This window comes from Chenopodium album, chromosome 24 (genome assembly GCF_948465745.1).
Source record: "Chenopodium album chromosome 24, dcCheAlbu1.1, whole genome shotgun sequence".
Lineage (NCBI taxonomy): Eukaryota > Viridiplantae > Streptophyta > Magnoliopsida > Caryophyllales > Amaranthaceae > Chenopodium > Chenopodium album.
Window position 1 is genome coordinate 29,888,419 of NC_137857.1, and position 72,089 is coordinate 29,960,507.

Here is a 72,089-nt window from a genome sequence, read left to right on the forward strand (position 1 = left end):
CCAATTTATACTTATATCTAAATGGAGCTAGTTTATACACCCTCCGTTTTTTTTTTTATTTGCATCACTTTCTTTTTGTAAATGTTTTTTTTTTTTTTTAAATGTATCACTTTTATATTTGGTAACTTTATACTATTTTGTATCATTTCTCTCTCGTACTTTAAACTCACTCAAATTATTTTATTATTTCTCTCTTTTCCATGATCCCCACTTTAATAATAAAAATATTTATCTTCTCTCACATATATTTTCTTTCATGGTCACCATCTTACTTTTACAATAATAATTTATTCACCAACTCACAATATTCTATTACTTTCCTAAAACTTTATGCAATCTCAAGTGATGCAAATAAAAAAAAATGGTAGGAGTACCTTTTAACTTTTTTTTTTCTTTGAAACAACCATTTAGTTTCAAAATTATACACTCTCAATCAAGAAATCGTTGGATTTTACTCTAATTTAATTATGAGCGCGGAAACAACTATATGGCCGAATCCATGTATAATTCAAAAAGTTAATTAGAACACATAATCTACTCTAAAGTTTATACCTTTGAAACTTAATTGTAAATACGAAGGGAGCCAAGGATTGTCAGTGCAAATCCCTCTATTGATAGTCAATACACACACGATCAAAGCCGCCTTGAGTGTTTTGGCTTAAAATAGAATATTGAACAAGATCTCTCAGGTTATGTGTTTAGATCCAATTTCTCATTTTTAGGAGGCAATATGAATCCTCTAATTAATTGTATGATCATCTAGTGATTCATTGGTATTTATAATTAACAAAAAAACACCACCTTAAAAATATAAACCTAGAAGGAATAGGATTAGTATTCAATTAATCATCATCACACGCCACGTGGACCCCACATATACACACACGTACACTGGCGGGCCCCTTTGCTTGCGGGCCAAGGAAATCGGAAGAGCCTTGTGTTGCAAGCTTGAGTGCTAGCTTAGCAGGATTGTAGGGGGTGGGTCTGGCTGGTGGCTGGGTACGGGTTAGGGAGGCTGGAGGTGTAGGGTGGTGGCTGGTGGTGTGGATTGGTGGTAGGCGTTTTTTTTAATTAATTTTTACGACGGAATTTCCCTCAAATTTTCGACGGATTTTTTCGTTGCCTGAAAATCTCTTCCTACGAATGAATTATGTCGAAAGGGACAGTTTTTTCACTACAAGAAAACATGCTATTTCCGACGGGAAATTTATGTCGGAAACACCCTAAATTCCGTCGAAAATCCCGTTTCCGATAGAAATTCCATCGGAAATGGTTGTCACAAAAGGGTTCGTAGGAAAAACGACCTTTTCCGAGGGAAATTTCGTCGGAATCACTTTTTCGACGGAATTCCGACAAAAAATTCCGTCATAGCCAAATTTTCAGGCACCGGAAAATTTCGTCGTAAATTTCAGACGAATTCAGAATCCGTCGAAAATTTCCGATAGAAATTCCGTCGGAAATTTCTTTTAAAAAAATAAAAAATAAAAAAACATGCCGCACCACCACCGATGCGGCGTATCACCCCCTCAACAAACCCTAACCAGTGCCACTATCCCCTATATCAGACCACCATCAGCAAAACAACCACCACCACTAACGTCATCCACCACCTAACACAAAACCAGACCCACCTAACCCAAATGACAACCACCACCGAAAATCCCCAGAACCCCTAACTTAAACGACCCACCACCACCGAAAATCCCCACAACCCCTAACTTCAACGTCCCACCACCACCGAAAATCCCCCCAACCCCTAACTTCAACGACCCACCACCACAACCCAGATCCACCCATAACCCAAACCCTAACTCGGCTCCACCCACTCAAACCCTTACCAAAGCATCCAAAAATTCCGACCAAAAAAATACATAAAAAATCCAACTTTAACCCAGATTTATCAACCACCACTACAAAATTGTCAAACACAATTTGAAAAAACAAATAAAATTAAAATTAAGAAAAAAAATGGATACATACCTTATTTAATTTTGACCACACAAAACCACGAAATTGGGTTTACAAGGCCAAATTCGAACATGAAAACTCTAGATCTAGAGTTTCATGGTCGAATTTGACCTAAAAACCTTCGTTTGCACCGTTGGTGTTAAAGTGTGTTGGTGTACGTTGTTGTTCACGTTATTGGTGTTCTTGTGGCGGCGGGAGTTACTGTCGGCGAAGGAACAAGAAAGAGAAGGGGGAAAGAAAAAGAGGAGTGAGAAGGAGAACGAGAAGTAGAAGAAGAGGAAAGAGGAAGAGTGAAAAGGAGAACGAAGGAGCAGGGGAGAACGAAGAAGAAGAAAAGAGAAGGAGAAGGAAGAGGGGAGAACGAAGAAGAGGAAAAAGGACAGAGAAGGGGAGAAGATGAGATCGAAAGAGAGGCGGAAATAAGAAAAGGGGGAAGGGCTTCATTTTAGGGTTTAAATGGGAAAAAAAAACAATTCTAACTTCTTTTCAAAAATTTTCCGATGGACTATAAATCTGTCGAAAATTGTAAATTACGAAGGAAAATTCCGTCAGAAAGCACATGTACTCTGACGGAATTTATTTACGTAAGAAATTTCCGACGGATTTTTTTAAAATTCGTCAGAAGTATACAACAGAACAGAAATCCGTCGGAAATTTTACTTTTCTCAGACGGAATTTCGGGTCCGTCGTAACCAATCCGTTGGAATTTGCCTGTTTTCTAGTAGTGTCTTACCAAAACATTTTTGACAACTAGTTCCGACGAAATTCCCGTCGGAAACGGGTTTTCCGACGGATTTCAGGGTGTTTCCGACATAATTTTTCCGTTGGAAATAGGCTGTTTTTTAGTAGTGTTCCCCCTAATCGGAAACGGCATCCCTAATTGACCTTGAATCGACCCAATCTCATTGGAGCCTTCTCATGCTCCTGTGTTTCGTTCCTCGTCGCCGCAAATCGCTCCAATGTCACCATCTGGCTTTACACCCACGTCGTCCTTTATCTAGCTCTCCGACGCTCGTTTTCCCGCCTTTTCGCAACATCCATGTTGCGCTTCACGAAGGGACATGAATTGGGTTTAAAGACGGGATTAGGGAAAGGGAGGGGATGGCATGAGGTCGCCGACGACGAAGGAAGGATCGGTTGTCATCGGCTGCTGGAACGGGAAGGGGGTGGGGGTTGGCAGTGAGTGGTGGGCTGGGAATATTTTTTTTTGTTTATTTAATTATTTTAATATAATTATTTAATTGTAAATTTTATTTTTTTTATTTCAATAATCACTTTAAAAATATCTTTTTATTATTTAAGGACCAACCACATAATGACACGTGTTATATGTTACCTTATCAACCGATTACCTTCTACTTTAACAAGTTTTTACTCATTTTAATTAAATACCCTTTAAAAGTCGACTTATTTTGAGTTAATTAAAATCTTGGCTTATTTAACCATATTATATAAAGGTTGACTTAGGCCCTGTTTAGTGGTAGCGTTTGAGGTGCAGGTTAGCGTTTTGAGCAGTCAAAACACTACTAGAAAAATTTTATTCTTGACAAATTTTCCTTTTCAATATACTAAATGTTCATACTTTTTTTTATGTGTTCATTTTTTACGTGTTTTTTTTATACTTAATGTTCATTTATTTAATGTGTTCATATATTTTTATGAAATGTTCATTTAATTATTGGTGTGGTCCAGCTATTTTATGGTTGTATGATAAATGTTCATTTTTAATATATTAAATATTCATTTCTTTATTTGACATGTTCACTTTTTATTACTAATTGGTCATTTTTTACATGTTAACTTTTTTTATATGTTCATTTTTTTTACGTGTTATTTATTTTATTTATTTTTATTTTTTTATGTGTTCATTTTAAGGTCGTGGTTAGCAAATATATGATTATATGATAACCACATTCATTTTTAATAAATGATCATTTTTTTAATAACATTTTTTAGTATTAAAAGTTCATTTTTTTCATGTCTATATTAACTAAATGTTCATTTGATAGAGTGTGGTATTGATTTGAGCGGGTATGTCGTCTGAATTACTACCTCCGTTTCATGTTTTTTGCAACTTTGGAATATTTTATATCTCATAAATAATGCCCAAAGTTGCAAAAAATATGAAACGGAGGTAGTATTTGATTTGGGCTGCGCATTTTAGGTCTCCCCTGGTTGGAGCTATTCTAGCTGCATAAGTATGTTGCTAATTAAGACCCATTGATAAATCCAATAGTGAAATAGATAGGATTGACCCATTATTTAGTATAGTAGAAAGAGAGATACATTAAAGTCGGTACTTAGTCCTTTTCCTAAAAAGACTGGTTAAAAAGCAATTTTTAATCACTGTTGAAAAAAAAAAAGTGTTTAAAGTATTGTGAAAGTGAGATAGTAGATTGGAATCATGTGGTGGGAGGGTTTTTATTTTTTATTGTTTATTGTTTTTTTTATTTTGACAAATTTAGATAATCATTGTACGGACTATGCATTGTATGAATTCGGAAGATAGCATATTTATGGTGGAGACACTTTTCTTTTAAAAGTGAGGAAGTAACTCCTTTTTCAGTAGGGTAGTGACTTTAAAAAAGTAGCCACATTCCATTATGAATGTTAAAATATTAAGATAAATGTTCTAATGTCAAACAAGCCGAAAACTAAAAACACAAAATGGGTAATCACTAATTAGTGTGTTTATAAAAAATCATTATGGTGCCCATCATCTTAATACTAGTGTTTTTACAAATTAATGTATCAAATTCGCGTTACCTAGATTACTCAGAATTTAATTGTTCCCTTGACTCGTCAAGAAGTTACCTTCTAATTCTTCAAGGCTTGTTTGACAACAATCGCAACCAACTGCTTTCTAATTTGGCCTCCGAAATATCTACCGCCAATGATGGTTTTGTTACAAAAAAGCAAGGCTTAGAAAATGAAGAACCTGCTTATGGCCTTGCCTTGTGCCGAGGTGACCTTGATCGCGATGATTGTAAAGAATGTGTCAACAAGGCTGGCGATTTGTTAAAAAGGGTGTGTCAAACTTGGGAAGGAATAATTTGGATGGAAAATTGCATCCTTCGTTTTTCAAACTATTCTTTTTTTAATCTCCTACAACTAGAACCCAACACAGGGCTTCAAAACAATGATTTTATCACGGATCATGTCGAAGATTGGACTAAGTTGCTCAACGACATGTTGAGAATCGTATCGTCTAAGGCAGCTTCGGTCAAGTCCGGTAACAAGTTTGCCACTACAAAGGCATGGTTTTCACCGTTAAATCAGAATTTGTACGCTTTGGCTCAATGTACTCCAGACTTGACTAGAGAAGATTGTACCGAGTGCTTCGGTGTAGCTAAAACCCTTTTTAGTAGCCTTTTGCGTCGAGGGGGAATTGTGCTAACGCCTAGTTGTAATCTAAGGTATGAATTATATGAATTTTTTAACTTAACAAAATTGAAGCCGCCATCAAGCTCACCAATATCAAGCATAGCGCCTTCTCCTACAGATGCTGCAACAATTATTCCAGGTATGTAAATTAAGTTTTGCTTTAGAAAATTTTTTATATTACCACTATCTATCGATCCATTTCAACATAATTGACATAATTAATTTAATCACGATTTTTAATGTAATAGTTTGAATTTAATGTAATAACTAGTGCGTAGCCCGAGCGATGCTCCGGATTATTTTTCTTACCACTTGTAAGGAATAGATAGGTTTATTCTTTATTATTTATTTATTCAATATTTGTATATAATTTATAATAGTTTCCCATTAAACCTTTGAATAATTATTTATGAAACAACTATTGACTAATTATATAAACATGTTCTTGTAAAAAAATTATATAGACATATCCTTTGTATATAATTTATAAAATGATGAAAATAAAGACATAATTAATATCAAAATAATTAAATAGCTAAAATTTATAACGATAGTTAATTTTTCTTGCTTGTATGTATTATCTCGATTATCATAATTAGCAAATAATTGGATCGATTTTTTTTTTTTAGGAATTGCAGTTATTAAATGTTCAGATCTCCATCCAATCCATATACTTAATATTTATGAGCCGAGTATTGAAAACATGATTAATATATGGATGAGTGGTAAGACATCTAATGCATATTATTGTAGTTGTGAGTTTGAATCTCATAATAGACATTTTTATTAGAATATGCTCATAATTGAAAGATAACATGGCGAAATTAAATATTACTCCGTAATAGTTAAAGATTAATTCTATGAAAAAATTAAATGCTATTTACATTAATACATATATATATATATATATATATATATATATATATATATATATATATATATATATATATATATATATATATATATACATATATATATATACATACATACATACATATACATACATACATACATATATATACATATATATATATATATATACATATATATATATATATATACATATATATATATATATATAAATTAATGTAAATTAACGTTTTTAGGAACGCTTTTTAATATACCAGCATCAACTTTTATTTTAACCCACACCTGATTAGGAGGTGACCATGAATCAGGAAGGTTTGGGACAACGAACCTGATCGCCCCTCGTCTTCAGCTTCTCATTTTTCCTCCAAGAGCTTGCTGCAAGTTTTAATGGAAGGGGTTAGGGGTCTTTCCCTCTATAATCCAAGCATTGTTTGCCAACGTGGCAACGCATATATATTTTAAATGTGCATATCTTTCATTGCATATCAGCAAAGAGTAAAAAATTTGATATTCAAAAAATAAATATTAATACGAATTTATGACCTATGTATTTTCCTAACAATAAATCATATTTCCAAATCAAAGAATGTTATGCGAATAATGTACAAAGTAAAAATGTGTCAACTAAAAAAAAATAATAGATAGTGTATGAGTTGATAACGTGGATTTATTGAGTAATAATAAGAAAAACAAACCTTACATTGCTATAACTTAATGTAACATTCGGATTTCAAAAAATAAAAGTCAATAAAACATCAAACTCTCGTATCTAATTCTACCTTTTATTAGCATAATAATGTATTTATAGGCTAGCAAAATATAACCAAGAATTATAATAGACTTAGAAAAAAAAAATCCTAACAATTTCTTGTTTCCTGTTTTTGGTTTTTAGTTTAAAAAAAAAAAAAACTGAAAACCAATAATAATGCCAAACAAGCCCTAAAAAATTAAGATTTTTTTTTTTTTTTGAAAAAACTTAAAACTTTGATATAGTTACAAGTTAAAATAGCTATTTAAAAAATTATTAATAATATAGCTTTTTTTTTTTAATGTACTTTTCTTTAATAAATTAAAATGCAACCCATTATTGTTTTTCTCTTCCTCGCAATTTTAAGAAGGGAAGAAAGTAAAAATTTTATGAAATGGGTTTCTCATCAGTCATCACTCATCACTCATCAGTACTCATCACTACTTTACTTTTCCATCAAATCAAATTTTAACTTTTGAGCCAAACACAATGGATAAGGATTACATTCTTTTACTTTTCATTCCTTTATTTCCTTTTCTCTTCGTCCATTTATTCCCCAAGTTACAATTCCCACGCTAATTCCCATAAATTAGTTACTCCCTCCGTTTTAAGTTACTCTCAACAATTACAAAAAATGGTCGTTCCACATTACTTGCAACAAGTTTTTTCCTTTTTGTATTAAGTTTTTTAGTGTGATTTTATAAAATTACCCTTACTTTTGTTTTTGAACAACTTAATTAAACTACTGATTTTATCTCATAACTTAAACTCTACATTGATTAACTTAATCATTTCCACCAAAATCATTCCCCTCGCTCCCAATTAAATTCAGCATCACTTTCAATTGCCAACCACCACCACTACCACCACCATACCCAAAATTTCTCTCTCTTTCTTCACCGATCTACCCTCAATTCGACCGCAACACCTCGCCGGAAGTCACGTCGCTGTCGGCTGTCCCCTCGCTTGTGGGTTTTGGGTTCGAAATCTAGGTTGTGGGTTTTGGTTTCGATTTCTGAGGTCATGGGTTTTAGGGTTCGAAATTTGGGTTCGTGGGTGGTGATGGGTTATGGATTCGTGGGTGGTGGCGGATTCGTGGGTTGTGATGGGTAGTGGATTCGTGAAGATGATGGGTTGTGGATTCGTGGTGGCAGATTTTGGATTCTGGGTTTAGGATTTATCGGTTGTAATGGGTGGTGGTGGGTTGTAGTGGGTTCGGTGTTTGCTGGATTCGTGGGTGGTGGTGGATTTGTGGGTCGATTTAGGGTTGTGGGTGGTGGTGGGTTGTTGTGGGTTTAGTGTTTGTTGGTTTCATGGTGGTGGGTGGTTTCATGGTGCTCGGTGGTGGACTAGTGGTGGTAGGTGTTGGTGGTGGTGCTAGGTATTGGTGGTGGGCTGTTGGTGGTGGTGCTAGGTGTTGGTTTTGGATTAACACTTAAGTGTATCCCTAATTTTTCAATAATCAAGTTTATAATCTTTTGTCTACGAGTCCACACGCAATTCCCTCCTATGTTGCAAATAAATTGAAACGGAGGGAGTATACACAAACTATTGGGTTAGTGCAGCCTGACCACTTAGTTTGTCAGTCCAGCTATTGTTTTTTGTACGACATTACAAACTTCTCACACCCTCATTTACGCCCACCACCACCAACAATACTCCCACTCAATCCTAGTTCACTCTCTCTCTCCTCCCTCACCTTTAACTCACCCCTATTTTCTCTCTCCTCAACTTTCTGCTAAATTACTAATTTTTATTTGTTCATAATTCATGCTTGAATAAAAGAAGATGGTAATTTATGCTTGAATTAAAGAGGATGGTAAGGATAGTGAAAATAAATATTGTTGATTATGTTTGTCCATGATTTATGCTTAAATGGGCTTGATAATTGATTGAGATTTTTGGATTTTTTGAAAATAGCCCAAAAAACCACTTCGGGGCTGTGTGATGTATAATTGTTGAAATTGATTCTTCTATATGATTGTATGTTGAATTGTGAGCGTTTTGATAACAAATGCATATATTTTGGTTGAGAAATGAGCATGTTATGTTATACCCATGAGCTTCAGACGGGATCTTCAATGGTGATTCCACCATTGTTGACCTTTTAATTATTTTTATCAAACAATAAGTTCTATATTCTTGATTATATTATCTATAATAATTTGGATGATATCCTCTATAAGTTGGATGATATCATTCATTGTCCAAATGATATCATGTATTAGTTCCATGATATCCTCTATTAGTTCAATGATATCTTCATCTATTATATAGGTTTCATGATTTTATCTATAGTTTGGATGATATCCTCTATTGGTTCCATGATATCATTGATAAGATAGATGATATCATCTATTACCAAGATGACATCATTCATTGCTTAGATTATATCATTTATAGGCTGGATGATATATATCTTCTAATGGATTTATAATATCATGGTAAAATTGGTAAAAACCACCTTTTATGTTCAACTTTTTTGAAAAAAGCACCTTTTATGTTTTTTTAATTAAACCACCTTTTAAGTATCTAAATTTTTAACTACACCACCCCTATTTCAAATTATGACGAAAAAATTAACTAAAACGTCAAAGGGGCCCACTACTTGTGACTTTCGCTCCTAAATCATGTATTTTTTTCACCTCCAAAAACATTTGACCCTCCCCTTTATGTATATGCATGACTAAATTGAGTAAAGCTCTAAAAAACCAAACTTAATTTTGCTACAATAATTAAATTGTAGTATTTGTTTATTCTCAAAACCTAAATTGAGGTAATTGAAGTGGCTGGTTGAGATGGAAGGGAAAGATTTGCTATGGTTGATGATTTGGAAGTGGATGGTTGAGATACAATATGTTAGATTTGAAATAGGGGTGGTGCAATAAAAAATTTAGGTACTTAAAAGGTGGTTTAGTTAAAAAAAAAAAATTTAAAAGGTGGTTTTTTCAATAAAGTCGGACAAAAAAGGTGGTTTATACCAATTTTACCTAATATCTTTTATAGGCTGGATGATATCTTCTATTAGTTTGTTGGATGATATCTAACTAATAGAGGATATCATCACTAATAGAAAACAGGTCATTTCCAACAGAAAACTTTCGTCGGAAACACCCTGAAATCCTTTGAAAAACACATTTCCGTCGGGAAAAAAATTTCGACGGAGTTCTGTTCAAAGAGGTTTTTTCGGTACCGGAAAAGTCCGTCGTAAATTTTCGACGGATACACTTCCGTTGGAAATCTCCAACGGAATTTCCGTCGGAAAATTCTTTTGCAAAATTAAAAAAAATACGTTGCGCCACCACCGGCCCGGCGTATCATTTCCTCCAACCCTAAACCTACCTAAGCCAAGAGACACAACAATAAACACAGCGTCACCCGTCAGATCACCACCACCCCACCTAACCCACAAATCAGCACCTCCCACCACCACCACCCAAAAATCAGCACCTCCCACCACCACCACCACCCCACCAAACACATATCCACCAAAGATTGACCGAACCCTTATCCAAAACCCCATCAAACCCTGATCCACCCAAAGACAGAACCCTTATCCAAAACCCCACCAAACCTAGATCCACAAAAACCTTGACCGAACCCTTATCCCAAACCCACCCACCTAAAACCGTCTACACGGTCAAAAATCACCACAGCCCATAACTTAAATTAAAAATCAAAAACAAAAATAAAAAAATTTAAACTTACCTTCAATATCGAATTAGCTTCGAATTTCACATCAAACTTGGTTTAATAAGACCAAATTCGACCATGAAAAATCTAGATCTAGCATTTTCATGGTCCAATTTGACCTTAAATTAAAACCCATTAATTTGTTTTAAACCATGACCATAAACAACCATCACCATTAGAGAACCAAAAGAAGAAGAGAAGAAGGGTGTGAGGGAAAGAATCATAGGAGAAGAGAAGGGGCATGAAAAGAGAAGAGGGAAAAGGAGATAAGAGGAGAGAAAAAGGGATGAGGAGAGGAGAGAGAAAGAGAAGATGAGAGGAAGAAAGGAGAGAGAGGCGGAGAATTGAAAGAGGGGTAGGTGGGGGTGAGTCGTTTTAATTAGGGTTTTGGGGTCTTTTTTTTTAACTAAAATCCTGTCGGAAAGGAATTAAAATCCGTCGAAAAATTTCGACGGATTTTTATATCCGTCGTAAAATATAATATTGACGGATTTTCCGTCGGAAGTAAATAAATTTCTGACGGATTACAATTCCGTTGAAAATTTAATCGGTCAGAAATTTCCGATGGATTAAAATTCTGTCGGAAATGATGGAAATCAAATCCGTCGGAATTTTTGTATTTTCCTACAGATTTTAGTGTCCGTCGGAACCGTTTCGTCGAAAATGACCTGTTTTCTAGTAGTGCATCCAACTAATAGAGGATATCATATAGCCAATAAAGGATATTACATAGCCAACAAAAGATATCATCCAGCCAATAGAAAATATCATCCAAACAATAGAGGATATCATCCAGCTAGTAGAAATATCATCATGTCAATAAAGGATATCATATAGCCAATAAAAGATATCATCCAGAAATCATCCAGCCAATAGAGGATACCATCCCGTTAATTAAGTATATCAAAAATCCACATTTTGTAAGTCCGGATTGACAAAACATTTCGTCTGTCTGGACAGACACAATACCTTCTCCACCCACTAATACTTAACAAAATGCATACAAAAAATTTATCGTGTTCCTCATATAAACTATCACTATCTAGTTTTGTCCATTATTACACCATTTCTTTCAAGTTTCAACACTGTACTTGAATACTATTGGCATATTAACTTAAATCATTACTTGATTCATATTTCTTGTAAATTTAATGTTAAAGGGACATGAATATTTTATATTGATCGTTTGAAATATAACAACTGTAATATTTTAATGATTATATATATAGTTCATAATAACATTTTTTTTCCAAGTAATAAATTTTATTAGGATTTTTTTTGTCAGAAATACCTAATAAAACTCAGATTATGTGAAAAACTACCTAATAAAAAAGATGTTGTAAGAAACTAGCTGATAAAAGATAAAATATTGTTGCAAAAAATTACCTAATAAAGGATAATATATTATAAAATATTAGCTTTGCCGGATTTCCAACATTGACCCACCTAAAAATACCCCTGAAATAACCTCTTTCTTCCCCATATCTAACACTACTTGCTTAAAATTGCCTTCACCATGCCGCCGAAACCACACTTTAACCAAGTAACCACCACCTCTAACCCTAAAAACCACCATTCCGAAGCAAGAAACTACCTAACTTGAAAAATCCTCCAACCACCCCAAAATAACCTTACTCCCTTAAAAACAAACCCCTATGGTGGTTTTGGGGTATTTTGATGTGGGTCAATGTCGTATAATTAGTCAACGGTAGAATTCGGCCAAATATCGTATATTACAACATTATACATTTTATAAGTTAGCTTCTTTACAATATATCTTTTATTAGGTAGTTGCTTACAAAATTTATTTAATTAAGTAGTTTCTAGCAAAAAAATCCATTATTTTACTTAAAGTAGAATTGTCAACATTTTATTATTTATCAAATTTTTAGTTTTAACTCATTATCATTATTTTTTAGTTTCTTGAAAAATATTTATTTATGTTGGATTAAAATTATCAAAAATTATATATATTTGCATTGTAAATATTAGAAGACTAATTGTGTCCATATTATATAATGTGAAAATGAACCTGTTATTACGGATACATTCTAAAAGTTACCCTAGTGTTTAAAGTTACCACAAAAACAATTAAAGTTACCCTCAGACTCACCGTATTACAACAAAATTAAGGAAATTTTGACGATTACCACCTTATGTTATGTCCATTTTAGCAATTACCACCTTCTAATTTTTTTTTGAAATTTACCGCCTTCTATTTTCAAAAACATTAAAAGTTACCACCTTCTTGCCCCCAACTACCACGTGACGTCATTTTGGGCCAATTCTTTCCCTTTCCTCCCTATTTCCCTCACATTTCTCATTTCTATTTGGATTCTCATCTCCCCTTTCACTTTTTTTCCCCCAAAAAATCACCAATAAGTGTTCATTAATTTTGATTTGGAGGAGTGAATTGAAGTGTTTTTGATTGTTTGGGGAAAAAGAAATGAAAGGGGGGATGAGAATCGAGTTAGGAATGACAAATGTGAGGGAAATAGGAAGAAAAAGGAAATAATGAGCCCAAAATGACGTCACGTGGTAGTTGAGGGGCAAGAAGGTGGTAACTTTTGATGTTTTTAAAAATACAAGGTGGTACTTGCTAAAATGGATATAACAGAAGGTGGTAATTGTCAAATTTTCCTATAATTAACGTATACATACCTTACACAAGACCTATTGTTGGACCTGGTTCACACTAATTTATTGTGGACCACTAACATTAGAGAAACTATGATTATTTTATTAATAAAAAAAAAAGTCACTGTGTTGAAATAAAAGTGACTATGTTGATATAAAAGTCATTTTGGTAATATATAGGCTATAAGATATTAATTTTTTTAATGAAATATTTTATAAATTGGTCAATATGAATAATAAAGGTCACTATGTAAATATTATGGTCATAACGACGTATTTCAAGCTCACAATAATATTAAACGTTATACAAGTTTTAATAAAGGTTACTATCTTAAAAATAAGAGTCACTATGTTAAAAATAAGGGCCACTATGTTCAATATAATGTCAGTTGTGTGTGTATAAACCTCGGGTCCACAATAATAATATTGTGGACCAGGTCCACGCAAGTCTTTTTGTTAGAATAGTATATTAGTCATATTCCAAATAATATCTTAGTCATATTCCGGAACGCTGGACAATAAAAAATATTTACTTAATTATCAAGTCCTTCACAATTTTCGAAAATATTAAGGTAAAGTATAGGATACCTACACTTTCAATGACATTTAGATAATTAAACCACTATATAATTCTTCAGGAAAGAAGAAGGCGACTGCAAAGAAAATAGTTGTGGCGACCATTGTGCTGTTAGCGGTTATGGGATTGTTAATAATAGGCATTTGTGTCTTTCGAAAGAAAGCAAACAAGTACCCTTCTCCAGACGTTAAAAATGGTATTTATCCAGTTCATATACAGTGTGAATTTCTATTTAACTTTGAATAATATATACAATGATGTTAGCAAATGTCTCACATGTTGCTATATATAGTGCTTGATGATTTGATAACTGCGGAGTCATTGATGTTCGATTTGAAAACACTCGAAGCTGCCACGAACAACTTTTCTGATGACAACAAGCTTGGCCAAGGCGGATTTGGCACTGTTTATAAGGTAACCAATGGGTCACAACCCTCCTATGAATTCGAATATTGAATTAGCTATCACATATTCACAATATATAGTAGCTACCAATTTGATGTTTGTGTAGTGGTGATTGAGACTACACTTCGTAGGGATGACTCATGTTCGATCTCCCGCAACAACAATCGGGAGGGGATTGAAACCTAACAACCTAGAACTAATCCCTGAATCCGGATTAGCTCATAGGGTGAAATGGGTGGAATACCAAAAAACAATATATAGTAGCTTGAACGAAGATACTCCGTTAGTTTCTATTCAAATGGATCGCTTGCTAATATAGGAAGTTTGTTGTATTGTTATTGTTCAAGCAAAAATGGGCGATTTTAATTTGTATGTATGCGGCTGACCACATTATATGGCCGCTGTAAACTAAGTGACTGTTAAACATTGATCGAGTAGCACTTGTTATGTTGACTGGGTAACCCCTATAGCATTGATAGAATAACCCTTATAATGCTGACAAAAAATAATAACTCCTGTAACATTGACCAAGTAACCCTTATAACACCCTAATAAAATAAACTCATGTACCATATGGCCAACTAAATATAAGAATTTGTGTAGAGTAATAATAATAATTGTAATATTTACTTAAATTAATTTATTTTTCGTAACCTCGTAATAGAATTCCTTTGTATCATAGGGAACTTTGGCAAATGGACAAGAGATAGCAGTTAAAAGACTATCAAAGGTATCTAGCCAAGGAGCAGAAGAATTCAAGAATGAGGTTGTATTAATAGCCAATCTTCAACATAGAAATTTGGTTAAGCTATTGGGATTTTGCTTAGCAGGAGAAGAGAAGTCACTCGTGTTTGAATTTGTTCCCAACAAAAGCCTCGACTACTTTCTATTTGGTATGTTCCGTAACAAACTCTAATCTTATAATACTCCATCGGTTCCTAGATAATTGATACAATAGACTTTTTTCACTATCAAAATACACAGAGTATTAACTTTGAATATAGTTTTTTTTAACGCAATAAATTCCCCATATTTTATCATGAAATTTGTTGTTAGAAATGTTATTTACTAATATAATTAATTATTGCACGGGATATATAATGACTCGACTCATTACTTTATATAAAAAGCCTTCAATATACTAATAAACCATGTAAGTTAATAAAAGTACACTAGCCCAAACCATATCATCAACTTATATTAAAAAAAAATAATAAAAAATAGAGTCTCATTTCAAGTCATCAACCTATATTAAAAATTTATATTGTGGTTCATAAAAATATTCAACCATGCAAATTCAATTTCTAACACTAGATATTAAACTTTTTACAAAAGAAAATTGTTAACAAATAAATTGTACGAGTAAGAACATTACAAAGTATTATAAATACCAAGTCACATTGTATGACTCTCTCTCCCACAATCTTTATTTCTTCTATTTCTCTTACTCTCTTGTGCTCTGATTAACTGAGATGCTTAGGGTTGGCCCATGATCCTCATTTCGGTTCCACCCCAGAACAATTATGTATTCGTAAAAATAGTAGGAGCTTGAAATTCCAATAATATACCAACAACAACTCAATTATTAATAGTTTTATTTTGCAAAAATTATACTTCGTAATGTATAACTAGTTTAATGTAAAAAAATAATATGTAATAAGTTTGTAGAAAGCTAATAATATATTTATTTTCCGGAAATTTGGTTTTATTCATTTATTTTGGGGTAACTTTTATTTATTTTGGGTAATTTTAGATTACTTAGAGCAGCTTTACAATGGATGCAATTATAGACCTAATTTTATCAAAACCTTGTGTTTACATAACGTTCCAATCGGTACAAACTCTTATTGGTTAATTAACATTAATTTATGATTTCAAAAAAAAAATATTAATTTATTGTGGCCTACTAATATTAGAGACACTGTAGTTGTTTTATTAATAGAAAACAAGGTCACTATGTTAAAATAAATATCATTGTGTTATTATGAAGGTCATAAGAGGTTAATTTATATTTTTCACAAACTATTGGGTCAGTCCAGCCTGACCAAATAGTTTGTCAGTAAATCTATTATTTTTTGTAAGATATTACAAACTCCTCACACCCTTATTTTTTACTCACCACCACCAACAATACTCCCACTCAATCCTATTTCACTTTCTCTCTCCTCCCTCACCTTTAATCCACCCCTATTTTCTCTCTCCTCAACTTCCTGCTAAATGACTATTTTATTTGTTCATAATTCACGCTTGAATTGAAAATTTGAAGAGGATGGTAAGGATAGTGAAAATAAATATTGTTGATTATATTTGTTCATGATTTATGCTTGAATTGGCTTGATAATTGATTGAGATTGTTGAATTGTGAGCGTTTTGATAACAAATGCATGTATTTTGGTTGAGAATTGAATATGTTATGTTATACCCATGAGCTTAGTACGGGACCTTTAATGGTGATTCCACCATTGTTGACTTTTTAATTATTTTTATAAAATAAATTCTATTTTCTTGACTATATCATCTATAATAAGTTGGATGATATCCTCCATCCATTGTCCATATGATATCCTGTATTAGTTTCATAATATCCTCTATTAGTGCAATGATATCTTCTATTATATAGGTTTCATGATATTATCTATACTTTGGATGATATCCTCTATTGGTTCTATGATATCATCTATAAGCCGGATGATATCATCTATTGCCTAGATTATATCTTTTATAGGCTGGATGATATATTCCTCTAATGGCTATATGATATCATTTGTAAGCTGGATGATATCCTTTATTAGTTTGTTGGATGATATCCACCTAATAGAGTTTATCATTCAGCCAATAGAGGATATCATATAGCCAATCAATAAAAGATATCATATAGCCAATAAAGAATATCATCCAGTTAGTAGAGGATATCATCCAGCCAATAGAGAATATCACCATCCTAATAAAGGATATCATCTAGCCAGTACAAATATCATCTTGTCAATAAAGGATATCATATAGCCAATAAAAGATATCATCTAGTCAATAGAGGATATCATCCAGCCAATAAAGGATATCATTCCGCTAATTGAGGATATCAAAAACCCGCATTTTGTCAGTCCATACTGACCAAACGTTTCTTCAGTCTGGACTGACACAATACCTTCTTTATATTTTTTTTAATGAAATTTTAATTTACTAGTCAATGGTGATAGTAAATATCACTGTATTAAAATTAGGGTCACTATGTTCAAAATAACGACGTATTTCAGGTTCACAATAAGTATTAAAGTTCATACGAGTATTACATTATCAGATTGAGGTTCATGAGCGTGTGTGTGCTCTACCAAATTACCAATATCTTATTTGTAGAGGTGCATGCATGGTACATACGTTTGAATAAAAACAAAATGGAAATAACATATCATAGAAATAGCAATAATGAACATATAGCTACAGTGAAAATACATACTATTTTCTCTTGAACATATACCTAGAGTGAAATAAACATACTGTTAAATTATGTTCTTTATCAGAAAACATGATGTACTTCATATTTGTTTATTATGTACATCTAGTTATTAATACTATGTTCTTTTCATATATTCATTCTTATATCAGATAATAATCTCTATTAAATATATTGATAAACTATTGTAAATGTCCATGTTCTTTGATCAATTGTTAGTGTAATGTACTTTTATTTGTAATATGTTCACTGCTTATTGTTAAATGTTTTTTGAATTTTGTCTTTAAATTATAGTGAATAAATATAAATAAGGAATGTTCATTTCAAAATATTATCATATTCTTTATTATTTTCAAAGAAGTTCTTTGGATTTACAAAAAGAACATAAAGTTGAATGTTCTTTACAAAATTAAACCTTTTACAAAACAGTTATATGTTCTTTCTATTCAAAAAAAAAAAAAAAAAAAAAAAAAAAAAAAAGTTATATATTCTTTCAAATATTTTTTTTTCAAAAAAATAAATAAAGCATTGATCGTACATACGCCTCTATCGTAAAAATTTCAATACTCTATGGCAAATTAACAATATTGAAATGGATTGACCTTGCTGATTTTAATTACTCCGTATGTAACATCAAACCTCGTAGATGCACGGAAGCAAGGAGAGTTGAAATGGAGTATGCGTTACGAAATTATTAAAGGCATTGCTAGGGGATTACTTTACCTTCATCAAGACTCTCAACCAAGGATCATCCATCGTGATCTTAAGTCTGCAAATATTTTACTTGATGCAAACATGAACCCAAAGATTGCTGATTTTGGTTTGGCAAGAATCTCCGAAGTTGATCAAAGTGTGAATGCCACCACCAGAATTGTTGGAACATAGTAAGATTTTTATTTTATTTTTATTTTTGTTAAGGTAAACTTTTGTTTTTTCTTTCACAAAACACTTTTTTCACATACTTTTAAGTCAAATTATTAGTTTTCATATTTTGAGTTATTTTATATTGTATAAGATGAAAAATGGTTAGGAAAAATTGTCACAAGAATAATAAGACATTTAATCAGTCTTCTAAATTAATAACGATCTTTGGATTATTCCAAAGTAATGAAACGACCTATTTGATCATTTTCTCAAAATAAAATGTGAACGTTTAATAGACACTTGTCATATTGTGATTGGTTAAATATTAAAAAAAAAAAGTATTTAAAACTATCTCTTTAGTTAAAATACCCACTTCCCCCATTGTTCCTACCAAACCCTTCCCCAAACAACCACAACAGTCCTTTCCCACCTCTTCCCCGCTAGTAGATCACCACTCTCCCTTGTTGGTCATACAGAACCACCCCCTTCCCCACCGACAATCACTAAACACCCCTTTTCCTTTCCCTTACACCATCATTGGCATGCACCCTCTTCAAAACCCCAAGCATCCTAGCCATCACACCTTAGAAATCATCACACCCATCTCGAAACCTACCCCTAGCCATCGGAACCCATGCCCACATCCACCCTAGCCTTAAACTAGCCAGAATGTGCAAGAGTGTGGCAGTATAAGGGAAGAGAGAGAGAGAGAGAGACTAGGTAGTGGTTGGCGGATAAGAGGGTCAGAGTAAATTGGAGAAGAGGGTCGGGGTTGAGGTCAAGGTATTAGAGTATAGAACATAGTCCTTGGCCTCAACGCATCTACTTTAGCTGGTTGAGTTGGTGAATGGTAAGGAGGGGATATTTTTTGAAAAAAGTTATAAATTCTACAGTTAAATAATTACTCTGTATTTTTTAGTTGACATCTTTCTACTATCACGCTTGCCAACGGATGTTTTTAACTTCAATTATCAATATTATAAAATTATAAAAAGTCGATATTAATAAAATATACATATAGATGATTCAAACAAGATCCCACATGAGTATGTTTTATCGTATCTATAAACCACAAAAGCAAGTCAAAGCGTGTTGTGTGAATAGTGTAAAAGTCAAACGGTGTCAACTAAAAAAAACGAAGGAAGTAATATATAGGGAAATTCTCATTGGTACACCCATGATTTTGACTTTTCCCATTGATACATTCTTAAATTTTTGCCTTTCTAACGGTACACCCGTGGTTTGGTCTTTTTTCAAACTGTGACTAACACCGTTAAAAACTATTTCACAAAGTTAAAATAATTAAGGAAAAGACTATAGTCTCCCTTTTAAACATTTAATGTTTCAATTTGCGTGTCAAAAATTGTTTGGCTAAAGTTTTGGAAGTCATTTTAATCCTTACGGATCCAAACCTTGGAATTGTCAAAAAAATAACGCAAATGTCGTCTCATGTGCGTGTCAAACTAACAATGTCTCAGTTGGCGTGTCGTTACTTTTTTGTGATAGTAATTGTTCGTTTAAGGTTTTAGGGGTCATTTTCATCCTTTATGGATATAAATTGAACTTGAAATTGTCAAAAAATTAACGAAAATGTCTCGAAATTGATAATTGTAATTTTCGAATTTAGGGGTTTCGAATATGTCGTTGGGGGTTGTGAATTTGGGCAGCGTTGCTGCTATGTGCGGTGGCTGTTATTGGGTGCTGGTGCCGATTGGTGGTGATGTGAGGGAACATTGGAAAGGGGCAGCAAAAGGGTTGGTAATTGATGGTGGTTCGATGTGGTTCCGCTGCTGATTGGTAGATGTTGTGGTGGTTAGAGCGGTTGTGTGAAGTGGTGGTTAATTGTGGCTGGTTATGATGGTGGCACTGTGAGTCTTGGAAGGAGCAGGGGAGTTGTTTGGGTGGCTGGAGTCGCGGGCAGGGGATTGGGCAACTGGTGGGTGGGGAAGGAGTGGTGGCTTGGCGGTGGTTGGGTGGTGGTTGCAATGAGTTTGATGTTGAATAGTGGCGATGGATTAAGCAGTGGGTGGGAAGGAGTGGTGGGTGGGAAAGAGTGGTGGCTGGACGATGGTTGGGTGGTGGTAATGGAAATACTAACGGTGTAAGACAGTACAAGTTGTAGTGATTTTTAACAAACTATGATTTAGGTGGTAGCAAAGTAAAAAAAAAAAAAAAAATTAATAGGTAGCAAATCTGAAGTGAGGTATTTTAGGTGGTTGCAAATGTCAAAATTTCCTATAGAAAATTATGATCAAAATTAGGAGTTATTACAAATTTTGTTTGGATTTTTTGGATCAACTTAAATGAGCTTATAATTGATTGGTCTCCACATCTTTGTCAATGGTAGTGTCATGTTTCACAGTATTATTTGAAGCAAATTTGATTTGTTAGTCATTGAGATCTCTTTTTTTTTTTTTTTTTAATTATTATTGAATAGCTAAATTAAAGTTTCAATTCAACAAAAGAAAATAAAAATTAGTGACCAAAAAAAGACTTCCTATCTCCAAGCAGCCAAGCTAGCACACTTCTCTCTGAAGGGCACTTTGAGAATGAAAATTCGGTTTACCTTCACCTACTCTCAAAGTATCTACCTCACTAAGGTGAGTCGTGTTGACCCATAGAAGATTCTAAGATGGTAGCTAGGGTAGTTCGTCTAACCTAAATCCATGTATGAATTTGTTTTCGTATTTTGGTTGATAAAACATATTATATTAAAGGAAAATTTGTCAAAAAAAACCTTTTAAAAACACTATTTTACAAAAAACAACCTTTTAAAAGTTTTTTTGCAAAAGAAAACCTTATTGTTAAATTTTTTTGTTGAATACAACCTAGTATTACTAATTCACTCAATTAACTTCTAATGTTTTGTAATTGCCCTTTAACTTTCACTTATCCATTTAATAATACCACCACCCCCTACCTTTCACCCTTCCCCTAGCAGCAGCCCCCTCCCTCAATTGAGCCGCCACATAGGACCCTCTACCCACAGCAACCCACCTCCATCACCGAGTGGACCCCTTTCCCGGTTTCCACTTTACCGTTGCTGCGACTACACACCGATAATAGTCCTTGCCAAACTCTACACGCCGGCGTTCAATTTCATTTTCATCAGAAACACAAATTTCATTGGTGTTTTCGTAGCAAAGTATTTTCATGATTTCTATAATTGTTGAATTAACTATTTATTTGCTAATATTATGAGGGTTTGAACCTTTGAATTAAAGAAGAACATTTTTTTGCGACATGCGTGTTATATATAATCTCAATTACCCTTTAATATTACTCCAACCTTTATCGAAATCGCAATACCCAGAGAGCATACAGCGTGGGAATAAGGGTAAACTAATTTTCCAACTTACCTTGATGTTCCTTATGTGACCCCTAAAACTAGAATTTTATGAGATATCATTTACGGAACTACGATATCGAACATTGAAGCTACGCTAGTTGATTAGTAATGGGAAAGGGGTTAGTAATGGGTAAAGGTTAAACCGGGAAAAGGAAGGGGTTGACTCGGTGGTGGGTAGCTGAGGGAGGCCTGCGAGTTGATGTCTTGGTGGTGGTTTTATTTTTTAATCTATAAATTAATTCAATTATTATATAGTTAAGTGATTTTTAGAAGAAATTAGAGGTTAATTAAGTGGATTAGATATACTAGGTTGTCTTCAGCAAAAAAAATTTACAATGAGGTTTTCTTTTGCAAAAAAATTTTTAAAAGGTTGTTTTTTGTAAAATAGTGTTTTTAAAAGGTTTTTTTAAACAAATTTTCCTATATTAAATACAAAGTATAAAAATTTATCAACTTTGCGAAACCAACCCTTTTAGAGTTGCAATTTAAGGAAACAACTCTTTATATACTACTTTCGTTAATATTTAGTTGCAACTTTGGGGTATTTTTCGAGAGACATAAAATATTCCAAAGTTGCAACTAAATATTAACGGAGGTAGTACAAGACATGAAATTTACAGTTCTGTGTTGTTTTTGTTTTATTTACTTTGAGCGAAGTATTTGTTTATTGTAGCGGTTACATGGCTCCAGAATATGCAATGCATGGACAATTTTCTGTAAAATCAGATGTTTATAGTTTTGGCGTGTTGGTTTTGGAGATTGTTTGCGGTAAGAAAATTAGTGCTGGATTCCTGCCGCATGGAGACCTCTTAACATATGTGAGTATAAGTTATTTTATCAATCATATATACGGTATTCCATATGATCGTATTTGATTAAGTTTCAAGCTAATTGGGAGATCAAAAATCTAATTTATTCTCTTTTATGACTACAATTTTCTTAGGCTTGGAGATGTTTAACCGAGGAAAAACCCTTGGAATTCATGGACCCAACTTTGAAAGATTCATACTCGAGCGCTGAAGTATTGAGATCCATTCATTTAGGCTTGTGGTGCGCGCAAGAGAACATAGAAGCGAGGCCAACCATGTGCAAAGTTGTCGTCATGCTCAATACCGATTCTGCCATCGACACAATGCCTATACCTCAATGCCCTCGATCATTTTATCAAAGTAGTAATGAATCATCCCTTGTATCGAGGTTAAGTCAGCCTTCAACGACGACATCAAGCAGTGCTAATAATGAGCCAACTATGTTATCTGAAAATCAAGTTACAACTAGTGAGTTGCATCCAAGGTAATTGCGTAACTTTTAGAATCCTTGATGCATAAATAATTACCCTTGTGTAAATAATTTCCAAGGCCTGTATTGTGTATTGTCTAATGTTCGTATATTGTAGTTATATTAACGACAATATTCGTTTGTAGCTTGTAAGCTTTGTTTTGTGAGGAATAAACATTGTGTGTTCTATATTAATTGTATTATATTGATGCCCTTTAGTGCAAACACTTTGAAATTGAAAGCCTAGACTGCATGTGCTATAATACTATAACATTTTTTTGACACATATAATACTATAATACTATAAGTTTAGAGAACGGTTAAGTTTTAAACCCAATATCAATCTCTTTAGGGAGTAATAACAAATGAATGAGAACCATGTTTACACAACCTTTTTGTCCTTACTTCAATGTTCCCTCGGTCTTTTTATGCACATTATTCAAACATATTGAAACGTATTTAACCAATAAGATGTTGGACATTTGATACAAAGTAGCGCCAAGTTTAAAGTCCCCTCAAAAAAAAAAAAAAAAAATAGTGTTAAATCAAAGGTCAGAAGGGATTAATCAAAATTTGACCAAATTAAATCTTGTTGGCTAGAAATCTGAACTCAGGCAAATTGATCAAATACTAAAATAGTTTTAATTAAAAATCCAACGAATAGTCCCTAAAAAAAATTTAAAAAAAGCCTAAACTGCTAGTTAGGGAAAACTTGACATTGTACATCAATAAAATTTTCAATAAAAAAATAACTTATTTATGAGCATTAATTTTTTAAGGACCTTAGTGGGTTCTGTTCTAAATACAATGAGTTACATACTTAAATGTGGCTTAACTTGCTGGAAATTAACAGCGCGCATGTCCAAAAAGGTCTGCCAAAAACGTGTAGTCTGTATGCAATTATGCATTCTTAACTTATATGAGTATAAAGTTTAAATATGAGAAAGAATGAGAAATTATACAATAAATCCAACATTTGAATGGACAAAGTGAACTACATCATATCATATATCACTTATTGTGTCTTCTTTAAGTATATATGTCTTCAATAGCCAGAGTAAATCACCTGGGAAGCATCTCACTAATGGTGATTTGATTTTGATCAGACATTGGTTTTAACTCACTAGTATTGCTCGTTGATGTCGTTGAGTGTACACTTAATCTTGACAAAAGAGGTGACTGAGTACTACTACTGTTGTAAAAATTTCGAGGGTGCGGAGGTGTTGGCATTGTGTTGGTGGTTGTATCATTGTTGAGTAAATGAACAACTGTTGACATGGTCGGTCTACCATTTGTGTTCTCTTGTGCACACCATAAGCCTAGGTGAATGCATCTCAACACTTCTACACTCGAGTAAGTATCCTTCAATGTTGTGTCCATAAAATCCAAGGGTTTTTCTTCTTTCAAACTTCTCCAAGCCTAATACACATTTTAATTGTGGTCAGATTAGCTAGGGCAGATTTGATAATGTTTCTTTTTTACAAATTGATAACTTTAAGAATGAATTACTCTGCATTTAGTAAATGTAATTAGTTCATGCTCATACTCACATAGGTCAAGAGGTCTCCGTCACCATATTGGTCGAATTTTGTACTTATTTTCTTGCCACTAACAATCTCCAAAACCAACACACCAAAACTGTATACATCTGATTTTATGGAAAATTGCCCATGCATTGCATATTCTGGAGCCATATACCCACTACAAAAAATATGTTATTGATTAATCTTAAATGTGGTTATAATCAAATTAATAAGAGGAAGACACTAACAAAAAAGACATAAAACAAAAAGACTTACTATGTTCCAACAACTCTACTAGTGTCATCCACTGTTTGTTCAACCTTGAAGATTCTTGCTAAACCAAAATCTGCAATTTTTGGGTTCATATTTGCATCGAGCAAAATATTTCCAGATTTTAGGTCACGGTGGATGATTCTTGGCCGTGAGTCTTCATGAAGGTAAAGTAGTCCTCTAGCGATGCCTCTTATTATTTCGTAGCGCTTAGACCAATTTAATTCTCCTTGCTTTCGCGCATCTATATAGAGCATTTCATAATATTTATTATAATTAGAATTAGTTTTTTTTATCTGATGCAGTATAATTAGAATTAGTTCAACTTATTTTTACTTATTTTAGAAAAAGTAAGTCCGAATAAAATTAGATTAGAAAAAATAAGTTAAGATAAGATCATCGTTATGTGTGGTTTTTAATCGCTAAATATCTTTAATTAAATACGTAATTTATAAAATTATAAAAATTACATATTAATAAATTACACATTAATATAAATAATCTAACAAAACCTCACTTGCTATATTTCTTTTTTTATAGATGATCGTACACATAATTTCAAAGTTTGGTCAAATCAGATTAGATCAAACCACATCAGACCATATCAAATCAGATTTGATCAGATCAGGTAAGTTAAAATAAGGTAATTTAAACAAGTTAAGTGAAGTATCAATCATATAATAGTTATTTTGATTATTCAAAAATCATCTAGTGTGTACAATTGGTTACACAACAAGATGGTAAAGCGCGAAAATCAGGCTTATTTTTCAGGAGAATTATTTATTGGTAGCAATAATTGGGAAAACATGAGTAATGTTATTAACCTAGCTTATTTCTATAATCTGTAATCATGATTAAGGGTCTGTTCATATTTATTGAACTGAGCTGAACAGATTGGAGCTGAACTGAACTGATTCGAGCTAAACTGAACTGAACTAAGCTGAAATGAATATTTTATAAGGGAAATTAGGAGCTGAACTGAACCAATTGGAGCGGAACTGAACTGAACTGATTGGAGTTAAACTAAATAGAACTGAAATGAAATTAAGTAAATGTAAACAGGCCCTAAGCTAGGATTTTTAAGTCATGTGCATGTGAGTAGTACTTTTATTAAACACATTGCTATTTTGATAATCAATAACATAATATTAAAACAGACACCAAGAATGACACGTGTCACTTCTTGGTATTGTTTTTTCCTTCTAGAACTTTTTTTTTTTATGTATTCTTAAAAAAAAAAATATTCACTTCTTTACGTAATTGTGATTCGTTTTCTTAAAAAATATATTCACCAAATCATATAACGGTGATTCACTTCTTAAAAAAATATTTACATATTTTCTTTCTTTCTTTATTTATTATTTATTTTTTTTTTTGCATAAAATATTATTCTATATCTTTTACTTTGTATATCATATGGAGTGCATATTTTTTTATACATTTAAATATCTTCATAAGTAGTATTTATATATACCTTTAAATGTCCAATACGATATCTTTTTGTATGCAGTATATGATGTATATCCAATACTCTATATGTGTAAATCATGTAAGACAAATTGATTAATTAAGATTTCAACCTATGTAAACTTTTATCTCGAGATATCTATTTTATCATATCATATTTGTTAGAATATAACTGTCAGATGTCTTACATTCTTATATGCACGAGAATGCAAATACACTGTTAAAATACTTAATTATTTATTTTGTTATTAAGAAAAAACGATGCCAAATTAAAATTTTTACAACACTTATTTGTCTAATCCGCTCTTTTATTATAATTCAGATTTCATTTCATTTTATACTTAAACTAAGAAGAAAAACTGTATACTACAAAAGGTTTTATTTTCATTTGCTATCATATATAGTGTTGAATTTAGAATAATAGTGAAATTACCGTGCATGGCACGGGACCTAATCTACTTAATTCCATATTTTCGGGGTGTTGATTTTTCTTAGTTTTTTCGCTAATTAATGACTAAGGAATTTAAAGATGGGAGTCTGGAATTAGGCTTTAAAAAAAAAAAGTAATACATTAAGGGCCTGTTCTCATTGACTGAACTCAGCTGAACTGAACTGAACTGAACTCAGCTGAACTGAACTGAATATTTTATAAGAGAAGGAAATTAGGAGCTGAACTGAACTGAACTGAATTGAGCTGAACTGAACTAAACTGAACTTAACTGAACTCAGCTGAATTGAATTTCAACGTAAGACAACAGGCCCTAAATGATTAAATATTATAATTTTCGATCTGTCAACAAATATCTAAGTTATTAATTCATTCGACTCATTAAGACAAACAAATAAAACAAATAATGAGTAAGAGTAATTGTTAGTCGAATCTTTTTGAGAAAATGACCTGTATTTTATTTAAATAAAAAACAAAAGTATTTTAATGATAAAGGGCATTGTATTTATTAATTAAAATAAAAATTCAAAAAATGGTATACAATGTGTCGACCACATTATACATACCGCGGTCGTTTGAAAAATGGCGACCACATTATTTTAATGATGTACAATGTGATCGATCAGTTTATTTTTTCATGTTATAAAATGAAGAGAAAATTGTGAAAAAAGATCTTTTAAAATGTATTTTGTTTGTATGGGGTATTAGGGTGAACTTGCATGGTGGTCAATGCCGGAGCTTCGGGGTTGACTATCATGTATTAGTCATGTGTCTTTTTTAAAAATAAATAAATAAAAAATTTCCCTCATTTCTTGACCTAACCCTTTCATATAGTATGCTCACGAAGGTAGGGAAAGGGGGAAATTTTGGGGAATTTTTTTATTATTTATTAAAAATAAGTCACGTGACTAACATGTGATAGTTAACGTCAGAGCTCCGGCGTTGACCATCTCACAATCTTACCCAAGTACCCCGTACAAACAAAATACAACTTAAAAGGTCTTTTTTCACAAGTTTTCACTTAAAAGGTCCTTTCTCAAAAAGTCGACCATTTAAAAGGTCCTTTTTCACAATTTTCTCTAAAATGAACACAATTAGTGTCCTAACATCTACAATGCAAATATAATTTTTGAAAATTTTAATCCAATATAAAATAATTATTTCGAAAAACCATTAAAAATAAGAAAATTTTGACTTTTACCACCAAAAAAAATCAAAAAGTTGTTTTTTACCACCAAAACTTCTAAAACTTTTATTTTACCACAAAAAAAATTTCTAAAAATTATTTTTTACCACCAAACGTCAAGAAAACCGTTAAATATAACGGCTTAAAAAAATATCTTTCGAATTTCGTGCGCAAAATATGTTTTTCATAGGTTTAGGGGGCACTTTGGTTCTATGGGTCCAATTTGAGGTCAAAATTGACAAAATATGATTGGAAATGCCTCGCTTTGCGTATTCACGCAAATCGAGGTTTTTTTAAACACGCAAAACGAGGCATTTCCGATCATTTTTTTGTCAATTTTGACCTCAAATTGGGCACATAGGGCTAAAGTGCCCCCAAAACCCCTAAAGAGCTTGTGTTTTACACGAAAATGGAAGAATTTAAAAAATTCCGTCAGGTTTTTGACGACAGGCGGTAAAAAACAACTTTTAATTTTTTATTTGGTGGTAAAATAAAAGTTTTAGAAGTTTTGTTGGTAAAAAACATTTTTTTGATTTTTTTGGTGGTAAAAGTCAAAAAATCCTAAAAATAATACTCCTAGTAAAAATTACATAAATGAAAACTAAAAATTTGGTAAATTAAGAAAATGTTGATAATACTATTTTATAGTTATAATAAAGTAATGTAATTGATTTTTTAGAAAAAAAAAAAAAAAAAAAAAAAAAAAAAAAAAAAACAATCATCAATTATGAGCCATATCATCATTAAAACATTATGATAGTTATATTTCAATGTAAAATTTTCAATCTTTTCTTACCAAATAAGTAGTAATTGAGGCTTTTGTTGGGAACATATTCATAGACGAGTAACTTCTCTTCTCTTTCTAAACAAAATCCCAATATCTTAACCAAATTTCTATGTTGAAGATTGGCAATTAATATAACCTCATTCTTGAATTCTTCTGCTCCTTGACTAGATACCTTTGATAGCCTTTTAACTGCTATCTCTTGTCCATTTGCCAGAGTTCCCTAAGATAACCGATGACCAACGTTTTAATAAAAGTTATATATTATCTAGAAATAATCAAATGATAAAGATTTCTTATTTTATATTATTCAGTAGAATAAAAACCACAATGTTATAAAGAAAAATTTGTCTTAAAGGGACATATATGTTCACTATTTTGTTTGGAAGAAACTTGTATGTTTTTGTTGTTTTGGAGGACCTTTAAGTCGGAATCCAGCAATAATTGACTTTTTTCTTCAATGTTCACCTCTTGTATGACCTCAAAAATTACCCCTTTTCTTTTTATCCATGATTTCTCTCAAATTCCATTCTTTTGATTTGTGTCATATGGGAATCAGAAGAGAGAGAATGAGAAATTAGAGAGACATTGTGAAAAGAGAAAAAGAGGGTCAATTTTTAAGGTCACGTGAGAGTTCGACATCACAAGAGTGTGCATCTCGGCTTCAACAATTTGAAGAATTTCCAATCGCAACGTTCGTGTTACTGCCGTTACGATTGCGGGAGGGTGTTAGAGATAATATCAGAAAATATATGTGTGATATATTTTCCGTATTGATCTTATTAGGAGAATAATATATTTAGGTTTATTATGTGTTAAGATATTATTTATGTATATCTTTTAGGAAAATTGTTTCCTATTTTATGTTCTTAGGTTTTGTATAAATACTCTACCTATTGATGAATAATAATCCAGCAATTCTATTCACTATTCTCTATTAATTTGTCAGTCGGAGAAAAAAGTCAATTATTGCCATATTCCAACCTTAAATTCCCCCCAATTAACAGCAGATTAAACTTATAAGATCCTTTTAGACCATATAAGATGCTTCCAGACAAAATAATAAACATATATGTTCCTTTCAGACAAATTTTCCTATTATTAAAAGACTCTGATGTACAAAAAAAAAAGATAAAAAAAAGGAAGAAAAAAGACAGACTAGGGGGTTTCTTATTAGGAGGTGGTAAGACTAGTCACAGAGACTATGATTGAATCATATATGTTTCATTAATTTATAAGATTTTTTAGAAATTATAATACTCCATCCAACCTAAAATAATTGACACAATTACACTTGACACACATGAAAAAGTCTGACAATAGATTAGATTTATATTTTTTTTGAAACAATGGATTAGATTTATATGATTAAATGTTAGTAAAAAAAAATATATAATTTTATAAAAACATGATGATAAAATTAACCTTGTTTTTTACTTAAAAAAAACGATGATCAAATCTAATACGGAGTATATAAAGAGTGAAAAAAGTCAAATGTATCAAATACTAGATGAAGCCCGTGCGATGCACGGTTTGTTTGATTTTTTTTTTTTTTTTTTTTTGGTAATTATGAGATAAAATTTGTTATATATTTAGATAAAATCCCTAATATTAAAAGATAATATTTAATTAATTTAAACTTAAAAATCTCATTCACCAATTTTGCTTACGTGGCATTTGAATTATTTAATTTTAAAAGAAATTAATAATCTCTTATTTAATTGGCTATTACAAAGATTTATAATCCTACATGGCGCGCTGAGAAAATTAGATCCTACGTGGCTCTCTAATAACTCGGGAAAAACTCCCCTTTATATATATATATATTAGATTTAGTATATGAAATAAATTATTTTCATATTAATATTTTGCTCAAAATTTATTACGAGTATTACATTATCAATATTATTTGTTCTTAAAAAAATTAAAACTTAATTAAAAGGAAGGTCGCAATTGGTTACCTTATAGACCCTACCAAAGCCGCCTTGACCAAGTATTTGATTATAAGAATAGTTGTTTGTGGCAACTTCAAGTGTCTTAAGATCGAAAGTCAAGGATTCCACGGTTGTCAAATCACCTAGCACTGTAACACCATAAATCATACGAGTACTGTATAAGCTAGCCATTTAATAATGAGAGAGCCACTAATTTTTTTTTTTTTTTTTTTTTTTTTTTTTTTTTTTTTTTTTTTTTAAGGGATGAGAGAGCCACTTAATAATCAGAAAAGGTAATTTAAGTGTTACCAATTTAAAATTAGGTTTTCCTCAAAAAAAAAAAAATTTAAAATTAGGTCGAAGGTGGTTAGTTGCTAATAAGTTTAATTTATTTCATTTCCATAACTTAAAACTATTATATCCATGAATATCAACTACCTTAGTTAATTAAAATTTAAACGAAATTTCTACATCGTTGTCCTTCGAGCTCACGTGAAAAAAATATAGGGTTTTTCTATACAGTAACCCTGTTTTTTTTCACTTTTCTACGTTGTGCCCCAACATGTATGATTTTCTACACTGTAATTTTAATATACTTTTTGTTTCCATACGGTAACATTGCCGTTATCCTGCCGTTAAAAAATTCCGTTAGTGGGGCCCACTCTCCATTTATTAATATTTTTTTTATCGAATTGTTTTTCCGTTAAAGGTTTCGGGGGCTATTTTTGAATCTTAGGAGTCCAACTTGAACTCAGATTTGGCAAAAAAATAACGTAAATGCCTCGTTTTGCTTATTAAGAAATGTCTCGATTTACGTACTGACATTTTAACACACAAAACGAGACATTTACGTTGTTTTTTTGTCAAATCGGAACTCAATTTGGCTCCCTAGGGCCCAAAATAGCCCCCGAAACCTTTGACGGAATAGCAATTTGATAAAATAAATATTACTAAATGGAGAGTGGGCCCCACAACTGAATTTTTAACGGCAGGATAACGGTAAGGTTACCATATGGAAACAAAAAGTATATTGGAGTTACAGGGTAAAAAGTTATATATGTTGGGGCACAACGTAAAAAAGTGAAAAAAAATATAGAAAAACCCAAAAATATATTACTGTGCATACCAAAGATGATCTCAGAGATGATTACCATTTTTTACATCTGGAGAAGAGTACTTCTTTGCTTTCTTTCTAAAGAAACAAATGCCAGTTGTTATAATTCCTAATACAACCATTGGCAAAGTGACTGCAACTGCTATTTTCTTTCCTGTAGACCGAAAAATATATATAGCAAAATGAAATCCATGCTTCAAGCCTTCAATAATTTCGGAAGTTAAGGTTCTACTTGGCAATATAAACTTTGACTTGAAGTAGTTCTGATTTATGGAAGACATTTCGATGGCTAATAAGGTCGACATTCTAATTGTTTCTAATCTCAATCCTTTAAGTATCATTAAAGATCAATCTTGGCCATTCATATTTTTGGCTTTTAAAATTAAAAAAATTATTAATGTTTCATTAGTTAAATTAATATTCCACCAATTGTCTATTAAATAAGTTTCACAAATAGTGTATCATACCTCATTTTAAATATTTCTGTTTACATTATAAATACCTAATATACTCTTATTTTTTTGCATTTTATTATATCATACTACTTCTTCCGTCCCTTCATTAGATGTCTACTTCTCTAGTTCTCTTTATTTTATTTTTTTTGACAAGTTAGTTCTCTTTATTATATGAGTAATAAATGCTAAAAATAGGCATCTAATAAAGAGACAGAGGGAGTATAAGCTTAAAATCAAATGTCCAATTTTAATTACTTTTTTTCTCTTATATCTCTTCTCCTTTTTCCCACTATAAGAATAATTGTACCCTCGCCCCACAATAATGCATTAATGGAGGAAAGTATTTAAAAACCAGTTTCTCCTATTAAATGAAAAAAAAAAAAAAAAAATGCTTGCCACTACCATACCTACACAATAGTTGGATAGTGGAGGTATATGCATAGTGTTTATTGTGCATATGTTGAACATTAAGCCTAATATCAAAGAAACATAACAAACATAAAATCTAATAATGAACATAATATCATTTTATTTATAGCTTTTAGTCTTTAAGTTTTCTAAACCTAGGCTTGATGTTCAACGTGTACACAGTGAGCAGTGTGTATACAGTATACGCTTCTAACATCAATTTTGCAATACGTTGAAGTAGTTCCCAATCGTATTCTACTTTTAGTCTTTGACTTAAATCTACGTAAAATCTATGACTAAAACTAGAGCAAAAAAAAAAAATTGTTTACGCCAATCTTTTTTGTACACGTATCATTTTCTCATGATAAAAATTTCCCGTAGAAATTGCATATATGACATCATTATTCTTTTAATTTTCTTGTTGTTTGACATTCCAAATTCAAAGATTGGAATTCCTGTCAAAAAATTAATTCAAAGATTGGAAAAATATATACCAATCAACTAAAAAACTATTAATGACTTTTATTTTCCCTAGAACCTTCTTATATGGGAGCTTGTACGAGTATAATTTTGTTGCAAATCAACTAAATACACACGATTTAGGTAGCATTATTTTTTTAAGTGTTACACATCGGCCAGGCTAGTAGGCCACCTTATAATTTACGTAGCATATTAGCATTATTTTATCTTTATTTTTATTTTAATTGAACAATTTAGGTAACATTATTTATTTCTTTACTTAAAGACTTAAGTGTCTCGTTTAAAATAAAATAGACTATTCAAATTTAATCTCAAAATACTCTGTTTTTTTTTTTTTTTTTTTGGGAGGGGTTTTACACATCAATTACCATACACTTTAGGTGATTTAGTTGACTTAATTAAAAGAGGTAATTGAGTAACGTAGTTGAATTATTGATAAATTATACTTCTACAATGTAAGAAAAAGATAGTTGCGTTAATAACTTATAACAAAAATAATGGATGTGAGAGAAAAAAAAATTATTACTCCCTCCGTGCCTAAATTACATTCCTATTTGGAAATTTACACGGGAATTAAGGAGGGAAGAATAAGATAAATAACAATAATTAGATAATGCAATGGGAAGTACAAAGATAGATTAGTTATTACTCATGACATGTCATCAACCTTTTGCAAAAAAAAAAAGGACCAATCACATACTCCTAATTGAAAATTTTTAACCAATTATATTCATTGTAATTTGGCACAAGGATTATGAGTGAGATTATGTAAGGATGAGTGAGAAAGCATTAAATATAAAACAGAAAAAGAGAGTTGATTTACTAAAACAAAGTTACTAAAAATAGAAAGGAGGAATGTAATTTAGGGACGAAGGGAGTATTAATTTCACTAAACTAAAACTTTATGGATATTTTGCCAAAATAGCTACTTTAGCCAAAATATTTACCAAAATGGCTATTTTTAAAATGTTATTCCCAAACTAGCTATAACATTTTTTTTTAAGGAAATACCTAGCTATAACATTGACTAAATAGTAAATAATGCATTACCATTTAATCATTTATTAATTTTGGAATTTTGTATTTTACCAATTGAACCGTTGTTTTTGTTTTGTTTTTATTTTATTTTTTGATTTAACCCACTACATACTCTTGCACATAAGAGTGTTTAATTTGATAAAATACCCAAATGAAGTTCGCTATGCTGATAAGCTTCAAAGTCAAATATGGTCTTCACCTATCTTGGATAAATACTATATGCAATCAAATGATCTTCTGAACTAAATTAACAGAATAATAATTTTTTTAAAAGAGGTTTAATTATATCATCATTATCATGGTCTCTGAATGTATTCATCATCTATAGTTACGTAACCTACAAACACATGCAAAAAAAAAAATTAGTTTTTTTACGTAATCAAATATGCAATTAAAAAAATTAAACACTACAGTATATACAATTATAAATTATAGAATGATGAGAAGTACCTAGCTTTAATCAAATCGATTATATTCAATAGTGAGTTTTTTAGTATTATTTTTGAATAAAATAAAATTCATCTAGAAAACCAATTCAAATGATTTAATGAGGAAAAAAAAATAGTATTCCATATCTTTTGCATTATTTAGTCAATATTATACTCCCTCCGTCCCAAAAAGAACGACCCATTTGGGTTGATTACGCGGGTATTAAGGAAGTTAAGTAAAAAGAAGGAAAAATATATTGGAAAGATAAATTTACATGGGGTTTGTAAAAAAATAGAGAGAAAAAGTAATAAAATTACATGGAAAATCAAATTTTTATATGGGGAAGCTAATTTTGCACAAATATTGTAGCAAATTGATGGGTGTTTTAATGCAAATGGGTCATTTTTTTGGGACAAAGTTTTGGCCAAATGGGTCGTTCTTTTTGGGACGGAGGGAGTAGCTAGTTTGGGAATTAGATTTTAAAAATAGTCATTTTGGTAAATATTTTGGTTAAAGTAGCTATTTTGGTAAAAGATCCAAACTTTATCAAGTGTCCTCTTAAGAAGAAAAAAACCTTAATTAAGCGGTAATCTATACTTCTATATCTATACTTTAGTATTTAAAAAGTATAACCAAGAAACTAAGAAAGACACATGTCCCCATCCATTTTATTACACTTCTCTAACCATAGTGCCACATGTCATCTTACACTATTAATTATTTATTACACCATTTTTTTTTAATTCTTTCACTAAACCTATACTTCATCTCTTCATCTTCTTCTCTCCCCTTTAATTATTCAACCTTTTCCTATCATCTCTTTAATTTTAACACTTCCACCTTCTATTTAAGCCTCTTTTTTTTTTTTTTTTTTTTTTTTTTTTTTTTTTTTTTTTTTTTTTTAAATTAAAGTTCCAAAATTTTAATTGATTACATATTATAACCTATAACGATTTACTGATATTTCCTTACTTATCTCTCAATACAATTTTATATGAATAACCCGTGCATTGCACGGGTCAGAAGGCTAGTTAAGTATAATATTAGTTATATAGATAGTAAACTCATAATGCATTGACAAGTGTGTCAAATCTGAGTGATGTGTTAATAATTGTTTTGAAATAGAAGGAGTAATATCCACGAGTGCACAATAAGCGTTATGCAGTGGTCTACCTAGTAAGCGTGTGTAAAAATGTAAAATTAAACATTTACATACCTCGATTTTTACTTAAAGTATTTGTTGGAGGAGGAGCCAAGCTTATAGATGAATTTTTCATATGAAAAAACTGGTAAAACTCATACCGAAGCGTACAACTAGGCATTAGCATTATTCCTCCCCCTTGAAAATATTCATTTAGTTGAGATATAGCTGTACTGAAGCACTGAAGGCAATTGCTCATTGACAAGTCCGGAGTACATTGAGCTAAACTGAACAATGATGTATTCTTGGATGTAAACCACGCCACATTTGTGTCATACATGTTACCGGACTTGTTAGTAGCTGCTTTCAGTGTTACCTCATTCACTGAGCTACGGAGCACTGTAATCCAATCATCCCCTTGGTTAGTGACGTTATTACTGTTATATAGTGCTTGCCAAGGTTGTTCTTGTAAAACAGAGAAAATTGATTGGTTAGAGTACTGAATCATGCAAGGTTCCTTCCATAATATTGCTTGCGTTGCTCTTGGACACATACTTTTTATTTGGTTGCTTGCCATTTGAATACAATCATGACACTCGTCAGGATACAAATCACCTCGACACAAGGCAAGACCGTAAACAACATCTTGATTGTCCAAACCTTGCTTGTGTTTAAGAAAACCGTTTTTGGTACTTGAAATTTGAGATACTAAAGTTGAGAGCATATGATTGAAATTGGTTTCGAACGTGCCATTTAGAGGGTATAATGATGAACTATAACAATCGGATACATTATAGTTTATGGTTATTGGAAAAGAAGCAGTTGAAGTGCCAAGCAAAGATAATAGCATAAACAAGAGGTGCAACATGATGGCGAGATGAAATAATTGAAAAATGAAAACACTGGATCATGAATTCTGTTATTGTTAGTTCTTGGAAATTTTCATTCAATATAATTGACGTTGAGTTTTCAAAACATGCTAGCGCTAGGGAATGAACTTTCTTGCCAGCCAGCAAGTCAGTGGGACAATTATAAGGTTTGATCACACATTTGTCAATTTGGCACTAATGTCAAAGTTGAAAACAATTTGGCACCAATGTCAATTTGGTACTAAAAGTCATCTCACCATTTAAAATCTCCTCCGTGTTTGGCCTTGTTTGATAAAGAGCTTTTTGAAAAACTTTTATCTTATTTAACATTATTAGAGGTTTGACCATATTAATTAGCTAATTTTGGTGTTTGGTAAATAGCAGAAAATTTTAACCCTAAAAAGCTCTTTTACCCCTTTGTAAAAGAGCTTTTTAGGGTTAAAATTTTCTTTTATATAAAACTCATTATAAAAGTTTTTTGAAAATTGCCTTTTGACCAAGGGCAGAGCCAGGATTTTTAAGTTAGGCGGGCCGATTGTTGAATCAATATAATAATATAATAATTTTTTACTAAATTGCATTTTATGATTTTTCATAGAAACAATGTCGGCAATAGTAGATTGTATGTTGAAATAATTGGCAATTTCATTTTCTATGTATAAATTAGGTGTAAAATTTACTTGTTGACAACCAAACAAAAAATTGGTGATCTATGGACAAACTATTACTGAACAATTAGACAAAAAGAATAAAATTTTTTAGAATAAGGCGGTAATTTATTAATTAGTATTATATACTCCTGGAGTACAATGGATCATGGTATTCCTTACAAATATGTTTGAGTTATTTTGCGTACACTTTTTGTTATTTTGCTTAAATGTTGTGTTATTTAATTATTTTGTTACAACAATATGTTATTTACTTATTTACTTCAACCTCCATTCATGCTATTTTTAATTTACAAAATAACAAGTACTTATTTATAAATAACATGTATATAAATTGAAATAATAATAAGTTTTACATCAAAATAACATTAGCAGCTTTGAGTTTAAAGAGAATCGAACACTTCAAGAGATACTAAATTTCTTGACATGAACACATTTGAACCCTTAAATGGCTTCAAATCAATTTATTTCTAAGAAACCCAGAAAATTGGAAGAAGAAAAGAGGAGGGAGAAAGTGTCTTTGATTTAGAATTGGAGTAGTGAGAGGAAGAGAGATAGAGTGAGAGGTTGATTTTTGGGAAACCCAGAAAATTGGATGAAGAAGGGAAGAGAATGTGTGTGATTTTGAGTTGGAGTAGCTGAGAAAGGAAGAGAGAGTATGGGAGGAAGATAACTGAGAAAAAACGCAAAATAACATACATTTATTTTAAAATAACATATATATAAATTGAAAGTATAAGAAGTTAATATCAAAATAACATGAATTTATAAAATCTGGAGTACCATGTGCACGGTACTCCAGGAGTAAGATAGAAATTGCGGTAATTTATAAAAAAAAAAAAATACATGATTAAATACAATTAGAAGATTGAAGATTTTTTTTTTTTTTTTTTTAATTTATAAAAAGATCACTTATAAAAGAGTTGAAGAAGTTAGTAGAGAACTTGGGCGGAAAAAAAAAAGTTGAATGATCTAATATGGTTGAAGTTCTGAGGAAGCTTATGGAATTAAAAATTAAAGTAGTAAAAGCATCTTTGGGTGATTGTGTTAACATTTCTCCAAAAAAAATAAAAGTAAAAAGTCTATGCTAGGTTTTTACCTTAGACCTTGTGTTAGTTGTGTATCATTTCTATGCACTCTTAACAACTGAGCCAATAAAATAACTGAAGAAGCTCATCAGTATATATTTCAAAAATACTGCAGGGGTCAAATAAGAAAATTAAGGGCCGTTGGGTTGGGCTACAGGGGTCGGGCCCCTGCCAGCCCCCCTTAGCTCCGCCCCTGCTTTTGAACCATTAGTTTTTTCAGTATTAGATTCATTGAAACATCTAACAATAAACATTTATTTACCAAACACTTTTACACAACAAACTATTTACATCAACTAGTCAAAACATCTAATATAACCATCAGTCAAACCACCAAGTTGATAAAATCAGCAATATTAACCAGCTTATTACCAAACAAGGTCCCTATTTAATTGACTTTAATTTGGCTCATATGTGTCATTTTGATCAATATTCGTGCTTAATATTTAAAATTAAAATGTTCTCGTGTGGGTATTTGTTGAACTCGTTTCAATGTATAATTTTCAAATATTAACTATATTACTCCATCCATTTCGTAATAATCGTAACACTTTGACTTTTACACTATTTATATAATTTCATTACCTTTACTTTATTATATCAACATTTAAGAAAATAAACACATATTGCCATGTTAGTCTTTAGGTGTATTTTCATGAGACCAAGCTCTTATACTTCTTAATAATATATAATTACAAATATTAATGGTCAAGTTATGCATTGGCATTTGTGTCGATCAAAGTGTTGCGATAATTATGAAACAAAGGGAGTATAATTATTTATACTTCTGGATAACAATTAATGAAATCATCACTTAAATTTTCGCATTAACAAGTGATTTGGTTAAGGTGGGACACTTAAAAAAAAAAAAAAAAAAAAAAAAAAAAAAAAAAAAAAGGAAAGGTACTCTATAGTATTACTGTATTTCCTAATTAGCTCACAAAAAAAGTTTACTATGTACTCTCCTATCTTATGAATTTTTATATGAGAGTGAGGAATAACTCAGTTGGTTAGAATTGTTCTATGATTTCAAGAGATCTTGAGATCTGTTATCATCACCTATCCCTGTGTCTTAAGACACCAAAAAAAAAAATAATCAATTACATAATACTAAAGGCGAATCTGACATGACACTTGTCATGTTCTGATTAAAAATTTTCCCGCCACTTTTTTCTTTCCCTTTTTATTTTTTCTTTTTGTACAAAATCTTCATTAATATCAATTTATATAACCTATAATATTTAACTTTCAATTTGGCAATTATATTCGAAATGTATTCTATATGCATATTTTTTATAATTTTTATAATAGGTATTTTTCTATAATAAACAAACATATAAGGTAATATATTAAATTAGAATAATGTACTAATCCCGTACTTCGTATCATTCTACAATGTATTTTTTTCCTTGAAAGTTTTTTTTGCTCCAACCAGGATTAGACACTTTAGCTTTTACTATAAATTTTTTGATTTATTTATAGTTATAACACTACAATTCAATAACTATAAACATAAATATAAAACAAAAATTAAAAAACCTTGATTATTAATTGTCGTAAAAGTTAAGTCAATTAAATTTGTATAAAACATTTTTCCGGTTATAGTATGCTATAAAATATTGTGCCGGTCAAAACATGCCAGCAAAATAGGAAAATACGGGGTATATAATTACATTGCACGGGTTATAAATAACATAAATTTTATTCTCATATAAACAGTATAACCATTAAATTTGAGTGTTTTTTTTTTAATGTTTATTAATCAATAACTTTTGATAACAATATAATATTAATTCAAGTTATTTTTTTTTTTGAAAAGAAATTCAAGTATTTGTTTTAATTTTTTTTATATATAAATATATTTATGTTATATTAACATTGTAATTCATAATTTGATTAAGTAAAATTGTGCATTGCACGGGACCTTAAACTAGTAATAATAATAAAATAAAATCTCATCTCATAATTAGTTTGAACATTCTGATTGAATTTCCTTTACATAATTTATGCTTTTGAAAAGACACTACCAATAATTAATACACGTCTCTTTTCTCTATGAAAAATTGAGGGTTCAACTCTATTTCAAATCTAATTAAATAAAGGAAATTTTGTCAGAAACCACCCGCTAAAAACACTTTTTTGTCAAAAACCACCCGAAAAAAATTTTGTTGTCTAGAACCACCCAATGTTAAAAATTAGTTGCCAAACACCACAACAGTATATTTTCCGGCATTGACCTAGAACTCCGGCGTTGACCCACTTTTAATGAACTCCTCCCCTATCTCTCTCCTCTTCCTTTTCCCTCCTCTCTCTACAAGCTCCATTATTGTTGACTAAGGTCAAAAATTAGTACAAACCATTGTTGAGAAGCAACAACCTTAGTCAACAACAATGGAGCTTGCACAAGTCATCCTCTACCGCTACTAGTACTATTGCCACCGCCGGCGCCACCAATAACTCCAGCACTTCATTAGAATCTCAAAAGTAATAAAAAAAATGAGAGCAGGGGTAGACATTGTTCATGGAGGTTCCACTTTCACTTCTAGGCCTCCCATAGACCCTGCTACCCGCATCTCCTACAACTCCAAACAACAGCCTAACATCGCAGCAACCGACCGCAGCAACCCAGCCACACCTTCCAACACACATCGCACCAGCTGCGATACACAACATCCACACCGCCAGCTTCGCCCACCAACAACACCATAAATTTCACCAATTCGCCGCCTACAAACATCAATTCGACACCAATTGCAACAATTTCAACATTGTAATTCCAGTAATTTGGCAAGGAGCATGTTTAATCTTCGACTTATTGAAAACCTAGAAGGTACGTACGCCGCTAACAAAGAACGATGACGCGACACCCAGAAAGACAAGGGAAGGGGGAGAGGGGGAGGTTGGCCGGAAAGGGGAAGTCAGAGGAAGGGGATTCAGGCTGCTGGCAGGTCTTGCTAATTTTAGACCTTAGACAACAACAATGCAGGCTATGGAGTTAGCTTGCAGAGAGAGGAGAGAGATAGAACAGAGAGGAGAGAGAAGGAAGAGGAGAAAGATAAGGGAGGGGTTCATTAAAGTCACGTGCAAGGCACGAGGGTAGGGTCAACGCCGGAGTTCTGGGTCAATGCCGGAAAATAAACTCATGTGGCGTTTGGCAACTAAATTTTAAAATTGGGTGGTTCTAGACAACAAATTTTTTTTCGGGTGGTTTTTGACAAAAAAGTGTTTTAAACGGGTGGTTTCTGACAAAATTTCCTTAAATAAATTAATCTACCCTTTCCTCCCACATTTACATTTAAATAAATAAATTTTTGTGAAAAATTGCCTTATATACTTTAAATTTTGTGAAAATCTACCTTATAAAAAATTGTTGTAAGAAACTACCTTATAAAAATAAATGTTGTAAGTTGCTACCATGTGTTTGATTTAACAATGAAAGAGAGGTAGAATTCAGGGTTATATGGGAGCTATGGAGGAATTGGCCGGGTGGGAAAAGGAGAAAAAATGATAGAAAATGGGTCATTAAACGCCTGTTATTTTAATGTAATAATCCGTCAAAAGGTAGCTTCTTATAACATTTAGGGAGTGTTTGGTTCACATAGTGGTATGGGTTTAGAATTAGGAATGGGGTTATGCTGGTATCAGGTTGGAATTTGATACTTAATATCATGTGTTTGGCTAGATTTTGGAATAGAATCTCATCCCCTTAATGTCATGTATTTGATACCTATAGGAAAGGAATGAGCCAAACCCAACTCCCCCCAAGGTTTTCAAACCCCATACCTTATGGGTTTGAGGTATGGGTTTCAAATTCGTACTTTTGACAACCAAACATATGGTATAGCTAGGTTTTAGTCATTTTAAACCCAAACCTCATATCTATATTCCGCAAACCAAATGCTCCCTTAGTGATTTATAAGGAAGTTTTTTTATATTATCTAAGTTTCATAAGGTAGTTTCTTACAACATTTAATTAACAAGGTAGTTTTTCACAAAAATTGTAATGTATAAGGTACTTTTTCACAAAAAGTTCTTAGATAAAATGATTCTCAACTATCACTTTTCAAGTCAATATTACAATAAAATAACAATTTATAACCAAACAAACTATTAACTAAAACTATATGTCGTGATAAATGTCAAAACTAATATAGTTTGAAGAGAGTATTTCTTTACGAGTTAAATTAAATTTATGAACAAATCTGGCAATTAATAACAATAATATAATTTTTGGATTTGGTTTATTAAAAACTAGGTTTGATTCCAGCATATAATGCACAGATTTATGATAGTAAAATTTATTAATAGCTAACTTAGGCCCCGTGCTATGTACCGTAAGTCTACTATTTTTTCCTTACAAAAATATATCAAACTAATAAAAGTGACGACGCATTAAACTAATTTCTTTAATATTAATAATACGAATTAATTTTATTAAAGAGTATTATTTTTTGGAAAATTCTAATATTACTCTGTTTATCAGATAATTAAAAAAAATTAGAATAATATTTTAGGTAAATGTGTATAGAAAAATTATGAACACCAAATAAAAAGAAATATATTGTCATAAAGATAATATAAGAGATCTAGAATGATATTATCGTAGTTTTATTATATCTTCACAAAAAAAAGGTTAAAAAGGGAATTGAAGGGAATTTTGGAGGAAAAAAACAGCGTCAGGATGTGACACGTGTCACTCCCAGTGTCTGTTTTAGAATTAAGTTATTGATAACAGTGAATTGAAATAAATCCATTCATGTAACAATTTTTTTTAATTAGAAATTTTTTATTTATTATCCTTAAAATTATTGTATATATAATAATTTTTTTTTTTTTTTTTTTGGCTCTTAAAGAGCCACAAGGGCTTTTATTAGTTAAATGAATTTGAGATTTTTTAATAGAAATTCCTTAAAATTTAACATGTTCTAGGGATAAATTTTCATAAAATTGTGTCAAGTGTCATATTTATGGTGATTAGTTTAATACTTCCTTAATTCCTCCAATTTTGCAACATGAGGAAGGGATATGAATATTTAAGAAGAAGAGAGAGATAGAGAGGAATAAAAATAGGAATCCACGTGATTATGAGAAAGAAAAAAAAAGGAAAAACATGTATAAATAGAAAATTTTTTGCGATATTTGTGAAACTTCCTTAAATGGTAATTTGTTACAAAATTTGTAGAGGAAGGGAAGTGTAAAGTATGGATATAGATAAATTTATTTAACTAATACTAAAATAAAACTCTACTAACATCAGTAACCCCCTCCCTATCCTTTGTGTCGCTTCCTCCTTCAAAATTTTCATGCCTATTTAATGTATGATGTCATTATGACTAATTTTATTTTATTTTTTTAAAAAAGAATCACATTTTTGACGAATACAATAATAGTGATAATGCATAATATTTTATAGGACACGAAAAGTTACTTATATCATACTCCGTATAATATAAATTATGAAAAAAAATTACTTCTCATCAATGTGCAATGTACGGATACTAATCTAGTAATTAATAAATAAAGAAGAAAGTAGGTTTAAGTTGATGTTGGTAAAAATTCAAAAAAAAAAAATTGCTCAAAAATAACACTAGGCGAAAATATCAATTGGCCACCGGTCCAAAACCCCCCTATGCCACCGGTTTTGAACTGGTGGTCATTTGGGGGGTGGCAATACTCGGTTGAAAACGCCACCGGTTCAAAACCGGTGGCAAAATCAAGTATTGCCACCGGTTAACCGGTGGCAATAGTCGTTCCCGCAATTTTTTTTTTGTATTAACAACTATTGCCACCGGTTAACCGGTGGCAATAATACCCTAAAAAAACAAAAAAAAAAATTTCTTTTCATTTTTTTCACTTAAAATGTTGCAGAAACATATATATAAGAATAATATACATGAAACACACATATATTCATCAATAACCAGTATATAATAACTACAAATAAATTTCTCATAAAACAGTTCCAAATAACTAAGATAATCAGATTTACAAACTAAAATTCCAATATTAAATTAAAATATAATTACAACATTAAAGTCTAAAAAACCCCATACAACATCTAATTCACTATTCTTGCATCTTGGTTCTTCGATTTAAGATCTTGATCAATATACCTGCATCAATTAAAACAAAAAAATAAATCGATTAAAATAAGCTGTGAAAAAAAAAATAACCAAAACACTGCATCCCACATAAACAAAAACAAAAACCCAGAAATTAAACAAAAACCCAGGAAAAAAAATTAAACAAAAATAAAATTAAATCCCACCACCTTAACCCACCATCCGCACCACCTTAACCTTCACCCGAACACCCACCTTCACCCACCATCCGCACCACCTTAACCTTCACCCGAACACCCACCTTCACCCACCTTCACCCACCAGACCCACCTTCACCCGAACACCCATCTCAGAAAAAATAACCCGAAAAAAAAAGAAAAAACAAACCCAGAAAAAAATAAACAAAATTCCTTGAAATTAGTAAAAACCCGAGCTCAAAATCGGAAAAAAAAAAAACAGAATAAAAATCAAATAGAACTTAGAAGGAGATCGACTTAAAATCGATTAAAATCAATTAAAATCGATGAAAACACTCAAAAAATCCAAAATCGACTAATTAACAATTAATTAAACCCAACAAAATCCAAAAATCGATTAATTACACACAAAATTAAACCTAACCTCGAGCATGCATGTCTTCGTTGTTGTTGTTGCGGTGGTGGTTGAAATGACGAGAAGGAGACGAGAAGGAGACGAGAAGGAGATCGAGAAGGAGACGAGAAGGAGATCGAGAAGGAGATCGAAGGAGATCGAAGGAGATCGAGAAGGAGATCGAAATGAAAGAAAGAGAAGAAGAGGGACGACCGGACGACGGCGCAGGTAAAAGAGAATGAAAATGAAAGAAAGAGAAGAAGAGGAGAGGAGAGGAGAGGAGAGGAGAGAGAGAATGAAAATGAAAGAAAGAGAACGACGGCGCAGGAAAGAGAAGAAAAGGAGAGGAGAGGAGAGAGAGAATGAGGGAGTAGGGTTTGGGTTTGGGGTTTTTATATGGGACGCATTTTTTATTTTTTTTTATTTAATTGGATATTGCCACTGGTTCAAAACCGGTGGCCTTTTAATTATTGCCACGGGTTTGGTTTGAACCGGTGGCAAAACCGGTTTGGCTCATCCCGCCTATTAATTAAGCCACCGGTTTTCAAAAACCGATGGCCAATTAGCGGTGCATTTTACAATTTTTCTACTAGTGTAAATGGGGTATGATTGATCCAAAAAAATATTTATAAAACTTTTTTTAAAATAAAAAATACAGAAAAAGAAAAGGAAAATTAGAATGAAAAATGAGGTCAACAAACAAGGATTGGCCCGTCAAAAAAAAAAGGGTAGGATTGGATCACTAAAATTTGAAAAATTAAAAGACAGTGGAGAAATGAAACACGGATCTTTAACGAGTAGAAAGAACGTGGAGGGAACATTTGACTGTTTGTAAAGAACATGTTTTGTAAATAACATCCAATTTTAGTTTTATTTTTATATCTTAAAGAACATCCGTAATATTAGTAAAAAACATCATAATATTATGTAATAAACGTTATATTTATATAATGCACCATAATTTTTAAGATAAAATTTAAAGAACACGTCATAATAAGCAAGAAATATTATATCACAAATAAAAATACATTATATTGACAATAAAAAAAAACATGGACAAATATGTTCTTTTTAATTTAGGTATATGTTCATTACATTTTAACAGTATGTTCTTTTTCACTACAAATGTATATTTTTTACATTTGTATATTACGTTCTTTCTGAAAATATTTGTACAATACAAGGCACCCACGCCTATAGTAACCACACACTGAAGCGAGGAAGGTTCAAAAATATAGGAACATCAGGTCAATAACCATTTTCCTAAACATTTTTAGTTCCTCTATGTTGACTATTTGTGCTACTTAGACCTGTCAATTTGACTGGTTCAACATGGCGGATTCGGCTTAGATTTCAAACCTTGTGAAATTAAGTAACTTTGTTAGATAGTGTATCAACTTAATATGGTTGCAACAAATGTTAAATGGGTCAAGTCGGGTGGAAGTCTGGTCATGTCGGGTGAAGTTTGGTTTTAATATGTTCGTGTGTGATTCGAGTTGAGTTGTGTTGGGTTATTGAGTTGGAATAAGAATTATCTCTAGTGACACTTCAATCTTATTTTCTTAAGGTGAAATAGAAACTACAATCCCTTTATTCCTACATATTATGTCCCTAAAAACAATTTATTTATATACAATTACCCCTTTGAAAGTAGGATGTTTCTACTATGTCATTTTTCAAAAAATGACACCATAACATGCTGATGTGATATGTTATGGTTAGTCAAATTTTCATTTATTTTAAAAGGCTAAAATGTCTATAATGTATTTATAATTGTAAATACATGTATATTTGTAGAAAATACATAATTATAGTAATTGAAAATCTATTTTTATTTTTTAAAATCATTTTCGAAATTTAAATTATACGAGTAATTAAAATTTTAAAAAATCAAATATTCATCATTGTTTATTATCGTTTCGTCCGTTCATCATCGTAAATGAGGATCTTAATTAACCACCCCAAAATCTTGCATAATGTAGTCGGAACTCAAACTGAAATTCCAATCAACAAGTCGTCCAATAAAGATCGGTTTTTTATTGGGTTTTCGAATCTAATTGGTATACAATTTTCAATTATTTTAATTTTTTAAAGAATGGAAGCAACTATAGGGGGGAGAAGAAGAAGAAGATAGCATTGTCCGCCATATATGGATGCATTTGACAAGCTTGAGAAGGTTGGAGAAGGTACTCATGGAGTCATGGAAAGGTTTATCGAGCCAGAGAGAAAGCTACTGTTAAAATTGTAGTTCCACTTTATATTTGTTCAAATTTTTTTTTTTATTTTATTTAATTTTTTATTTTTTATTATTTGGGGTTTTCCAAGGATTTCAGATGTTTTGATCTGGAAGTTGATTTGATTTGGTTCATCATTCATTTAATTTTTTTCTAGGGTTTTTTTAGTTGATGATATTTTAATGGAGTTGTGTCTTGGGGGAGGGATTATGTGGTTTTGATTGAATTTTTACAACTGCTGCGTGAATTTACGGTGTTCAATTTACAATTTATTGGTATTATAAAAAAAATTTATAATTTAAAATTGGTGGAAAGCTAAACGTCGCCCTCGAATATCTAACTAACGCCCGCAAAATAAACTAAAATTACAAATTTACCCTTTTATTCAAAAAATTACCTCCTCAATTTACCCCCCTCTTCATACTACCCACCACCACCACTTCCTCTTCCTCTTTTAACCACCAACTCATGGTCGCCGACGAAGAAAATATTTTTTTTATTTTCTGAATTCGCGGCAAACGCCTAGATTTTTCGCACGTCCTAGGCTCAAACGCCTAGTTCATGTGAATAACCGTGTGATTGTATGAAAAATCTGGGCGTTTGAGGTGAAACGCTTAGTTTTTTTAGAATACCCTAGGCTGAAACGCCTAGTTTTTTCAAATAGCCTAGGATGTTTCGAAAAAACTAGGCGTTTCAGCCAAGGGTATTCTAAAAAACTACGCGTTTTAGCCTAGGGTATTCTAAAAAACTAGGTGTTTCATGGGTTTCAAATTTTTTAAAAAAATTTATCGCGACGTACCGATGAGCGTTGGGGTGGTTGTTCGGTGAGCGTTAGTGGCCGTTGACCACTAAAGAGAACGGTATAAATTTAAAGTTTTGTGTACAGTAAAAGTGTGAAATTGTAGTAAAATTCATTATTTTTCTAATCGTTATTATTAGGTTAAATACGTAATTTTATTTTATTTTGCGTGCGTTAGTTAGATATTTGAGGGCGATTTTTAACAACCCGTATTTGCAAAAAAAAAAAAAAATACATGTATTAAAAATAATACTTCCTCTGTTTTCTTTTAGATGCAACACACCCTTTAGCGCGGTAATTAAAAAAGGTGGGGTTTACATGATATAATAAACTTTAAAATAGGATGAGTGATTGTTAGGAGTGTAATTTAGTGGGCCATGTGCTTTAAATAAGGGATATAGTATAGTTTTTCCTTAACACAAACTTTTAAATAAATCGGATGTACAATAAATATTGTACATCCGTTATAAAGTTACCCCTAAAATAAGCAAAAGTTACCCTAATATGGATAAATGTTACCCTAACATAAATAAATGTTACTAAGTATTTATACTTTATTGATAAAAGTTACCCAAAAAATTGTAAAAGTGACCCTAAATTTGATAAAAAGTGACCCCCGATGTACAGTAAATTAGTGTACACCGGATGTATACAAAAGTTATTGTTTCCTTAAAGTGACTTTCCTTTTATAGTATGTTGCAAGTATTGTGACATTTCCTTTTTAGGGAAGTGTTGCAAATAAAAGAAAACGGAGGAAGTACATAATATAAACACAAATTTAATACATTATAGACATTAAAATAATTCAAAATGAAAATCAAAATACTAAATACAGGCCAATTAGATATCGCCACGTCATCATATATATTGTGGTGCCTTTTTTGAAGAATGACATTTTAGAATTTTTATTGAAAGTATGACTACACTTCTTATAAATAGTGTTGAGACGATTATGCTGCTAAAAATATTTATTTTCACTCTTATCCGGTTAAGGACTGTTCACTTCACCATATAGCTTAAAAAAGTAATATTATGTAAAAATAAATTAAGATCACTAAAAATAATTTCAATTCAGTAAAATTAATTTCAGTTCAGTAAAAATAATTTTGTTTAGTAAGATTCAGTAAATTTAAAGAAGAAATATAATTTAAAAAATCTTTTAAAATGATATCAATTCAATAACAATAATTTCAGTTCACTAAAAAAAAATTTGTTTAGCTAAACCAATTTAAATTAGTAAATATAATTTCATTTCAGCAAAAATAAGGTGAAATGAACATGGCCTAAAAGTACGAATAATTGAACTTTTTTGAATAATGTTTCTCTACGTTTTAGATATTTATAACTTATAAGTAATGTTTGGACAGTATAATACTATAAGAAAATGGATAAATTACTACTCCCTCCTTCACTAAATTAGTGGCCTATTTATAATATTTATTACTCACATAATAAAGAGAAATCAATAATTCAATGATCAATAACTATATACTAAAAGACACACCAGAAATGACACGTGTCAATTTGTGGTGTGTCCTTTTTTTTAAATAGAAAAATTTATTTAAGGAAATTATATATATATATATATATATATATATATATATATATATATATATATATATATATATATATATATATATATATATATATATATATATATATATATATATATCTTCTTGTCAACAAAATATACAAGCAATAATATTTACCTTTCTTAAGTTGTTACACAATTAAGTACGTAGTAATAGGGAAATAAATAATTTTTTTTTAAGAAGATGTAATTCTGGTGGAATATAATTGATTCTATAACGATATTAGCTTTATATTTTGTATGCTGTAAAATAATTTATCAAAAGAAAATATGGGGCAATTAAAATAATCGTGCATGGCACGGGAACTAACCTAGTCTATAATATTACTAAAGTAACAACCGCTAACGTCTTATGTGTCACTTTCTCATTTAATTTTTTCCCGCCAAAATGCAAGGATGATGTCATATTTTTTAAAAAAAAAATTTCCATTTTGGGCTACCCTATTTAACTGTTTTTAACATTAAATTTAAATTGAATTTTAAATTTTAGGTTTTCAACGCATATTATGCTATTTTATTATTTACAAGTAGTTGTAAAAAAAAGCTAATAATACATTACGTAGTTTAATTGATTCTTCCTAATTAAATATTATGCTATTTCTCTGTAGTACTTTCTAATTATATATGAAAATACAATTTTCAAAAATCCAGTATTTTCATTTTTTTTGTGTCAAAAAATAAAATGAAAATAATGGATTTTTGAAGATTGTATTTTCATACATATTTAGAAAGTACTACAGAGAAAGTAGCTGTTTTCTCTCAACATGTGCTAAAGAGTCTATAATTCATTTCTTATTTTAAAACCGTGCATCGCACGGGGCTTACCTAGTATAATATAATACTGAAACAGACACCAGATATGACACACGTCATTTACTGGTGCTGTTTTTTTCCCTCCAAAACTCCCCCTTTCCCTTTTAGCAAAAATCTTTTATTTTTGGAATATTTGTAAAATACAACTATAATAATATCATTCCTAATCTTATATATTATCTTGTAATAATTGTGTTCTTTTTATAATTCGTGTTCAATTTAATTAAAATAGTTACACAAGATTATGAGACCTTTTAAATGATGGGGATATTATATAATTTAGAATGTAGAAAATGGTGGAGAGTATAAAATAATGGAGCCAAAACTACAATATTAATGTTTGAATTACCATTATATATATAGGCATATAGCTGTACAATAATGGTGTTCAATGAGAAAAAAAAAGTTATAATAATTATATTCATGGTGTTGATTTTAAATCTTATGAACCAATAATAATTGAGTTAATTTTCGGTTAAATATTTTTGTAATAATTTTCCAACTTCTAACTTTTTTTCCCTTCAAAATATCTATTAAATATTACTTCCTCCGTTTTTTTTAGATGCAACACATACTTTTTCATGGTATTTAAGAAATGTGGGGTTCACATGATATAATACACTTTAAAATGGGATGAGTAGTTGCTAGGAGTGTAATTTAGTGGGCCATATGCTTTAAATAAGGGAAATAGTATAGTTTTTCCCTAAAGTAACTTTCCTCTTATAGTGTGTTGCAAGTATTGTGACATTTCCTTTTTAGGGAAGTGTTGCAAGTAAAAGAAAACGGAGGGAGTACTATAACAGGTAATGCGTACATCGATCATTATGGACATATGTCAAGCTACAAATATATGATGCCAATTTTTTATTTATTTATATTTATTTTATTTTTACAATTATTCTACTTATCTTCAATTATATAGTTTTTTTTTTTTTTTTTTAATAACCTAATTAGTTCATTAATAAAAATTCATAGGACATCTACATCGTATAGTAATATGTTGGAAATACATGCATCATTAATGTAATATAATGTATACTATTTTTTAAATATTTACAACACAATTAATCAACAATATTATTTATTTTTCAATTGTGATTTTAATAATTTTTGTCTTATTATTTCATCTATCTTACATGCATTGCAATTGTGTTTTTTTTAATTACACATAAGTTGCCTCATTTTTTTTTATTATATCACAAATTATTTATTGGAAAAAAAATTAATACTATCGTACATTGTACGGGCACTATTCTAGTATGCCACTAAATAAGGGACAGATGGAGTATAAGAATAAACCCCATGACTTCAATACATCGATGACCCACAAAAACTATTGGTGTTTGTAAAATCACCAACTGTTTTTAAACCGTCGCGAAAGAAATAATTCTTACCCACATGCCGCGACAGACCAGACGCGCGTAACTGGATGTGTTGTACGTGGCTGTCACACGCATGTAAATTGGTTTTTAAACCGTTGTGAGTTGCGCGCGCCACCTGCTGGCGAACTTTCCTTTGAGCAAAAATTGTCGAAAATTTGCCCCTCTTGGGTCTATTTAAACGTGGTTTTGTGTAGGCTTTTGATCATCTCGCATTCATTCGCTTAGTAATAATAAAAGAAATTAAAAAAAATTAATCTCTCTCAATTCTCTCCCTCTTTTTTTTGTATATTGAAAAATGGTGAAAAACCTTTGAACAACGTTTGAAGCAATGGGTCACTTCCCCTTCAACTGAGGATAAATTAGATTTCAAAATATACCACCTAGACCCTTTATTGAGTTATATGCAACTAGTGATAAACTTTGATTTTCTCCATGCCGCTATCAATCACTAGGACTCAAGCCACCACATTTTCCTTTTTAAAGGGGACGAGATTGCCCCATTACCTGGCAAGTTTGAGGCTCTACTACGCTGCAAATACTCTCCCCGTGACATATGCACCTAACTTGTCAGATCCCAAACCTGTATTTCAAAATATTTTCGGTTTGAGTGACAATGATATGAGTAACATTGGAAAAGAAGAAGGTGTGAATTCGATTCAATTTATTGAACATTTCGTCACCCCTCGTGACAACTTGACTAAACATTGTTTTAAGATTCGTGCTTTATGTTATTATCTTGTTGTTAATTGTTTACTTAGGAAAGGTAAAGAGTATGGAGATTATTCCATGGTGTCCATATGTTAGTTGAGACGATTAATACAAGAGGGGGGGTGAATTGTATCGAGTTCCTAATGACTACTTTTTGCGGATTATAAAACAATACATATAGGAACTTAAAAGCACACACAGATTTTACGAGGAAACCTTCCAGCGCCCAACTGGAAGTAAAACCGCGACCCTGCCTTAGGGATTTCAAACACACAAACTACACTATAATAGGGCAAACACAAAGTTACAACCTATTAGACATAGACCTTTATTTCACAAGTTCCTCAGTGGACTTGCTACTTGATAGGACCCTATCCTACCCAACCTAAGAACAACACCTAGATTCATTCGTACCACCAAAGTACTCCTCGTACTACCAAAGTACAAACACTCAGCCTCACCAAGAAGCTTACAAAACTGTGTATAATAAAACAATAAACACACCCAAATAACCCAACCCAATACAAGAATTCGACACCTAGTATGTCAGGCAAGCAATGCACGAAATCCGAAACTAATATGACAAGTTAGAAGCTTGGTAAACTTACTCAATTACGCACAGTGATTTCTTCACGCATAAACTCATAAGAACCTTAGCTAAAACCATTTTGCTCTCTACTATTTATACAAGTCACACTCGTATAGAAAGTAGGTTTTCTAAAAGATAAATAAGTTAAATTAACTTATCTTTAAAACACGGTTTTACGTAAATCACATGAATAAAATATTTTCTAGAAAATAAAGATAAAAAGATAATTTGTTAAAAAGAATTATCTTTTCAACAAACTGATTTAAGGAAAATAAATCGTTTAGAAAATCTTTTCCTAAAATCAATCTTTTATTATTTTCCGTTTTATTTATTTACCAAGCTTAACTTGTCACGCTTCTAATAGACTTTGTACAATAACCTACTTAACATATTAAAAATAATCTAGAAAGATAAAACCTTAACTAAATTAAATGCTGCGCCGCGCTTTTGTTCAGGCAGATTACTTGGGCTCCAAGCTAGTTGAGTTCCTACAAAGAACCTCAGCTTGCTGTCTTCAAGTTCCTGTTAGGGAACTCAGTTCTTGTAAGGGAACTCTTCATCTGATTTGTTTAACTTCTTTTATAAAGATCTCTTCAAGTCTTCTTAGTTCCAACTACTTCTTCCATCACCATGATCAACTTCACCTAAACTAATCAAACACTTGAAAACCTTTATTAGTCGAGTTTGCTTTAGTTTAAGTTTCTCATCATCAAAACCTTTATGCTTCAACACCATAGTAGAGCAAATAGAGGGATGTCATTCACCCGCTCCTTTAGCTTTGGCGGAAACCATTCTTTGCTTGAATCGCCTTAGAGGAGACCCTAAAAAGAATGGTTTCACGGGAATTCCTCTCCTATTACACGTACGTTTTTTTTCGTCGTATTGCAGCGCATGTTAAGAAGTTGCGCTGGCTTGACCAGCGCAATCTTCTTTGATGCACGCGGATGGCTCGCGCGACTGATTTTAATGCGCGCGCACCTGCTTGTGTAATGTCGCAAATTAATTTTCCTCTATTTTTTTCAGACTCGACTCATGGAGCATTTGCAAATTGTTGATCAGCCACACAAAACCTTGAGGTTAATGGAGTATGGACATTACCTAGATGTCGAAATATCTACAAACACAAGAATGAAGAAGAATGGACGTCGTTTTTCTGTCACGGGATTCCTAACATACGCTTTGTGATTCCTTGGTGGAACATAAGTAGTATGGTTAGGAATAGTTTTAATTTCCTCTATATTAGGCTTCTAGGCCTATCTAGTACTATTTACATATTTCCTTGCAGGGTGATGAGACAATATGGGATGAAACAAATTATTCCCCCTCAGGATTGTGATGCCCCTAAGATGTGATCTTTAAACCCGAACGAATTCCTCGTTGGATGGAATATGGTCAAGTCTTCCTAAATGGGTAGTACAAAATCCTACCACGAGTATTGTTTTATCTTCCTTCTACAAGGCTTGGATGAACGCGGCGGGCAAGGGCGAACTAAACAAGGCTTGATTGCAACATCAAGCCGCCACGGCTCGCAATCCACCCAAGCCCTTGATGCATTCGGCCACCACTACTCCTCCTAGTGGGCAAAACAAAGGAGTGAGAAGAAAATTAGACTTCTCATCCCCTAAGGCTCGTTCAAAGGAACCAAAGAAAAAGGCTCCTTCTAAACCCGTGCAACAAGGTATGATAATTAAAGAACCATCACCAAATACTCGCAAAGGACCCCAACAAATGCTAAAGGAAAGGGAAAAATAGTTGAAAAGACCCCAATTCCTAAATTGAAGAACAATGTTTAGGTCAATAAGAAGGGTGAAGGGGAAAGCTCTAAGGTTGCTGAGACTACTGCAATGGAAACTACTCCTTCGTCGACGGTGACAATCGAGGATATAATAAAACCTTAGAGTGTTACACAAGTTTATTATTAGTTTAATTTGAATAAAGTGTAATCACTCTATGCTTTTTTTTTTTTTTAATTTATTATCTAGTTCAATAATGTCTCTTGTTTTGAATTTTGAATGAAATAAAATGAGCTTTATTATTTTTTTTTTATGATATGACCGAATCACAAAGATTGCCTAAGTATTCGTATTACGAAATCAGGTCTTTACGTAGTTCTTTGCAATGTTTATTATAATTATTTTTTTATTATTTTTCTTCAATCTCTTATGTAGAAATTGTATGAAAATTTAATCAAACTTTGTTAAAAAAACTTAAATCAAAGTTTAATTTTTATTTTTCTGAGTATATGTTATTTTCGAAAAACAACCTCTTTTTATTGCAAGTAAAAGTTTGCAACTTTATTCAAGAGTAAAAATTATGGGTTCGTACGTAGTTCGTCATCAGGTGGCGCGCTCAACGTCAAAGGTTGCGTGAGCCTGTCGCGCGCACTAGACCTGTTGCACATGACATCCACGCGCAACTATTCTGGTTGCGCGCGACACCTGTACTATGAGTGTTAATTTTTTTTTCGCGTTATTAACCCCCAAGCGTGAAGAGTTTTTCGCGATGCTCGAAAAAAAAAATCTGAACACTTAGAATGGTCCTATTATTTTTAAATTACCCCCCAAGTGTTATGGACTTTACCGTGTTATTCGATAAAGTGCGTAACACTTAGAATCTTTTAATTGAATGCTATAAAAAATGATTTATTTAATGAATGAACGAGTTTATTCGGATTTCATATGTAATATTTTTTAAGTTGATCAATGTTTATTAATTGGCGGATTTCATCACCTCAAATATCCATTAATCTGACAGCTCCTCCTGATAGAATTTCAATTACGCGGTAGGGTCCTATCCAATTAGGTTTGAATTTCCCTCTTGGATCGGTTGGTGGACCCCTAACCTCTTTTAGCACAAAGTCACCTTCTTTGATATTTCTGGGTCGTACCCTTTTGTTAAAATGTCGCGCAATGCGTCGTTGGTAGACTTATACATGATGCAAAGCTCTTAATCGTCGTTCGTCAAGGAATAATAGCTCTTCATACCTCGCTCTTACCCATTCAGCTTCCGGTAGCTTACTTTCGAGTACGATGCGTAGGGATGGTATTTCCAGCTTGACTGATTGAACTGCGTCCGTTCTAAGGAGTGTGGAGTTACTCCTATTGATGTTTGTATGGAAGATCAAAAACCCCATAGTATTGCGAAGTGTAGTTTATTTGGCCAGTCTTTATAATTTTCTGCCATTTTCTTAATGATGACTGTTATGTTTTTTATTTGCCGATTCTATAGCTCCATTCATTTGAGGTCTATATGGAGATGAGTGATGATGTTTGACTTTATAACGAGTTAAGAGGGTCTCGACTACAGCTTTGAATTGAGATCCCCGATCACTAATTAATTCGTGTGGAACTCCATTTCTACAAATTATGTTTCGTTTGAGAAACTTTACGACATGTTTAGAAGTGATATTTACGTATGAAGCAGCCTCAATCAACTTGGTAAAGTAATCGTGCCCTCCTGCTCCTATTGGATAAATTTTACCAATTATGACAATTCCCCAAGTCGAAAAAGGCCAAGGGGAAGTGAGATTGTATAGTTCGAATGGTGGAAGGTGCTGTAAATTAGCAATCATTTGACACCCAGGACATTTTTTGACATATTGTATGCAATCATATTCCATAGTGGACCAATAGTACCCTTGTCGTGAAATTATTTTAGCAAACATTTTACCATTCGTGTATGGTCCACAAACACCTCTGTGAGTGTTCTCCATAAGACGTGTGGATTCGGGTTGGTCCATACATAATAAGCTTTGACGATTAGGTCCCTTTTTGCATAATTGACCATTTTATAGACCATACTGGGCCGCGAGTTTTCTCAAGGCTCGTTGGTCTTACGATGAAGTATTTTCAGGATATGTGCCATGGGTAATATGTTGGAGGATATGATCATACCAAAGATTGTCTCCTTCGATGTCATTTATTTCCTCTATTGCGTTGCAATACGCTGGTTCTTTTCTTCTATTAACGTATAATGGCATCATATTTAAGTGATTTGGAATGTTTATCATTGAGGCTAATTGATTATCATCCCTTGGGAGATATTTAAAATTAATATGTTCAAAATGCTTGATGAGTTGCTCTAGGTGTGCTTGGTATAATATCATTGTGGAGTTCTTTATTTTCCATTTTTTTAAGTATATGATCGATTTATAATCAAACTAGAATCTCCATATACCTTTAATTTTTGCACACTTATGCTAGCCATTGCTTCTAATCCAATAATGCACGCTTCGCACTCCGCGGCATTATTAGTAACCTCAAAGTCTAGCTTGACAAAGGTTGGAGTACGTATGTGCTCCCTCTGGACTTATGAGTAACACTCCTATGCCACATCCTTTTTTATTGGATGCACCGTTGAAGTACATTACCAATTTGTCATCTTGCGTCATGAGAATCTCTTCATCCGGAAGATGAGTAGTTTCTGCATGACTTGTTTGAAAAGGATGTTGAGCCAGAATATCGGAAATTACTTTCCCTTTTATTGATTTTTCAGGAATATATTTTATTTCAAATTCGGCCAACATTACAAACCACTTGGATATTCTTTCTTGTATATATAGGTGGTTGTTCAAACAAATACTTTATCGGATTTTGTTGAGAAATCCATGAGTAGTCTGTGGTAGCATGTAATGTCATAGTTTTTTAGTCGCCCACACTAATGCTAAACTTGTTTTTTTCCAAGGTGTTGTATCTTGTTTCATATTGAATGAATTTTTTAATTATGTAGTATATTGCACGCTCGACTTTTTCTACCTCTTGTGCTAACATGGCTCCTATGGCCGTGTCTGTGACTGTGATGTATAGCCTAAAAGGTAGTTTGGGTATTGGTGGTGCCAAAACTGGTGGACTTTTGAGATGATCTTTGATTTTCTCAATGGCCTTTTGGCATTGATCGTCCCATTCATGTTTTTCTTCCTTCTTCAATTTTTTAAATATTGGCTCACAAGTCATAATCAATTTATTGATAATCCGACTAATGTATTGCAGTTTGCCAAGGAACCCTCTAATTTCTTTTTCTAGTTTGAGGGGGAAGCATATCAACGATTACTTTATTTTAGAGGGATCGATCTCAATACGACGTGTGCTTACTATGTGTCTGAGCAACTTGCCAGGATTTACTCCGAAAGCGCATTTTTGTGGATTCAATCGTATTTTATATTCTTTTATGCGAACGAAGAATTTGCGTAAAGCTTTTATGTGTCTCATTCTATCTTTGGACTTTACAATCATATCATCCACATACATTTCTATTTATTTATGCATCATATCATGCAAGAGAGTCGTAGCCGTTCTTTGGTACGTAGCTCCTGCATTTTTTAAACCAAATGGCATGACTGTATAGCAATATGTACCCCAAGGGGTGAAAAAGCATGTCTTTTCTTCGTCTTCTTTTGCCATTAGATTTTGGTTGTAACCTGCGTATCCATCCATAAAGGATAACATCGCATGTTCAGCCGTTTTATCTACCAATATATCAATATGAGGTAGAGGAAAGTCGTCTTTAGGGCTAGCCTTATTAAGGTCCCTAAATTCGTCACACATGCGAACTCGTCCATCCTTTTTAGAGACTAGGACGATGTTTGCTACCCATTCTGGGTAATTACATACGCAACTGAAACCTGCGTCTAATTTCTTTTGTACTTCTTCTTTTATTTTAAACGCGACATCAGGTTTCATTCGTTGAAGTTTTTATTTTACTGGTTTAGAGGTAGGGTTTAAGGGAATGGTATGTTCCGCAATTTCCCTATCTATATATTCCAGGCATGTCCTTGTATGACCAAGCGAACACGTCTTCAAATTATTTGAGAGTCAATATGAGGATCGATCGCTCTTCCGAATTTAAAGTTAAGCCAATTTAGACTTCTCTTTTGTTTTCATTAGTTCCTATATTGACTACTGTTTCGATTTCTTTAATTATAGGGTTCTTTTGTTCTAATTCATTCATTAGTTCAACCAATTTAATAATATTATCATCTTCATTAGATTGATTGTTATAGCATTCAAAAGATTCAAGAGAAGGCATATACTCAGAAATAGAGCTTATATTACAAAATTCAAAAGAGAGTACATCAAGAGAAGAATCCTTTCTGGAATCTCCGTCCTTAGAACTAGAAAATAAAGATTCAGTATTGGCCACAAGGCTCAAATTTTCAGCTTCCTTAAAGTCTACACTATATTAGTCGTCCGATTCTTCAAACATCTTTCCTTCGCTTGTGATGATTTCCAGCTTATCACCTTTATGATAGATCTATTTGAAAGACTTTCTCCATCCATGTTCAAAAGTTTTCTTTAGAAGGGGTGATCAACGAGGTTGGGTCAAAAGCTTCATCTTGAATAGTATTCTGATTAGTCAATGTAGCAACATGGTTTTGCTCTAGTCCAAATAGCAAGTGAAATGCTCGCCTATCATAGCACCCTGGGGTTGGGTGTTTTGATTTGACGATTTTGAAATCGTCATTCTAGAAGTAGCAATTGTGAAATATTTCGAATCCAGGCTTCTTGATTCCTTCTAGAACTAATGGTTCTGGAAATTCATAACATGGGTAATTTTCTCCTTCCCTAATGAATTTTCCATTAAGGGTTTGTCAGTAGGATGGGAGCAAAGTAATTATCCCTTTTTTATTGTTATCTCTATGTGCTTTGCTTTAGCATCGTGAGACTCTAGTTCTTCTTTGGTTGGTTTGTATCCCAATCCAAAAGATAATCTTTTCTTTGGAATAGGAAGTAAGAGATATGTCTTCATTCCTATTCCCAAAGGCATCCCAGGAAAGTAACCACTCTTAAATAAGATGTTGTTTACTATCTGGGTGGAATATGGATCGAGCTTGAATGGTTCTTCATGGCTTTTTTCCATTTCGATTGTGCAGATTGGCTCCGCGGCAAATCCCCACATGTCCTCTTCATCATTATCATGATTTATTTCTAAAAGTGATTGGATATTTATAGCTATTTTGAGAGGAGAAGCATGTATAGTCATAGGAAGCCCTTCATTGTTCAACCTAATCATTTGATGAAGTGAGGATGGTATTGCACCAAGCTCATGTATCCATAATGTAGGTTTAATGTCCATGACATGGAATTCAACCATATTTTGAATAGGGCCTGTGGTAATTGGTAGCTTAACAGTTCCACACACCGATCTGCTCGAGTTGTCATAGGCCCTAATGCTTTGTGTTGTTGATTGAAAATCTTTTTCTGGATTAAGGCCTAAGTATTTTGCAGTTCTCAATGGGCATACATTTACAGCTAACCCATTCTACCAAATTAAGAGGGATATTTCATCCCTTGCACCCCACAGTTAAGTATAATGCATTGTTGTGGGTAGTATCTTTTGAAGGAAAATCATCATTTGTAAAAATGATTGACTTGTCGGATTTCTCACTAGTAAGCAAGCTAACGAGATCATGAGAAGTTGTGTCAGTACTTACAGACAACCGTTAGAGCATTCATGAGAGAATTCCTATGTTCTTTAGAAATACTTAGGAGTTCTCAAATGCTAATATTCGCCTTGGATTGGTGAAGTTCTTTGACCAATAATGTAGGATTTTAAAGGCAATTTGGTGTTTTTCTTTAATTTGGCTCGATTCAAAGGTTAATAGCTAAATTAAGCCTTTTTTTTCTCTATTTTCTTGTGAAAATTTTAGTATTGGGGTTAGGTTTTTAGCTAATGTACTGTTGTTGTGTTAATTGATATTATATTCTAGGATTTGTGTATGATTTTCATGGTTTGTAATGTAAAGTACGTATTAGATCTTTGATATCGGTAACATGCTTAGAATCTCAAGTCTCTAACATATACTCCATATTACTTAACTATGCTTAGGATAAAAAAAATGCGGCAAAATGCTTGGTTTATACTTTCTCCATTTTTATTTAGTTGCAATGCACCCCTTTGACATGTATTTTAAGGATGATATTAGACTTGGTTATGGATAAATTAATTTACAAAATTTTACCGCCTATAAGAAGAGGTTGCTATTATTTAAATTTTATAGTTTAATTCATTCGTTTACCTAGTTTAATCACTTCTTTGAATAGCGTGATAAAATGTGTATTGCAAGTAAGAAAAAAAAGTAGGGGAAGTAATAGATTATTGCAGTATTGTAAAAACTTTTATTTGTTGAAAGTTGTGTGGATATTGTTAAATTAAAGTTTATTTCAAATGTTACATGCATAACTTGTTTTGCATCATGCTTTGCTTGGATACCTATTCCAGGTATACTAATTAGAAGTATAGCTTGAATAGTCCCTAATTGGGACTATACCTTAGGGGTATTCACATCCGGATACTCGGATAACCAAATCTTCGGGTAATTGATAAGTCATCCCGTGTTCCGTCCCGGATAATTCATGTATCCGGATTTTTTTAATCAGTTTTTATTTTTAACCTCAAATCTGGTGATGTTGTTGTTTACATTTGTAAAAACCTACTGAATATTTGTCTAGAACAACCTTTTAAAAGACATTTTTTTGTGTAGGACAACCTTTTAAAATTTTCTTGGCAAATTCAGTCCTTATTATAATTTTTTTTTGTTAACGACGAGCAACCCCCACTTTCAAGCGTTGACCCACTGGAATCCGGTGTTAGTTGACACCCCTTCACCACATACTCCACTCGAACCACCACTAGAAACCCCACCACCACCTAAAACCCACCATCAGCGAAATCCGAAACCCTACCACCAGCAAAATCTAAAATCCCACCACCAAGGAAATTCGAAATCCCACCACCACCACCTAAAACCAACCACCAGCGAAATCCAAAACCTTGTCACCACCTAAAACCCACCACCAACAAAATCTAAAACCACGCCACCACCTAAAACCCACCACCAAATCCCAAAACCCTACCACTAGCAAAATCTTGAAACCCTACCCTACAATCACCCTCCTCGCAGCAAATCAAAAGCCACCCGACGGTAGGAATTCAACCCACCTCACTCACCCTCCCTGTAGACCGCAGGAAATCAAAATCCACCACAAAAATATCAAACCTAGCTTTAGATCTGATCGATTTAAGTTGTTTTTCTAAGATTGCAAACCCATTTCTCTCTCTTTTGTGTGGATTAGAGATTCTTAATTGAGACAAAGAAGAATGCGGGTGGTGGTGGTGGCAATAAAGAAGATTGGTGGTTATAACGGTTTGATGTCGAAGGTGTTTATGGTGGCCTTGGTGTTGGTGTCGAAGGTGTCGAAGGTGTTCATTGTGTTGGTGGTCTGGTGCGGTGGTTCTTATGGTGGTTGGTGATTATGGTCGTGGTCAATGATGACGGTGGGGTTCAATTAGCATAAATAAGGGTCACGTGCAAGCCACATGAGGGTCAACGCCGAATTCTGGTGGGTCAACGCCTGAAAGTGGGGGTTGTGGTCATTAACAAAGAAAAATTATAATAGGGTCTGACTGTGCCAAGATAATTTGTTGAAGCTTAAAGGTTTTGATGATGATGAACTTAAACTAAATCAAACTCATCTAATAAAGTTTTTTAAGTGTTTAAATTAGTTTAGGTGAAGTTGATCGTGGTGATGGAAAAGGTAACTTGAACTTGGAAGATATGAAGAGATCTTTATACAAAAATTTAACAGAGAAGAAGAAGAATTCTCTAACAAGAATTGAGTTCCTTAACAGAAACGTTCCCTAACAAGAACTTGAAGACAGCAAGCTAAGATCCCTGAAGGAACTTAGTCTGCGTGGAGCCCAAGTAACCTACCTGTACAGAAGCGCAGAGCAGCAATTCAATTTTGCTATGTTTTTATCTTCTAGATTATTGTTAATATGTTAAGTAGGTTAATGCACGAGATTTATTAGAACCGTGGCAAGTCACCTTGGTACATAAATAATAAGGAAAATATAAAAGATTGATTTTCGAAAAAGATTTTCTAAAATGTTTTATTTCTTAAAATCGGTTTGTTAAAAAGATATGATTCTTTTTAACAATATCTTTCTATCTTATTTTCCGGAAAATATTTTCTTCTAAAATGATTTACTAAAAACCGTGTTTTAAAGATAAGTTAAGTTAACTTATTTATCTTTTAGAATACCTACATTCTATACAAGTTATACTTGTATAAATACTAGAGATCGAAATGGTTTAAGGTTTGTGTGAGTTATGCGTGGAGAAATCATAGAGCATTAATCGAGTATGTTTACCAAGCTTCTAACTTGTCATATTAGTTTCGGATTTTGTGCATAGCTTGCCTATCATATACTAGGTGTCATATACTTGTATTGGTTTGGGTTATTTGGGTAAGTTTGTTATTTTTACATTGCATACAGGTTATGTAAGCTTCTAGTGTGAAGCTGAGAGTTTTTTACTTTGGTAGTACAAGTGAATCTAAGTGTGGGACTTAGATTGGGTAGGATAGGGTCCTATCGAATAGCAAGTTCAGTGTAGAACTTGTGAGTAAAGGTCTGTGGATAATAGGTTGTAACTTGGTGTTTTCGCTATTATAGTGAAGTGGTTTGTGTTTGAAATCCCTAAGGTAGGGTCGAGGTTTTACTTCCAGTTGGGCCCTGGAAGGTTTCCTCGTAAAATCTGTGTGTCTTTGCATGTTCCTATATGCATTATTTTATTATTCCGCAAAAGTAGTTAATAGGAACTCCATACAATTCACCCCCCCTTGTATTAATCGCCTCAACTAAAAAAATTTTAAAAGGTTATCCTAGACAAAAATTGTTTTTTAAAAGGTTTTCCTAGACAAATTTTCCTTTTTTTTTTTTTACTGAAAACCTGTTGTACTTAATACCTGCGGTAATTTTTTAAAAAATAACCTGCTGTAATTTTATTTTTAAAAAAAAACTGTTGCATGTAAAAAAAAAAAAAAAAAAAAAAAAAAAAAAAAAAAACCTGTTGCATTTTTTTTTTTTTAATTAAAAAAAAAAAAAGACTGTTGCATTTTTTTTAAAAAAAAAAACCTATTGTATTTATATCATGCAAAACCTACAATTTATATCATGCAATACCTGCAAAGGCTACAATAACTTACAGATATAGACTACGAATCAAAGTTAAATAAAAAAAATAATAAAAATAAATCTTAACTAGAGTTTAAGGACAAGAATACAAAGTTTTTGAGTCTTTAGTTACATAACTTCAAAACATATAAAGTATATATAATGGCACAAAGCCACACAACAAACAAAATTAGAGGGCTTCAATTCATTCACTTGTGAGATCTGATATTTCAATTGTCTCATCAATAACAATCGTCGGTTGTTCCAAAATCAAGTCTTTCATTCCTACAAAACAAAAATAATGCAATAACATAATTACATATCACATATATTATAGGTTATTTTGACTTTTATCACCTCACAAAAACACAAAAATTGCTTTTACCACCTCCCTATCCAAAAGGTTTACTTTACCACCTCATAAAAAAAAATAAAGATAGGCTTTACCACCACAACCTAACTCCGATGACAGAAAGTTGATGTGGGGCCCACAAGTTTACATTTCCCTCCACATCTATACTAATATATTAAAAGGCGTTTCTAACAACGTCTACGTGTCACGTAAGCTCCCCTCACTACGCCACATCACCCATGAATTTATTCATAATGCCACGTGTCTCTTCCTTCCATTTGTCTTCACTATATGTCATTCACTTACAATAATAATAAAAAAAAATGCTCATCACAAGATTTGAAATCATAACCTCTAATTCTAAAATTAAGTGTTTTGCCACTGAGCTATGTCAGTTTTTATACTACCTCCGGTCCAATTTACTCGCAACAAAGGGGTATTATTTGTGAGACATAAAATATTCCTTTGTTGCGAGTAAATTGGACCGGAGGTAGTATAATCTTTTGAATACAAAATATTAATATGTAGAAAATAACAACATGAACAACAAATTTAATTACAACAAATTTTAATCATAAATTACAACATAAATTAATGATCAGTTCCATGCATGTAAAAATCCGGGGCATCGCTCGGGTCCACAAACTAGTTTAAGACTAAAAACCCGATTTCCCTATCTCTCTTCTTTTTCTCACCTTCCCCACTGAATTGTCGTCAATTTCTCACCTCCCTTCATCAATTTTTTTCTGAAATTCAACCCCTCTCTCTCCTCTCATTTTCAGTTCTTTCTCTCGGTAAAAAGTTAAACCCTAAGTCTCACATTCATCACTCGCTTTTCACATAGGGGAAGACTTGGGACCACAATTTCGCAACAACGCAACAATTTCCTACTGCAATTGACAAGCACCAGCATCAAAATTACTTCTAATTGAACACAATTACCATTTCCAAACCCTAATTACATTAAACAATTGTAATTTCAAAAACCCCCCAATTTCATTGACACTAACATGAATCCTAATCTTTAAAATCTGAAATTGGGGCTCAATTCATAATTCATATCCAATTTGCGAACCCTGATTGACACTAACATAACAATTGCAACATAATTAAGACAAAAATTGCGAAACAATGCATACTAATTCATGGTATTTGCGATTTAGCTGAAATTCGTACCTCTTTCCAATTTCTGTCTTAATGGACTTTGTTAAATGAGCACAAATCTAGAACAACTGGATGCTAGGATTGATACGGTATAGCGAATTTGAGGTTTTAAGAAGAAATTTGCAAAAAAAAAAAAAAAGGATTCAATGGGTTTTTTTTTAAAGAAAATGGTGAGGCTAGATCATTTAAACCTGAAAATCGAGGAAGAATTGGATAAATTTGAAAAAGTAGTCGTTACTAGGGGGCCCACATCAACTTTCTGTCACCGGTGTTAGGTTGTGGTGGTAAAACCTATCTTTATTTCTTTTATGAAGTGGTAAAATAAAACTTTTGGATTTGGAGGTGGTAAAAGGAATTTTTGTGCTTTTGTGAGGTGGTTAAAGTCAAAATTCTCTTTATTATATATATATCAAATCAATAGAATAATAAGATTGATAACAGAATTCCACATACAAAAACAGAATAATAAAAATAAAAACAGAAAATATAAATGAAAACAGAATGATAAAAATACTAAAATAGAATAATAAAAATTAAATAAAATGATAAAATAGAATTATAATGATGAAAACAGAAACTTTAAATGAATAAAAGAGAAGATAAAACAGAAGGAAAAAAATAGAATAATAAACTGGAAACAGGAAGTAAAAAAAAAAATCATACGAAATTAAATAAGCTAAAATTACAGAAAGTGACAAAAAAAATCAATAACCATGCTTATTCCACATTAGGACGAAAAAAAGTAAGTTAAAAAAAATCAAACCAACACAAAATCAACTCAAATTAGTTTCATGCCCCAATCAACAACCCATTCACAATCAATATTCAATAACCCATCCAAAATTGCCAATACCCATCCATAATTAACTACACAACAAATTGTAGGAGATTATAGGTACTAAACGCGGAATTAACATGAATCATATTCATATAGCACCAAACCAAGGATCTCATGCATAACACATAAAGAAGTAAGAATTATACCTTTGAAGCGTGATTCCACGATGATTGAGCAAGAACAATGGGGAGATAAAGAACCTCAAATGCGATTCCTCTACTTGGTCCACGGGCACAGATTAAGACCTCCACTAATGCTAGTTAGTCGCGAAAGAACACTTCTATCGACCTTCTACGGAGATGGACGAACGATCAACCAGGCAAGAACCACCGCGCAACACCACGTGGCCACTAGGGGTGGCCGGCCGTGGGTGAGAGGGGAGGAGAGGCGTGCGTGTGAGAGAGGGAGGATGAGGGCTCTTGGATGATGGTTGCTTGATTCACAATTCACTGTATTGTCAATTGTGACTTGTGTATTCAACCCTAGGCAAGGCTATTATTTATAGATCACATCTCTAAATAATAGCCCAAGTCAAAATCCAAGCCCACTTCCTTATCCCACTCAAAATATACTTAGCCCACTCATTCTTATGACTAATTGATTGCTCATGAGGCCCATTAATGGGCCTCTAACTTGCTTAACCCAATACCCTTGTGTGTGACCAATATAGAATCCATTCTAAAAGGCTTTGGGCTATTTGACTAGCCCAAAGATCATCTCTCATAGTCTAGCAACAGAGGATGACGCCCCAATAGAATGAACTTATTATCTCCATAATAGTGATCCTTGATATATCTAGTAATTACACTTATCGAAGACACAATTCCTTCAATCTCCCACTTGTCTGAGACAAGTGCGCAATATTCAAATTCCTTAAGTCATTTTGTGTCGATTTGATAATATGATTGCATCTTATGTAATCTATATTAATCTACAAATCATTTCTTGAAATCCGAGTTAGAATTACAAAACAAATGGTTACTATATAACACATTTGAGCACGGCCATGCATTTTCTGAATTCTCCCTCTTCAAGAGGCCAAAACATGACACATTCCTAATTTAATAGGAAGACTCTATCCAATCTTGTGGCAACCAAAACTCCCACTCAACTTCTTAAATAACCAGGAAACACCCTTTATAATCTCCAGTTACGGGAAGACGTTTGAATGTACCACAGTTATATCATCCATTGAATGAAACCAATGTTCCACTCATGTCAAAGGAATCCACTAATATATCCGGAAGTTCTATACTTGAACTTCAAAGTAGGTCTATAGTTCGATCCTGCATCATTCATGCATATCCATGTGATTGACCGAGCATTATCACTATGCTCCTATAGCCCATGAAACCGAGCTATCCAATCAATCTTACATGCTAGTCCATTCATTGAAATCATTTATGTCCACTTTAATGATTTCGAACTAGGAACTTAAATAATATGTGGATTTTGTTCACCTGTGGGGTTTCATACACCAGGTCTCTAAAATAGATAACCTGATGAGCCCATCAATCCATAATTATTTTGGACATTTTATTTAATATTGAAACCACAATTAAATAAGAGAAAATATAATTTCTGATTAAACATAATTCTGCAAATGAATGTATTACATATGTAATTTATTTTCTCAAAACAAATAACAACTTCTAATTACACCATTCGCTTCAATCCAGTTGCACTAGTATGCTTCTCATGCTTAGGCATTGGAAGGGGTTTAGTAAGCGGATCAGCGATGTTCTCATCCATGTGAATTTTGCTCATCTTGACATCTCCTCTGTCAACGATCTCTCGAATGAGGTGAAATTTCCTCTCTACATGTTTGGATTTGAAGTGTGACCTAGCTTCCTTTGATTGAGCAATAGCTCCATTATTGTCACAGTATATTTCGATACCCTTTTGAGCACTTGTTACGATATCCAGCTCAGTCAGGAACTTCTTTATCCAAACAGCTTCCTTAGCTGCTTCAACAGCAGCCAAATACTCTGATTCTGTCGTAGAGTCTGCGACAGTGCTTTGCTTCGAACTCTTCCAGCTCACTGCTCCTCCATTCAGACAGAAAATGTATCCAGATTGAGATCTGAAGTCATCCCTGTCTGTTTGGAAACTCGCATCCGTATAACCTTTGACAACCAATTCATCTTCGCCACCATACACTAGAAACATTCCTTTCGTCCTTCTCAAGTACTTAAGGATGTTCTTGGCAGCTGTCCAGTGTGCTTCATCTGGATTTGCCTGAAACCTGCTGCACATGCTTAGAGCATATGCAACATCCGGCCTTGTACAAATCATGGCATACATTATCGATCCTATTGCAGAAGCATAAGGAATGATAGCCATACGTCTCATCTCATCTGGCATAACCGGGCATTGAGATTTACTGAGCGTAATGCCATGGGACATGGGGAGAAAACCTCTCTTGGAGTTCGTCATCTCGAACCTGTCAAGAACCTTATCAATATAAGTCTCTTGACTTAGTCCAATCATCCTTCGAGACCTATCTCGATGGATTTTGATCCCCAATATGTATTCGGCCTCTCCTAAGTCTTTCATGGAAAAACAACTTTTCAACCATTCCTTGACTGACTCAAGCATTGGTATGTCATTTCCCATGAGAAGTATGTCATCCACATACAAGACTAAGAAGACTATGCTGCTCCCACTAAACTTCTTGTATACACAAGGTTCCTCTTCACTTTTGAAAAAATCAAACCTTTTGATTGCTTCATCAAAACGAAGATTCCAACTCCTGGATGCCTGCTTTAATCCATAAATGGATTTCTCAAGCTTGCATACCTTTCTAGGATTTTCTGGATCTTCAAAACCCTCAGGTTGTGTCATATACACTTCCTCCTTCAAGAACCCATTCAAGAATGCGGTTTTGACATCCATCTGCCATATTTCGTAATCGAAAAATGCGGCGATCGCTAGAAGAATCCGAATAGACTTAAGCATTGCTACTGGGGAAAAAGTTTCATCGTAGTCAATACCATGAATCTGTCTGAACCCTTTTGCAACTAGTCTTGCTTTATGGATGTAGGCATTTCCATCCTTGTCTGTTTTAATCTTGTAGACCCATTTGCAACCAATGGGTTTTACCCATTAGGCAAGTCAACTAGGGTCCACACTTTATTTTCAGACATTGACTCCATTTCGGATTTCATGGCCTCAAGCCATTTATCCGAGTTGGGGCTCACCAAAGCTTGCTTGTAGGTTGTGGGTTCCTCATTCTCCAATAAGAAGATTTCAGAATCCTCAGTTAACAGAACCTCGACAAACTGTTTGTTTCTGATTCTGGTAGACCTACGTGGGGTAGGAGCAACAGTAGAAATTTTCTCTCCAACTCCTTGAAGATTTCGCATAAATTAGATTCAAGTGGGACGATAGGAGTCTCGCTGGTGGAATTAGCTTGCTCCGACGCATGATTAATCGTTTCATGCGCCCTCGCCTCTGATGTGGTGTTATCCACATCCATTTGTTGCTCGTCTCGAATTTCTTCGAGAACCACTTTACTCCCACTTGGCTTTCTAGATAGAAATTCCTTTTCTAGAAAGACACCATTGCGAGCAACAAACACTTTGTTATCTTCGCAATTGTAGAAGTAATATCCTTGTGTTTCTTTAGGATAGCCCACAAAGAAACACTTGTCTGATTTAGGGTGTAGTTTATCGCTTTGTAAACGTTTTACATAGGCTTCACAACCCCAAATCTTGAGATAAGACAAATTTGGAACTTTTCCTTTCCATAATTCATATGGTGTCTTCTCAACTGCTTTGGATGGGCTTCTGTTTAGTACTCGGGAAGCTGCTCCTAATGCATATCCCCAAAAGGATATGGGAAGATCAGTAAAGCTCATCATGGACCGAACCATATCTAGTAGAGTCCTATTTCTCCTTTCTGACACTCCATTTAATTGAGGTGTCCCTGGAGGGGTTAATTGTGAAAGTATTCCACAATTAATCAGATGTTCATCAAATTCTTGGGTTAAATATTCGCCACCACGATCAGATCGTAGTGCCTTAATTGTCTTCCCAAGCTGGTTTTGTACTTCATTCTGGAATTCTTTGAACTTTTCAAAGGCTTCCGACTTGAGCTTCATTAAGTAAATGTAACCATATCTACTTAAATCATCAGTGAAAGTAATGAAGTAATTATATCCACCCCTGGCTTTTGAACTCATTGGTCCACACACATCTGTATGTATGAGTCCCAAAAGGTCACTAGCTCTTTCACCTACACCCGTAAAGGGTGACTTAGTCATTTTCCCAAGCAAGCATGACTCACAGTTTTCAAATGATTCATAATCAAAAGAAGAAAGGAGTCCATCCTTATGTAATTTCTGGATGCGCTTTTGGTTAATATGTCCAAGCCTACAATGCCATAGGTAAGTTGGGTTTGAACCATCTGTTTTCTGCTTTTTATGATCTATGTTGTAGACATGAGTTGTATATTCCAAAACATACAAACCATTAATTAACTTAGCATTAGCATATAACATGTTTTCTTTCGAAATAAAACAACGTTTGTCTCTTATTTCAAATGAAAAACCTTCAGTATCTAAAACTGGAACTGAAATAATGTTTTTAGTAATGCTGGGAACGAAATAACAGTTATTAAGTACTAAAATTAATCCAGAAGGAAGTCTCAAATGATAACTCCCAATAGCAAGTGCAGCTACTTTTGCTCCATTTCCTACTCGAAGTGTCACTTCCCCTGGATCTAGCCTCCTACTTTCTTTCAAGCCCTGCACGTCATTAACGATATGAGCACCACAACCGGTATCAAATACCCAAGTGGAAGATGAAGTAAGATTAATTTCTACAACAAAAACATCAAGTAACACCTTACCTTCTGTTTTCACTGGTGTATAATGGGGACACCCTGGTGTATGGACTTGCTATCCACCACAATAGAAGCACTGGCAATCTCTCCTAATCAGGTACTCCTCAGCATGGTTAAGTAAGATATTGATCAAATTCGCTGATGATCCCTCATCATTATGAGAAAGTCTCACAATGTCAAAACCAGCATGGAGCGAGAACAAGATAATGTCACGCGCAAAGTCATCATCGATCGGTTTCCCGAGGACATCCATTTGGTTGATCATATCAACCAATTCATTGACATGGTTCCTCACTGACTGACCAGGTAAGAGTTTCTTTGCCATTATCTTACCATGAATCCGGTAAGTCTCATACCTTAAACTGTCAGCCCAGGAATAGTAAATCTGAGGGATCGAGTTAACGATCTCTCTTACATGTGGATCGTTTGAACCTCCTCTACCCAATGCCCCCATGCCACCCCTACAGATAGCACGAAGACATTGATATAAGTTGGTCACCTCATACCGTCTGAACCTATTGTACCAACAGTTTGGAATAGATTCCAGTATTAGGTTCTTGACCTTTATTGCATCCAAAACTAATTTTGCATGCATTTCAGGGTCCTGACCAGGAGCACACTTGTTCTCAACGGGTACATATA

The 72,089-nt window shown here is 32.6% G+C and overlaps 2 protein-coding genes across 2 annotated transcripts; one reads left to right on the forward strand and one right to left on the reverse strand.

The window, feature by feature from the left end:
* Nucleotides 1–4,375: 4,375 nt before the first annotated feature.
* LOC145611849 (cysteine-rich receptor-like protein kinase 5) lies at nt 4,376–23,481 on the forward strand. The gene is made up of 7 exons (XM_081667229.1): nt 4,376–5,491; nt 13,939–14,073; nt 14,170–14,291; nt 14,965–15,175; nt 18,380–18,617; nt 22,620–22,764; nt 22,890–23,481. The coding sequence occupies exons 1-7, from the start codon at nt 4,675–4,677 to the stop codon at nt 23,241–23,243; spliced, it is 2,022 nt and encodes a 673-aa protein (XP_081523355.1). The 5' UTR covers nt 4,376–4,674; the 3' UTR covers nt 23,244–23,481.
* A 773-nt stretch (nt 23,482–24,254) lies between these two features.
* LOC145612535 (cysteine-rich receptor-like protein kinase 8) lies at nt 24,255–36,769 on the reverse strand. The gene is made up of 7 exons (XM_081667888.1): nt 35,977–36,769; nt 31,988–32,104; nt 30,864–30,985; nt 28,915–29,125; nt 25,024–25,261; nt 24,775–24,925; nt 24,255–24,643 (listed from the first exon to the last, which is right to left on the reverse strand). Exons 1-7 carry the CDS (start codon nt 36,767–36,769, stop codon nt 24,287–24,289), a joined length of 1,989 nt encoding a protein of 662 aa, XP_081524014.1. The 3' UTR covers nt 24,255–24,286.
* Between the last annotated feature and the right edge of the window lie 35,320 nt (nt 36,770–72,089).

What these genes read in the sequence shown, in the direction of transcription:
- LOC145611849 (XM_081667229.1), top strand. Translation starts at nt 4,675, where the DNA reads ATGGTGCCCATCATCTTAATACTAGTGTTTTTACAAATTAATGTATCA. An exon ending in TTCTCCAGACGTTAAAAATG is followed by an intron (nt 14,074 to 14,169) that starts GTATTTATCCAG and finishes TGCTATATATAG; the next exon opens with TGCTTGATGATTTGATAACT. An exon ending in ATGGAGACCTCTTAACATAT is followed by an intron (nt 22,765 to 22,889) that starts GTGAGTATAAGT and finishes CAATTTTCTTAG; the next exon opens with GCTTGGAGATGTTTAACCGA.
- LOC145612535 (XM_081667888.1), bottom strand. Translation starts at nt 36,769, where the DNA reads ATGTTGCACCTCTTGTTTATGCTATTATCTTTGCTTGGCACTTCAACT. An exon ending in CCTCAATTACTACTTATTTG is followed by an intron (nt 25,262 to 28,914) that starts GTAAGAAAAGAT and finishes TGCTCTATATAG; the next exon opens with ATGCGCGAAAGCAAGGAGAA. An exon ending in ACGGAGACCTCTTGACCTAT is followed by an intron (nt 24,644 to 24,774) that starts GTGAGTATGAGC and finishes AATGTGTATTAG; the next exon opens with GCTTGGAGAAGTTTGAAAGA.